Source organism: Onychostoma macrolepis, chromosome 16 (assembly GCF_012432095.1).
Source record: "Onychostoma macrolepis isolate SWU-2019 chromosome 16, ASM1243209v1, whole genome shotgun sequence".
Classification (NCBI taxonomy): Eukaryota; Metazoa; Chordata; class Actinopteri; order Cypriniformes; family Cyprinidae; genus Onychostoma; species Onychostoma macrolepis.
This window is the reverse complement of record NC_081170.1, coordinates 30,170,274-30,233,931: the sequence shown is the minus strand read 5'-3', so window position 1 is coordinate 30,233,931 and position 63,658 is coordinate 30,170,274. Positions and strand designations below refer to the sequence as shown.

General features: G+C 38.4%; 2 protein-coding genes and 2 long non-coding RNA genes across 5 annotated transcripts; 3 read left to right on the top strand and 1 right to left on the bottom strand.

The window, feature by feature from the left end:
• Nucleotides 1-18,620: 18,620 nt before the first annotated feature.
• Nucleotides 18,621-20,850, top strand: LOC131522249 (uncharacterized). Its single transcript, XR_009266484.1, has 2 exons — nucleotides 18,621-19,363; nucleotides 20,168-20,850. It is a non-coding gene; the product is annotated as an uncharacterized LOC131522249 (long non-coding RNA).
• Nucleotides 20,851-22,661: 1,811 nt separating this feature from the next.
• On the top strand, nucleotides 22,662-32,728 carry LOC131522616 (forkhead box protein O6-like). Its single transcript, XM_058748248.1, has 2 exons — nucleotides 22,662-23,194; nucleotides 32,644-32,728. Exons 1-2 carry the CDS (start codon nucleotides 22,769-22,771, stop codon nucleotides 32,692-32,694), a joined length of 477 nt encoding a protein of 158 aa, XP_058604231.1. The 5' UTR covers nucleotides 22,662-22,768; the 3' UTR covers nucleotides 32,695-32,728.
• Nucleotides 32,729-38,676: 5,948 nt separating this feature from the next.
• LOC131522617 (uncharacterized) lies at nucleotides 38,677-46,149 on the bottom strand. Its single transcript, XR_009266576.1, has 4 exons — nucleotides 45,953-46,149; nucleotides 45,073-45,205; nucleotides 44,915-45,000; nucleotides 38,677-41,859 (listed from the first exon to the last, which is right to left on the bottom strand). It is a non-coding gene; the product is annotated as an uncharacterized LOC131522617 (long non-coding RNA).
• Nucleotides 46,150-46,341: 192 nt separating this feature from the next.
• foxo6a (forkhead box O6 a) lies at nucleotides 46,342-52,367 on the top strand. Of its 2 annotated transcripts, XM_058748247.1 has the most exons (4): nucleotides 46,342-46,574; nucleotides 46,685-46,768; nucleotides 47,208-47,287; nucleotides 49,443-52,367. In XM_058748247.1, the coding sequence occupies exons 3-4, from the start codon at nucleotides 47,225-47,227 to the stop codon at nucleotides 50,865-50,867; spliced, it is 1,488 nt and encodes a 495-aa protein (XP_058604230.1). In that variant the 5' UTR covers nucleotides 46,342-46,574; nucleotides 46,685-46,768; nucleotides 47,208-47,224; the 3' UTR covers nucleotides 50,868-52,367. The 2 variants fall into 2 exon arrangements, with proteins under 2 accessions (XP_058604230.1, XP_058604229.1); XM_058748246.1 differs by having other exon boundaries at nucleotides 46,342-46,768.
• The last annotated feature ends 11,291 nt before the right edge of the window (nucleotides 52,368-63,658 follow it).

Here is a 63,658-nt window from a genome sequence, read left to right as displayed (position 1 = left end):
GAGGATGGTAGTGGCTCAGTCGCAGCAGGCTCAGGCTCTCCGTCTGCAGTGGGCTCAGGCAGTATCTCCGTAGATCGGGGTGACGGCTGGCTGGTCTCTGGCAGTGGGGCTGGTGGCGATATCATCCTCCACAGGGCCGACGGTGAAAGCTGACTCGTTGTTCATCAGCACCCACTCCACACAAGCGGCGAAATCCTCTTTGGGACCGTTCGCTGGCAGGCGTGCCTTACACTGCTCGCTCAGGCTGATGATGTAGAAAACACAGAGCGAGCGGTCCGGGAAGTGTGTAAGGCACGCCAGATCTAGAAAGTCCCTTGTATGGTCCTCCAGCGAACGGTCCAACTGCTTCAGGCACAGGAGTTGGACTCCGGGCAGATCCATCCCGGGAGAGGGCAAAACAAAAAAAAATAAAAAAAATAAACAGAAAGAAAAACGCCGCTGAAGTAATTCACTGTTTTCGGTCTGCTATTCTGTTACGGTCGTGTATGCTAAGGAGGCGCACGATGAGGAGTAGAGAAAACAAAAGTCTTTTATTAATAATCCACAGTAGAATTCCAGGAGCATTGAGTAGCAAAACACTTATGGCAAACGAAATAGCAGGGAATGGAGGGAGAACACAGGCTTTAAATAATAAACGTAATCAAGGGGAAAACAGAAACAGGTGAGGATCTAATTAACCATAGGGGGAACAGAAGAAACTAGGTCATACATGTGACACTCTCATTATAGCTATAGCTATTATTTATTGTAACTATTACCCCTTCACAACTTAAGTAGCCTAAATAATTAGTCAACCTGATGGTGTTCTAAAGCCATATTAAGCTACCTTATTTTTTTTCGGATAACAAAAGACATTATATTAAAAAAATAAAAAATGCTTGCACTTTGAATTGTAAACTTCTTCAATCTTTTTCCAAAAAGGATTAAAATCTCATAAAAATTATCTCATGCAACTCGTTCCATATTCCAATTGTTCTTAAGGTATATGATAGGGTTTGCCGAGAAACAAATCGAAAATGTAATCTATTAAGCGAAAATCTCCAGTCATTACATTTGTGCATTTATACGAGTTTTTAGTTCACAGTTCATTTGCATTTATTGTTCGTGCTGGCGCGCCTAGGAAAAGCACACAAGAGAGTCAATTTGAAACATCAAGACAAATAAAATTATGACTTGAAACACAATAATTTCTTTACTGAGGTGAATATAACTGTTCTGAGACAGGCATAACAGCGTTGAATGCGCACAAAGAGCGCTCCGTCTATAATCACTAAAAGCTGTCACACACAGTTCATCGCGATCTCACGACGTTCCATTAATAAGCTCTCTGCGCAATGAATCTCTTATTTACATCTTATCTACACGTTGTTATAATGAGAGGATTCACAAGCTTGCAGAACTCCGCACCTGACAAAAACACGCCGTTTTGAGTGGTGAGTGAACATTTGACGCTCTCCATAACAAAAATACAGACTGGTGCATTTGCCAAATGTTTCGCGAATATCAGATGGGGCCCCCTGATTCCCCAAGGCCCTAAGCGGCCACTTACCTCGCCTATTGGTTAAGTCCGCCCCTGACCACATCCAGCATCAAATGGCAGTGACATTTATATTTCATTGCATATAGTAATTGCTCTGCAGTAAAGCCATTCAAATCAGTTAAATTTTTGCTGATGATATTCGTTTGTTTTATGCCTGCGGTAATTATGAGTGAAATGTCACGTCATCATTGTGTATCAAACAGTGTCACCTCGAGGAAAAAACATGCATTTCACATATTGAGTCATCAGATATGTAAATGGCATGTAAATATGAAAACAGGCATTCTTTTAAATTTTATTTTACTATTTATTTATTTTTTCTTGTTATATTGTTTATAATGAATAGATTGAGGAATACTAAGAAAGTTGATGTCTAACTTTAAAAAAATGAAGGAAGGAGAGGGTAGAGAATGATGTCCCGGGTCGCTAAAGACCCAAGGTATGCATTTAAGGGTTAAATAGATTTTTAATGATATAAGGTCTTTGTATCATGTTGCGACCAATAATAGCAATAACAGTAGTAAATTAAAAATAAAATATGAATTACTTCTACAGTATGCTTAAGTGATTGGTATTTTTTAAACATTTTTATCAGTTTTATGCAATTTACAGGTAAAAATAAGTCTGCTAACTACATTTAAGAAGGCAAATCTGAAATTATAGAAAAAAATATGAGATCATTGTTTACCAAAACTCAAAAGAAATACAAATACTTTGTTTCTAAACACTTTAATTACTGAGAACATCTAAAAAAATGTTAAGCATGTTAAAAATAATAATAATATTTTTGTTTTTAATAAAATATGGTCACACCACATTACATTTTTTTAAGGCTAAGGCCAATTCATCTAGATGAAAAAACACTAAAATCACTTCATTTAAAATTTTAATATGAATTTATGTGTACACAACATTCTTAATGTTTGAACAATTACAATAGATATTATTATTATTATTGTGTGTTTTAAAATTGGCCTATCAAAAATACTTGTACGTCAATGACCCAAGTAAGGGTTTTTATACAGTATGTTATAAACAGCTTTGGGCTTATTTTATTTTTTATTTTTTGCTTATACAGTATATATATATTTTCATGTCCATGTTGAATGGAGGCTGCACCTCTAGACTGTACAGACAATTTGGGATGTCTTTGGGAAGGCACAGGTAGACCACTTTGCAGCAATTTGTTCTCCCACATGAATTTCACCTCAGGGGATGTGTTGCATGCCTAAAGTGCTCTTAAAACTGTTTAGAGCCCATGTTGTAACGTTGCCAGCTTTTCCACTGTGAAAGTCGAGCAACAGGTCTCCAGAGCTGGGGCCTAATTTATAATCTTTGCGTATGCACAAAACCTGCCCTGAAAGAGGCGTACACCACTTCCTACGCAAAAGGTGGGATTTATAAAAACAAACTTGATGGGAAAATTTGTGCACCTGCATGCAAACACTTTTTTCCTGGAATGAGAAAACTAAGTAAACAACCATTTTAAACAAGTCGATATACACATTTACATTAAATATTCCACTCTTATTAATGGAGATAAGCACTGAAATTACATGAAGTCAATATGCAGAAGTTAAACCAAAATTATATGAATTTGGACATATTTGAAGAGGATGCGCTTGATCATTTTTCCTGTGGCACGCTATGTTTTAATGAGTGCTATAGGTGTACAAAATTCATCTTTAAGCAAAACTGCAGATCTCATGTTATGAGAAAATATTTTTTTAAGCAAGAACAATGATCAATGATACACACTTACTTCGATATTATGGCAGACAATGCTGGATTTGGTGGTCGAACGGTCCATTGTCCGGTTTGAATAGGTTCGATACAACTGCAGCTGTCATGTGAAGGCATCTCCACAACATTATGAAAAATACCACTGTATTTGAAGGATACAACTTGAAGAAAATGTTTAAAATAGTTTTTCAGTGACAGGCCGAGTCAGACAATTGTATTTATGCCGAGTTCACACTGCACGATTTTCAAACTCGTCGGATCGCTGTTGTTTTCACACTGCGTGACTATCTGGGGAAGCATTCAGTCGCTGCTGTGTTCACACTGCACGATGGATCGGCGACAGGGGTTTCACATTGCACGATTTCACAATAGGAAGAATCGCCGACAACTCTGTCTGATCCGCAAACTACCTTTCACAACAAAACACACGCGAGAAGTGATAAGGAAATAACGTGAGAACCTGCGTGTGTCAGACCGTTGTTCTTAAGCGAGACTGGAAGTATTAAAAAAATATAGCCTGCAAATTGTCTGTGCGCTGATTTCCAGCTACAAAAACAAAAACAGATTATGCAGGAGGGAGATGCAGGGAACAGGGATTGTGTTCTGCAAAGAGTGGTAAATAATAATTTTGCAGTGAACGAGCTCCGATTTGCCTCCGATGTAGGGCATTTGTCGGCGATTTATCAAAACCTGTCGGCGAGTGAAAAATCGGGCTAAAATCGTGCAGTGTGAACTCGGCATTACACTGCAATAAACATAGGCCTCTCTGTTTCCACTAAAAATAACTAAAAGATGTTTACCTTATCAGCAAAATGGCATAAATTGAATTTGATTTAAATTGTTTAAAACAATTGAAATACTATTTAGCCAGTGGAAAAGAATGAGATCAACTCTATTCTAAAATATTTATGATAACTATTTTGAACAGTTTTGTTTTTATGGATATTTTGATATATTTATTCTAAAACATAAGGATACTGGATGATTTTAGCAATAAAAATGTTTATGGCACAAATGGCATTTACAGTCCTGTAGCGTCTGCTTAGGCTCATTGATGGTTGTTTACACTATGTTTTAAGAGACCCTTTTAGCCTTTTGACATTTGCATATAAATTACAGACCTGGCCCCACCGTCTACATTTATATGGGTGCTAAATTTAAATGGTTTTACCACTATCAAGAAGAGACTAAACAGATCAGCCCTCTCTGGTCTCCCCATCAAACATCAAACACATTCCAAAGAGGAGTAAATGACCCTGTGCCAGGCACCAACGGCCTGACTAGACCAGTGGTCTGTCTCCACAATTTCAATACACATCACACACACACATAAAGACATTTTCTTTATTTAGGCCATAATTAAGCAGTTATAAATGTATCTGGTAAATGCATGTGTTGTATGTACAGGTGCATCTCAATAAATTAGAATGTCGTGGAAAAGTTCATTTATTTCAGTAATTCAACTCAAATTGTGAAACTCGTGTTTTAAATAAATTCAATGCACACAGACTGAAGTAGTTTAAGTCTTTGGTTCTTTTAATTGTGATGATTTTGGCTTACATTTAACAAAAACCCATCTCAACAAATTAGAATATGGTGACATGCCAATCAGCTAATCAACTCAAAACACCTGCAAAGGTTTCCTGAGCCTTCAAAATGGTCTCTCAGTTTGGTTCACTAGGCTACACAATCATGAGGAAGACTGCTGATCTGACAGTTGTCCAGAAGACAATCATTGACACCCTTCATAAGGAGGGTAGGCCACAAACATTCATTGCCAAAGAAGCTGGCTGTTCACAGAGTGCTGTATCCAAGCATGTTAACAGAAAGTTGAGTGGAAGGAAAAATTGTGGAAGAAAAAGATGCACAACCAACCGAGAGAACCGCAGCCTTATGAGGATTGTCAAGCAAAATCGATTCAAGAATTTGGGTGAACTTCACAAGGAATGGACTGAGGCTGGGGTCAAGGCATCAAGAGCCACCACACACAGACGTGTCAAGGAATTTGGCTACAGTTGTCGTATTCCTCTTGTTAAGCCACTCCTGAACCGCAGACAACGTCAGAGGCGCCTTACCTGGGCAAAGGAGAAGATGAACTGGACTGTTGCCCAGTGGTCCAAAGTCCTCTTTTCAGATGAATGCAGATGAGCTGAAGGCCACTATCAAAGAAACCTGGGCTTCCATACCACCTCAGCAGTGCCACAAACTGATCACCTCCATGCTACGCCGAATTGAAGCAGTAATTAAAGCAAAAGGAGCCCCTACAAAGTATTGAGTACATATACAGTAAATGGACATACTTTCCAGAAGGCCAACAATTCGCTAAAAATGTTTTTTTTTTTTTATTGGTCTTATGAAGTATTCTAATTTGTTGAATTGGTGGGTTTTTGTTAAATGTAAGCCAAAATCATCACAATTAAAAGAACCAAAGACTTAAACTACTTCAGTCTGTGTGCATTGAATTCATTTACCGTATTGACCCGAATATAAGACAATGTTTTTTTTTTGGAAATACATGTGAAAAAAACGCGATTTGGATAAAATTTTGGTAGGCTACTATGAGATGGATAGCCTAATGGCGCTTTTCCACTGCATGGTACGGCACGGTACGGTTCAGTACGGCTCACTTTTGGGGGGTTTTCCACTGGGTACGGTACCTGGTACCTGGTACTTTTTATAGTACCACCTCGGCCGAGGTTCCAAGCGAACCGTACCGTTACCAAAACGTGACGTGTAAACTCTGCTGATCACTGATTGGCCGGAGAAAATCGTCATTACTGCGTCACTGAACTTGCGACACGAGACACAACAGACCCGCTAGATTTAAATCAGCATAGCCAGCAAAGGATCGGTCGCAACTTTTGTTTGTATCAACCAAAAAATGGCTGTTTCGTGGTCTGCTGAGGAAGTACAGACGTTCCTCTCGTTGATAGCCGAGGAGCGGATCCAGCGAGAGCTTGATGGGGCGACGTCTTGCTGTTAAAAAAATCCACATGCCGAGAATGAAGAACACCATTCCGTCGATATGCTCCATTGTTGTGTGTTTGTTTTTGGCGCGATTACGATGATGTCACAGCAGTAGAGGCGGCGCAACTATAACGACACGTGAATAATCCCGCCCACTCTAAAGCGGTACTAAACTGCAGTGGAAACGCAAACCGAGCCAAACTGAGCCGTGCCGTACCGTGCCGAGCCGAGTCGTACCATGCAGTGGAAAAGCGCCATAAATGTTATATAATTCAGATGGGCTACCTGTTATTTTTATGGTATATCAAAAAGTGTATATTTTTCAATGGCATTGTTGGTAGTATTTACCATACTTTCAAAACAAAAATTAAAATAGGAAAAATATGCAATATGAAAATAATTAAAGAAAAATGTGAGAGAAAAAAATAAAAATAAAGATTTGGTTTTCAAAAAGCTTTTTTTCCAAAAGATACATCTGGAAAAAGGGGGGTCGTCTTATATTCGAGACAATACGGTAATACATGAGTTTCACAATTTGAGTTGAATTACTGAAATAAATGAACTTTTCCACGACATTCTAATTTATTGAGATGCACCTGTAAGCCGCGTCCTTGCTCCGAAGAAATAACATGGGGAGGGACGGGTGGGAACTTGGGAGGAGGCTCAGGGATCCAGAGGCTGGAGGCGGAGGCAAGGGATTCTCCAGCCACGGTGACGATGGAGGCTGGCAGACCTGCAGGGCTTGCACCGCACTGATGGTGGGCTGAGGGCGAGCAGAGGGGCTGCCAGACGACAGTGGTGGAGGAGGCAGGAGCAGGCGGGTGGGCGGGCATTTGTGAGCCTCCGGGCTTTCAGGGCTGGTGTGCGCTGCCCACACACACACCAAATTGCAACTCCCAGCACGGGGAGCACGACTGACAGGGGAACAACAGGGCTGAACTCGGGAACTGAGTCTCTCTCTGAACAGGACGTGGAAACAGGAGCCCTCTCTGGACTAAACTCAGGAACGGGAGCACTCTCTGGGCCAAACTCAGGAACAGGAGCCCTCTCTGAGATGGACAGGGAAACAGGAGCCCTCTCTGGGCTAAACTCAGGAACGGGAGCACTCTCTGGGCCAAACTCAGGAACAGGAGCCCTCTCTGAGATGGACAGGGAAAACAGGAGCCCTCTCTGGGCTAATCTTAGGAACTGAGACTCTTTCTGGGCAGGACAGGGAAACAGGAGTGACTGAGGGCTCCGAACAATGAGGGAGGAGAGAGGGCAAGTCAGCATCCACATCCACAGCCTCTCCTTCTAAGTCCAGCATTCCCAGATCCAAATTCAGCTCACCCTCAGCCACGGTGCAGTGGGTGGAGCTCCTCTCCGCACTCTCGCTGTCCACGGCTCTTTCCCTCGTGGCGGGCGTGGTTGCCGGCTCTTGCACCTGGTCTGACGTTACCACTGCCCCACACTGAGGCTACACCGCTGGTCCGACCGTCTTCGCCAGTATAACTTTGACCTGAAGTTCACCCTGGGCAGAGACAATGTTGTGGCCGATCTACTGTCCCGCTCTGCTCCGCCACACACCGACACAGATCAGGTGGAACGGGACATTGTCCAGATGTTAGACACACCCCTCCAGGCTGTTGTATTGTTACAAGAACTGAAGGAGGCATCGGAACAGGACCCGGTCCTTTCTCAGCACCCAGTCTATATTCTGAATGGCTGGCCTCAGGAGGTACCAGAGGGGCTGGCAGCATTTTCCAGAATAAAGCAAGAGCTGTCCTGTGTGGCACGCGGCCACTGCACAGTCATCCTCAGCACCCTACGTGCACGTGTCTTGGCGATGGCTCACGAGGGCCACCTTGGTATTGTGAAGTTGAAGCAGCGCTGCAGAGACTGGGTTTGGTGGCCAGGGATAGATAAAGACATTGAGGCCCTGGTGAAAGATTGTGCTGCCTGTCTCTTAAGCGGTAAGAATGGTCACCAGGCCCCCCCACCCTTACAACCTCTTGCTTGGCCATCGCAGCCCTGGGACCACCGTGAGCTCCACCTTCCCCTCGACAGGCTCAGCCCCGCACTGCCTAAGGGCCCACAACCGAGAGTCAGGGCCTCTGTCAACCACCAGCAGAGAAGGATGAAGCAGAAATTCGATCTCTCAGCACGCGTTAAGGTCCCTGACATAACGGCCGCAGATTGGGTCAGGGTTCGCAGGCCCCACAGAGATAACAAACTCGCTTCGTATTGGTCTGCCCCTCTCCAAGTTACTCATCAGCTGGGCCCAGCCACCTTCTTGCTCAGCAACGGCACACGGTGGCACGAAAGCCGCCTCCGCAAAGTGCCGCTCCCTGTTTCTGAGTTTGGCCCAAAGAGTGCTCCCGTTCCTGAGTTTGGCCCAGAGAGGGCTCCTGACCCTCTGTCTGGCCCAGAGAGGGCTCCTGTTTCCACATCCAGCCCAGAGAGGGCTTCTGTCCCTCTGTCCGGCCCAGAGAGGGCTCCTGTTTCCACGTCCTGTTCAGAGAGAGACTCAGTTCCCCAGTTAAGCCCTGTTGTTGCCCTGTCAGTTGCGCTCCCCATGCTGGGAGTCACAGTTTGGTGTGTGGGTGTGTGTGTGTGTGGGCAGCGCACACCAGCCCTGAAAGCCCGGAGGCTCTCAAATACCTGCCCACCCGCCCACTCCTGCCTCTTCCACCGCTGTCGTCTGGCAGCCCTTCTGCTCCTTATATTTCTTCAAATTTGAAATATAAACTCATGAGACATGTGACTTTCAACCCATTACTTTTCTGGATTGCTCCAGGACTGATTTCATGCATTTGTATATGAAATAAAAAAAAAAAAAACATTCAGTGTGGTAAAAAAAAAAAAAAACATTTTCAAGGCACTTCAGTGTCTATAACTTTTTATCTTTTTGAGCATTATCAACTCTGGATGATGGATAGTAAATCCTAAAGTGTCTTCTTTCCAAAGATACCTAAATTGTGTGTGTAGCAGACTGTCAGGAACTGTTACAATTTTAAGTTAGGTAGGTCATTTTCAGCTGCGATTCCCAATATGGGGGGGGGGGTGCTGGCTAACAGGTTAAGTGAGCCTCAAGAGTCCAATGTGGGTCATGCAAAGGCATGATCAAACTGGGGTGCGTTTCCCAAAAGCATCGCTAGCCAACCATGGTCGCATGTTCCGTCGTTACCAGCATAGTTCAATGATTCGGTGTTTGCCGAAACCATAGTTCAAACGAACGTTCGCAATCAGTGTCACAAACTTACGTAACTTACAGTCTGAGTGCTGCGATTAGAAGCATAGTTTCTTGTTAATAAGATATATGGGCTTAAATGAATATGCTCTTGGGCACAACAAGCTAATCTAAATATAAAGTGCATTTTAATTATGTATTTTTGTAAGTGCCGTTTTTGAAAAGTGCGCATGTGCATAAATAAAAAGGGAACCCCGGAGTGTGACATAAGAGGGAACTCGCGATGAATCAAACATAAAATAAAGCAAACTGACAGGGAACAAAAAAATAGTAAATTAGTCAGTAGGTGCCATGTTCAATACAGCAGCATCTTAGAGATCTCTAATCAGTTAAATAACAGAAGTTATTCCTCCAACACATGCGTGTGACGTCATTAACAATGGTCCTATGTTGCTGAACCAATGTGGTTCAAACGACGGAGATGCGACTGTGTTCGGGAAACAGTCGTGACTAGCTAGTTCGTTTCCAAAACAATGCATCGTACTATGGTGGTTAATCAGCGAGTTACAACATTGTTCGGGAAACGCACCCCTGAACGGTTCAGATAACCCTCCCTAAAAAAATATATCATGAGGCATACCGTATCTAGGGATGTCAAATGTGCCAAATTAATAAAGTCCTTCACATAGTCCTCAATCGGCTGATCTCCTTTACGAAGACACATTATCTGTGCAGCTGGATTCATATTGGGCTGGTCGTACTGTAACAAGGAGATGAGGCAGAAGAGAGTCCACTTGCACGCATGACTTTAATTAGAAAAATACAAAAAAAAACCTCAGATAATCCATACAGAAGGAACCAGGAACCAGAAACATTCAGGGAACATCAAAGGGAAGCAAAAAAAGGAAGCATCAGCAATGACCAGCAAACACAAGTGAAAACCAAGTCGTTTAAATACACACAGACAGACAAGCTAAAGGAGGTAACAAGGGGGTGTGGGCAGTTGTCATGGGAGCATACAAGGGTAACTATGGGAACAAACAAGCAGACTAAGGAAACAGGAACTAAACTCAGGAAGTGAAGACAGAAACACCGGGGCAGAGAAACATTTCAACACACAAGTCCAAAGCATAACACAAGAGACAGATCATGACAGTGATAAACGAGCCAATGATTTTAGCCATATCAAAGGCCATTCAAATACACTGACCAAGCAAACATATGTGACAAACAACAGAATAAAAATGTAATTTCCAAATTTGCCAGACTAAATTATCTTTTATTATTTAAAACAGTCTTTCTTCTGCTCTGTCTCGCAAACATGCATACATGCACACATGCACACACAGACGAGATGTTCACAAAACATGCTGTCAGCACTGCCCTGTGAATTATCAATAAAATTGTTTAATGACTCAAAAACACCAGACAGCAGTTGGGAGTTGGTCAACGTCATTGTTTTTTAAGTAGCTAAACTCACAGCTTCACTTAGTAGACACACTGCTGCCAACTAATGTCATAATGCTTGTGGCTATAGCACACGAAGACAAAGATGCAGGCAAACAGTCTTTAATGATTTCTAACATTAAGTCCATCAACATGTACATAGGTAAAATCATCTATAACACACCTGAGACCAGACAAACTAAAGGGGAACACATGAACTTACATACAAATGATAATGAGGTGAACACAGCTGAACAGAGGAACTCAATCTATTCAGAACTATGAAAACTAAATACTGGTGGGAACTAGAACAAAGGAAAAAGGAAACTGATTAGAAACAAACTGAAAGTCCATAATAAAGACAAAACTAACTGAACTATAAATTACAAATTGTAAACCATTACTGATTCCAAATTACATGACAAAAATTGTACTAACGTAATCCATTACATCAAACATTTTAGGTAATATAATCAGATTAATTTTAGATTACTTTTGACCTATCTCGTTTTTCACATCGATTTAAATAGGATAATCTTGTACCATATTGATATAAAATTACAAAGAATAAGAAAATATGTTCCATTTGTTATCAACAACATAAAGTGCATTAAACATTACATTACGTCAAGATTTCCCAAACTGGGTTTGTGAAGGAACTGCAGGGGGTTTATGAGTTTAATGAAAAGCTAATAATTAATTAAATTATAAAAATGTTAAATTAAAACAAATAATTTTAAATAAAATAAAACAAAAATGAAATATTTGATTTGTTTACCTGCATGTCATGTGACCATAACCCACGTCAGAGAACCATGAACATGCAATTTGATACTTCATTATTAAAATATTTATTTTAACATTTCAGGGGTACTTCAAATAAAAAATATTAGGGCTGCCCTCGACTAAGGATTTTTCTGGTTGACTAGTAGACGTTCATTTTAAGCATTAGTCAACTAATTGCACATTTTTTAATAAACCATTTAAATCATTATAATGAGCCTTTAATTGCCTACATAGCCTAATAAGCGCTCAAGCGCACGCTTAAAGCTTGCCACAGCACACTGCAGAAGCTATGATTATGAATGTGTAGGGGGAAAACAGTAAGGAGGCTGCATTAACATTTTAATAATTCACTGATAAACAAGTGCTTTCTTTGTTTTCAGCTTAAGAAATAAAATCGGCGACACTGATTCGTCATCTCCGCACAAACACAAACTGTAAGCAAAAGCCCAGATAGTAAGATCCGATTTCCAGATATCGAACACCACTTCAGGCTCACCATTGGCCCACCATCATATATTAAATCATTCTCAAACTTTTTGTACCAAGTGCCACCTCAGAAAATATTGGGCTCTCCAAGTACCACCACAATGACCAGCATTAAAAATATACAGCGGGTTAAATAAGTATTGAACATGTCACCATTTTTCTCAGTAAATATATTTTAGAGAATATATTTACTGATAGAGGTGCTGTTGACATGAAATTTTCACCAGATGTCGGTAACAACCCAAGTAGTCCATGCATACAAAGAAAACAAAACAAATAAGTTCAGAAATTACGTTCTGTGTAATAAAATGAAATGACCCAGGGAAAAAGTATTGAACACGTTTACTGAAATGTATTTAATACTTCACACAAAAGCCTTTGTTGGTAATGACAGCTTCAAGATGCCTCCTGTATGGAGAAACTAATGGCATGCATTGGTCAGGTGTGATTTTGGCTCATTCTTCCACACAAACAGTCTTCAAGTCTTGAAGGTTCCATGGGCCTCTTCTATGAACTCTGATCTTTAGTTCTTTACATAGATTTTCTATTGAAACCAATTGAGGGTTTCCTTGGCTGTGTGTTTGGGCATTTGGCATTTGACCTCCAAACATTGTGTATTATGGCATCCAAAGAGTTACATTTTTGTCTCATCTGACCAGACTATTTTCTCCCAGTATTTCACAGGCTTGTCTAAATGTTGTGCAGCAAACTTTAAACGAGCTTCAACATGCTTTTTCTTCTTGGACAACTCTTCTGATAATGCTTTTCACTCCTCTGTCAGAAATCTTTCGAGGAGCATCTGATCGTGGCCGGTTTATGGTGAAATTGAGTTCTTTCCGCTTCTGGATTATGACCCCAACAGTGCTCACTGGAACATTCAGGAGTATAGAAACCCTTCTGTAACCAATGCCATCAGTATGTTTTGCAACAATAAGGTTGCAAAAGTCTTGAGAGAGCTCATTGCTTTTACCCATCATGAAATATTTCTTGTGTGACATGCTGGTAATGAGACACCTTTGTATAGGCCATCAATTGGGACTGAACCAGATAATATTAATTTCCACTGACAAGGGACAAGATTGCTTTCTAATTACTGATAGATTTCAGCTGGTATCTTGGCTTTCCATACCATTTTGCACATCCTTTTCTTCATATGTTCAATACTTTTCCCCTGTGTCATTCCACTTTATTACACAGAACTTCATTTCTGAACTTATTTGTTTTGTTTTCTTTGTATGTATGGATTACATGGATTGTTACCGATATCTGGTGAAAATTTCATGTCAATAGCACCTTAATATATTTACTGAGAAAAATGGTGACATGTTCAATGCTTATTTTACCCGCTGTAGCAGTGTAGTAGGCCTAACTATTCAGCTACAGCTCTGCACAGTTCAAAAACGATGCAGTTTTATTCCCAATAAGAATATTTATTGTTGCCAACCACTTTAACAATGTAAATACACAGTTAAAACATTAACACTGCACTGTGCTTACATATAAGTAAATAAAAAAACTCAAATAATGATTAAATTAAAATGTTGTACCTAAAAGTTAAAAACTTTACTTACATCCTTACTCAAATAAAGATTTAATAAAAATGTATTGTGTTTTAACATTAATTTTTAATTAATTAATGTATTTAATTTAGTGATTCCTCTGCGTACCACTAGAGGGAGCCTGAGTACCACTAGTGGTGCTCGTACCACACTTTGAGAACCACTTAAACGATTAGCTTATCTCTTTGATCAAATATAGAATTTAAGGTCATCACAAAGATGACTGAATGGCACCTGGGGGAATGATGACAATTGGCATTTCATATAGGCTGAGCATGTATAAAATTTGTGTCAACTTACCTTATTTTCCTTTTGAAAAAGCGAAGCAATACTTTTCTGTTTCGCTGGCTTCATCTTTCTGGTTGTGCCAGGCAGACTACAACAAACTAGTGCTGCAGCTGAGAAAGGCACAACTAAATTCCTTGCCTGTTTATGACCGCTATCAGAAGCACCATTAGAAGAAGACGACGTACCATTCACTGTCTAATAGGAATATGCTACATACATGTAGGCTAACACCAAACATAATCGTAATTTATTTTCTCCTTATCACTAAAAGATGTCTGAAATGAAGATTTTAAAGCTTAACATTGGTGTATGGCTTGAATTATACAATGAATGTGATGTTCGTTGTCAGACGTTTTAGTTAGCAAATAGCGCAGGCTATTCCAATAGGGTCTGGCTGCAGACCTGCACTTGCAATCTCAGTACTTGCACTCTCAGGCTGCATCCGCTGCCTTATGAAGCAATGACTTTGCAGGAAGCGTTTATGCACAAAGGCACCTCACGAAACTGATTTCAGACAGGCTTCTGAGGCAGCGTAACGGTTTAACAATCAACAACAAAATAGAACGGGTTTTGGTGATAATTAAACAAATATTTAATTACTATAATACTTATTTCTCGCTAGAAATAACATAAAAAGTGCAAAAAGTTAATCAGAAATATACATTTACACACAAACTAACCACCAAACGCAACTTCCAGCCGCGATCTTTATTTTTTAGCTCAACCGTCTCGGAATGGAACGCACAGGATTGTGGGATATCAAAGGCAGCGAAAAATACATCTTCAAAAATCAATCAGATGAAGGCTCAGGAGACAGGCAGTGAAGCTAACTTTGGATTCGGACGTGCCTTGATGCCTCCGAAGACAGCATTTTTCAGTTTTCGGATGCAGCCTCGGACTCAGACACCTGCGCTTCCGCAAGTGACGTCACTTGCAGTCTTTTTATTTTTATTTTGTTCTATTTATTGATTTTTTGTTTTGTTTGTTTGTTTGTTTGTTTGAATCTCTCAACATTTTACAACAGTAGCCAAGTGGTGAAGACAAGAAAAAAGAAACTAAATTACAATGTCACTTGCAATCGCCGCTTGCACTTTCCACTACCTGCGACGTCACTTGCATTCGACACGAATCGTGTGCGTTGCTAATGGAGACAAGACGCTGTGGTGGTTAAATGATTAAAACTAATTTAGTACAATAACGAACAGGGTCCTGCAAGTCATCTGTAGGAGAAAAAGCCAAGACCTGCAAATCTGTGGCTACAGAACAGCAGAATATGAACGCAATGCGCAAAGTTTCTCGTTAAGCATTTTCCTCCCGTAGAAAACCATAAACACTTAATATGGCTTAATGTGTTAAGATACATTAAGTGCAATTAAAAGATCAAATTTGATGTATAGTTATTAAATGTACTACAAGGCAAGCAGACGGCCATGAACACAATATGCAAACTTTCACTTTTTCTCCCATACAGCAAAACGCTTAATGTGGCATAATGGACTAAATTAATAATAATAATAATAAGGGACTTAAGGGTATTCTTATGGAGCGAATTTTGTGCCAATATTCATCAAACAAATCCAGTGTTTTGCAAATAAACACAATCTGCTTTGCAACGAAAACTCGTCTTTAAAACAAACGCGAACTGATTTGCAAATACAAAATTATTTGAGAGAAAATGCAGATGTATGGACAGATATGTATTGTTTGTTACAACTGTGAGACTCATTTGCCTTTTTATGACGAAATGTGACTTGATTTTCTCACAAATGCATGCAGGCGGATTTTCTCACATGTGCAAACAGATTTTCTCACAAATGCAATCCAAAAACAGCAGATGGCGCTGTTGGTCAATTTACGCTAGTCTCTCGAGACCCGAAACACCTGTTTACCTTTTCAGGGAATACAGCAGACCAACATGAGTGGGGAACAGGTGAGTTTCTGTCTTACTATATCTATAATTAACCATTTAGCCTAGGTGTTTTCACAAAGCGTCCCCACTACAATGTTAGTGAAATTCACAATAAGTGCTGTAAAGTTGTTAACATGATTGATTAGTTCAAAAATCAGTAGTGACATGGCTAAACATTTAACTAGGCAGTCTTTCTCTATAAAAACTGATCCATTCTCTGTACCTCTTATCCTCTGTTGGATCGCAGGATATAGAATATATAGGCTACATATGTTGATACAATTGTTTAACTTTCAAAACAATGCAGGGTATAGCAATATATTGTCACAATATATAGTAATTTTAAAATGCAAATGTATTATGGATAGCGACAATATTGTGTACCAAAAATGAAAGCTTAGACAATTTAATTTAGTATCAGATATAGTAATATCACCCAAGAGGTCATTAATTATTTACAAAAAAATGTAAAACAAATCACATTATTTAGTGCAATATCTAAAACTTTTTAAATGTTATAACACTGTGCAATCATTTGTGTCAAATAATTATGTAATTTTGTAGCTAAGCAAAATGATGAATATTTCTCTTCTGGTGTCACTCTTGGCCTGTGAATTGGGGAGAAGGATCAAGTTCACGCTGATATAATACTAAATTCAGTGTTTTAATAAACAGTGGTTTACCAGTATTTAAGAATGATTTTAACAATGGAATGATTAGAAAATAATCTTTGGTGTCGAATACCACGAAAATAACTAAAAATGCAGATACGAGTATTGCATAGTTTTAAACTGCAAAGGTTCTACTTTTATTGGTGTATAGTCTTAATAACAACAGAACAATGTGCTTTTCTAAAATAAAGAAAACAAACAGGGTGTGTTCTCGTCCGTCTCTGGAAATTTTCTTCACTGGCACATTAATAAAACAACCTGAATCTCAGTGAATATGTGCCTCACGTACATGATACATATATGTATAGAAAGCTTGACATGTCTACTTTTAAACAAACCAATTCAAATTGAAAACAAATATTCTCTGATTAGGCCTATACAATCTGTATGAAAGTAAGGAGAGGTACAGTTTCTCCTGTAATGTGATCCTGCCTCACACTGAGCACTCTGTTCACATGTTAATGATCTGAGATCAGCCAGATAAACATGTAGATGCCCCTGAAAAATGCCATCAAAATGTCAAGCTTCATCATAGAATGTAGCCTACTTTCTTTTTCTGTGCGTTGGATGATGGCACGCTACACGGGTGAAGACACACTCTGGACAGCGAGGACTCTTCTCGGAGAGACTCAGATGACGAACGTTTGAAGAAAAGCCACTAATATAATTCCTGACAGTAGCCTTTTATTCTTAACTTCATGAGTTAAAATGTTGCTCGGCTATATATAAAAGCTACATATTTTGAGTTGGACATTTCCAAACAGGCTATTGTAAGACTAAAATCTGCTAGTATTCAGAGTAAAATATTGGTTGAAATATGAAATATCTACAGAATACTGGCCTTACAGGCCACTTTTAGTTTTAAATGTTGTACAAGGCGTGCATATAAACTACTGTATGCTATATATAAACATAAATATGATAATAAACTATGATATCCCTTATGAAAATTAAAGTTGGTTTTACTATAGTAAAAGTGTGGTAACCATGTTTTTTTTTTTTGCAGGTTACCATTTCTGTAATGGCAGCTTTTCTGCAAACACCATGGTATTTATTTAGTAAAACCATGGTTAATTTTCTAAAGGGATATCGATGTTTAGATAATATTTCGTATAGTTGAATCACAATAAAGCTCATCTGAACTTAAACTAGTTTGATTATAGTAGCCTATTTGTAATTAGTTTAGCCTACTCCTTTCAGTAAGTTGTCTACGTGTAGTTTTATACTTGTTTAAACTTTTACTGCAGAGGTAGCCTACAACATTTCTCTCCACTGGAGGCTATGTCTCAACAAAGCAGAATAACAATAAATCTTACTTGACCTAATGTAAAAATAACATTCATTTTTGGTACACAGTTGTCGTGATCCAAAATACATCTGCATTTTAGTATTACAATATATTGTGACAATTTATTGTTATACCCCATGCATTTTTTTTGAATGTTGAACAATTGTATCAACATATGTAGCCTATATATTCTATATCCTGCGATTCAACAGAGGATAAGAGGTACAGAGAATGGATCAGTTTTTATAGAGAAAGACTGCCTAGTTAAATGTTTAGCCATGTCACTGCTGATTTTTGAACTAATCAATCATGTTAACAACTTTACAGCACTTATTGTGAATTTCACTAACATTGTAGTGGGGACACTTTGTGAAAACACCTAGGCTAAATGGTTAATTATAGATATAGTAAGACAGAAATTCACCTGTTCCCCACTCATGTTGGTCTGCTGTATTCCCTGAAAAGGTAAACAGGTGTTTCGGGTCTCGAGAGACTAGCGTAAATTGACCAACAGCGCCATCTGCTGTTTTTGGATTGCATTTGTGAGAAAATCTGTTTGCACCCATGTGAGAAAATCTGCATGCATGCATTTGTGAGAAAATCAAGTCACATTTCATCATAAAAAGGCGAATGAGTCTCACAGTTGTAACACACAATACATATTTGTCCATACCTCTGCATTTTCTCTCAAATAGAGTTTTGTATTTGCAAATCAGTTTGCGTTTGTTTGAAAGTCGAGTTTTTCTTTGCAAAGCAGATTGTGTTTATTTGCAAAACACTGGATTTGTTTGATGAATATTGGCACAAAATTCGCTCCATACTGCCCACATTAATCCAATGGTGGCCCAGTGTGGGCCAGCCCATTCGGGCCCAGAGCAACTTTTGTACCTTTGGGCCCATGCAAGTTTATGCAAATATATCTTTATGTTATGATTTTACTTGTTGAGGCACATGACTAACTAACTAATTAAAAATCCATAACCATATTACTTAATGATTAGTTAATAGTTCTGTGCCTCAAAAAGTAAAATCATAACATAATGATACCTTTGCAAATCATTAGCTAAAGATTAATTAAAGCAGACAACTGGAAGTTAAAATGCATGGCTTTGACATTAATGCATATTTGTGCACCAGTATTGTAAAGAGTTCACCTCACCTCTTCAGGATCATTAGAAAATTACAGGTGGGTGAGTTTGATCAAAGTTGGAGCTAAACTCTGCAGGAAAGTGAGTTTAATGAGCCAGCTTTGAAGATCCCTGATATAGGCCAATTTGCTTTTCAGAGGCTGTTTGAAAATGCCCCTTTCAGCCAAGTCCTCCTGATTCTGAAACAGAGTGATATAAAGGAGTGGTTGCAGAATTGACCTATTGGTAAGCCCCTCCCCTCGAACGCAGATGAGCCAGTGGTAGTCGAGTATCAGTTGCACGAGGAGCGGAACTCAGACATCTGTAGGTTTCAGCACCATAAAGAATTATTGGAAGATCCGAAGCTCGCATCATTTTTATGGGGTATATATATATATATATGTGTGTGTGTGTGTGTGTGTGTGTGTGTGTATGTATGTATATGTATATGGGTCGCGTCAATTTAAAAATAAAAAATAGGGTCGCTCTTAAAAAAGTTTGAAACACTGATCAGAGTGAGACAGAGAGAGAGAGACAGACAGAAAGAGTGCATAAGTATTTGGTATTAATTTATGTAATAAAAAGCCTATAATAAATCAGAACACTAGATGAGGTAAATTAAACGTGTATGAGTCCACATTCTATTGATTTGTGCTTACTGGTGAAAGTGCAATACCTGAAATGCAAAGTAAATTTCTCAAATGACAACAATCATTATGATTATAATTTTGAGCAAAAATAAATTTAATTCAGTTTAAGCATTATACAGCTTGATGAAAATGTGACTAAGATAAGATTTCATTGACTAAAACCTGACTAAAATGCTCATTTTGTTGACTTAAACTTGACTGAACAAAAAGACAACATTTGAGTACATTTGAGTAAGACTAAGACTAAATTAAAAATGGCTGCCAAAATTAATACTGCTGTACGGTTAATTAATAATAATCTTATTGATAAAATGTAAAGTTTTCATTGACTAAAACTAGACTAAAATACTTCAGGTTTTATTCGACTAAAACTTGACTAAAACTAAATAGGATAAGGTTGACTGAATATGATAAAAACTAACAAGGCCGTTTAACATGGAACTAAGACAAAAATTGAAAATAGCTGACAAAATTAACACTAGGTTAAGATCTGAGGACCAAACCTTCACTTTAAATAACGTTCATCTGTCTTTTCCAGATAAAGGACCATTTGCTGCTCCAGGAGATCATCATTCCACAGCACTACAAATTCAAGTTTGTTGAAACAGATTCCTGCTTCTTTCCTCACTGCATTGTTACCCAAACACAGCCAGTGGAAAAAGTCACTGCAGACTGCTTACTCGACTACTTGGAACATAAATAGCAACTTAAACAAACCTCTTTCCAGAGACCTTGGCATTGTTGTACAGTATATTATCAGTATGTGATTTTCTAATTTACATCAGATAGCTGATGTCAGTTAATAACAAATAATCTTTCATAATTCTTCACCTTATTACTTTCAGAGAAGCAACAGTTTATCATTATGCACTTGATTTTTTTTTATCATTCATGGTATTCATTTAATAGTTGTGTTGGTTACTCTTGCTTATCTTTTGTTAATAGCATTTATTTTATTACACTTGTGTTAATAATACAGTAAGATAATACAGTAAGTTCATGATCTTGCACCTTAAGCGAAGTGTAATCCAAAAATCAGAACATCATCTATCGCTTACGTGAGTACCAATCAATACAATGCCCTATAGTTCATTAACAAGCTCATAAGTGTGAGATCACAGTTATTTGTGCACATTTCTTGGTTTCTGTGGGTGTATTGTGTAATGTGTATGTGGCTGTGTTGGGTGGATACAATAAAATACTTGTATGTGGATGTTTTAAGGATTTGGATTGTGGTGAATTATGTCACTCTTGGAATGTCTAATTGTGATTCTACCCTTCAATCCTTTAATTCTATCCCTTTTGCATGGCTGATCTGTAATGTAGAACAAGTCTGTCCTCTGTTCTTTAGCAAACACTGTATTTAGAATGAACACAACTGTCATGCCAAAACAAAGAAAATTGGTTCACATTTAATCTGTTTCTCCTCAATGAACTAATTTGAACATCATTATTTTATCCTTGATAGCTGAAACATACCAACTACCTCAAACACCTACTCTCAGAAAAAGACACAAAAGCTGTCATGGGGCGGTACTCTTTCACAAGGTACATCTTTGTACCTTCTTACCCCTAAAGGTTGTATATTAGTACTTTGAAAGTGCATATTAATTCCTAAAGTGTAAACATCAGTATCAGTACCTATCAACACCTTTAAAAGGAGTATTTTAAAAGAGTGTAGAGTGAAATAGCACAACTTTAAAGAATGGCTCAAGGCTAATTTATTTAGTGACTTACATGAAGCGACATTTATTACAGGTTTCATTCGCCTTAAATATTATGTCTTGATATGGGACACTGTAGTGCTATGGTAATAACCACTATAACAAATTAAAGCCCTCTAATACCAAATTATAGTAACCAATATAACGAATTAAACATTGTTGTGAAATGGCTGTGGAAATTTTAGTCTGTCATTTGGCCTTGGGTTGTAATTAGTCACGAGTGGATTTGGGTGTTTGAGTCTCAGTCTATGCAACCCTGATCTTATTCACCCTATGCACAAATAAAGATCCGAGTGCATCAGAGAATGACTGGTAAATTATTAACTACGAATCGGAAATATGGCCTACTAACAAAAGATAGAATACAGGATGTAGAAATAAGAATTAGGGTGGGGTGGAAATTTGAAGCACTCTTATGTGCTCATCTGTTTGTTTCCAGTTCTGAGATCTGTGTGTGTGTGTGTGTGTGTGTGTGTGTGTGTGTGTGTTTCTGAATGTGTGAGTGTGTTCTTCATCTGTTTGTCCTCATTTATTTGAACTATCCAAAATGAGTTACATTTTATTAATTTAAAAAAGACGTTATTTTGTATCAAAAATTGTACAACTGTATTTTAATGACAACATATTTTAATTTGTCTTGCATTTATTTTTTATTAAATCAGATAACATTTTAAGCTGTTAATGGAGCATGTTGTCACAGTTCACTTTAATTCAGGGTAAATAAAGAAAAAAGGATACACTGTTTTAGTGAAACAAGATCACATAAACATGTGAAATAATGTGGAAAAAAATCCTCAGAACCTGAAGTAGACTTAAACAAACTTAAAAAGTGTTATGTTTATTAATAGGAATGACACAAATCTGGGTTTATGCAGTTTAAATTGCACTGAAACATTACAAATTTGCAAGAGAATTCCACAGAAAATGAGTAGAAAATCTGAATTTATAGAACAGAATATAAAAGAATCGGTTACTGAAAAGAAACAGAATCAGATTAACACTATAATAATAGCCTACAATATAACTGAGTAAAACAGAAAATGTTTGGGGACTTTACCAAATATGCATCAGTGCTACGACATTCATAATGCATTGAGAAGTTTTTAGTTCTCAGTGCAATGCGAAGATCTGTCATCTGTTGCTGCTCCAGTTTTGCTTGTAATAACCGATATCGAAGAGGAGGATAGCTACTGCTGCTGCGGGCAGAGTGAGTTAAAACCGGGATGGAAATTAAATATGAGCCGCTGTCTGAACACATGCATCCATTATTTCTGCAAGCCAGACTCACTTTAACGTGATGCGCTCTCGTCTACAGCATTCTTCTCTCTCCTCCTCTGTGAGGTGGGCTCATTGAGGCGTTTCTGAGAATACAGCATCACCTGACTATCTACCTGGCATCGGCTTATTAAGAACAGATGATGATGATAGAGGAGGATGAAGCGGAGGCTCATCAGGTGGATATGGAGTCGGATTTGGTCAGCAGACCTCGCTCATGCAGCTGGACGAACGACTTTTCATGTGAGGTGAACGCGGATCTGTCGCTTAATCTCTCCATATTTAAAGTAGATTCGGATCATGTTCCATCACCAGCGTGCAAGAGGAGGATGATGATGCTGGATGCCGGAGGATTTCACGACTTAACGGGAGCTGCGTTGCGCAAAACCAAGGCATCCTCCCGGCGGAACGCGTGGGGAAACCAGTCCTACGCGGAGCTCATCACCCGAGCCATCGAGAGCACACCCGAGAAAAGACTTACCCTGTCTCAGATCTACGACTGGATGGTCCGATATGTGCCCTATTTTAAAGATAAAGGAGACAGCAACAGTTCTGCCGGATGGAAGGTAACACATGATACATGCGTGCACACAATGACAATTCACGTTTGTTGGTCAAGTTACACTTAGGCTACAAGGTGCTTGACTTGGTGATTTGCTCTAAAATTAGTTAACACTCCACAGCAATTTGTCATAACATTACATGAAATGTAATATCCAGTATTCAATATGTATATAATAATACAGTACACAATAAAAATATGTATGCAGGGTGCATAATAGGTAAAGAGAGCAAACGAAAGTGCTCTTAAAATATTATTGTTCACTCATCTGTATTTAGAACCCCATTCCTGAACCTTTTATTCATTTGAGACAGATTCATTTTGGATAGACTGAGCCTCATTCTTAAGCTCTGGTTATTTCATACAGAGAGAGATGGGGAAAAAGGGGGTGCAAAGAGAGGAAAAATGTGGGTGTGGGAAAGAAAGGATGTATGCAAAATGTATAAGTATAATACAATGTGTCTTTTATAATACACATAAAATTGCTAGAGCATTTCTAAGTGGATGATGATGGAGCACAATGCATTTTAGGAGGGAAACCTCTGCATAATGTAATCATGCATTATCAGTTTCCCACTGCTCCAATACTCTGCAATCAGACTGATTCATTCAAAACACTTGATTCATTGTGACACCTTTGTAATTTTCTTTTATTTCGGATTAGAATTTCACACTTTACTAATTTACAGTTACAAGCATCAGATTTCAAGAACAACAATAATAACCAGTATTATTTAGAGTTATACACCAGAGTTCTGAAACAACTCACCTTTAAATGGTCCTTTATTTTCTATTTGGAGAGAACTGTAGTCTTTGTTCAGAGGTGTCTCAAAGTTCTGAACTCATGCTATAATTTTAACTCTTATACATTATTCACAAGGTAGGACAAGTACGTAATATATATGAAATGTTTGTATAGCTCAATCAAGAATTATGTTGTGGTGCTCAGTGTTAATATCCCTTTGAATAAAAAAAGTCAATTGCGGGCTAAACAGACAAATACAGGTTATTTAGCATTCAAATTATACATTAAGTGCCTTTAAGTTGGGATTTTCCATGAGAAAGGATTTTCTCTAAGAATTGTAGGGCTGTTTGTTAAGTTACATTTTGTGCAGCTCAAATTGTCTTTTGGCACTACTTCAAATAGAAGCAAGATGTAGTTTGTTGTGTTATGCAACTAAATCCACATGGTCAGCTATGATACTAAAGTCTAGTACTTAATAGTATTTGTTGTATTTTGTCAATGTTTCATCCAATAATGATCTTAACAGAAAATACTTGAGCGGCATACTGTTGCTGTGGTTACCTCCTCAGACAATCACGACTCAGTTTTGTTCATGAGTTTCTATGTAAAAAAACATACAAAACAAAATTGGAATACAACCTTTGTGGAGGTAAGTTTAAACATCCATCCATCCAGTTTCCAAACTACTTGTTCTATGTAGGATCACAAGCATCCTGGAGCCCATCCCACAATCCTGGGCAATAGTCAGGGAAACACCGCGGATGGATTGCTGATCCTATTGAATCCTATTGACAATCATATAGTAAATAATAAAATATTTACTTACCTTCCAACTATTTGTTTTGGCTTAATTGTGAGGAGGAACAATTTGCACCTTGATGTTGTTACACATGAAACAGATAAGTAGAAATCAACTGCAAATATTACATATGCTTATGACAAAAGTGTTGTTTGTCCAAAAACACGTCTTAGATTAACTTCGCTGAACTGTGTCAACAAAGACACAGTGGGGATACTATGATAACATCGATACTATGGTTTGCCACTTGGACTGTGCTAGAAAAAGATCAAATGAGTTAGCAGCCTCACAATGGACCAACAGTCTGCTTAGCCCTCAAAGTTCAGGGCAAATGTAAGCCCATGTCATTAAAATGAGCTCTTCAGAGGTGTGTTGAAAGGGAATTAGCTGCATTATCTTAGTATCAGCCATTGCCACAAAAAAGCCTGTTGAGACACATCCTGACCCACACGATAAAGGCGATCTTTATGCCTTTCTTAGCTCTAACCTGACGTTGAAAAATGCATATCCTACTGTCTGAAACAATTAACTGTAGCATAATTAGCACAGTTGTGAACTGTAAAAACTGCTTAGTGTAACTTTCAAATGCTCGTAAATTATGCTCTTTCACTCTTTCTTGACTGTCATTCGCTCTGTCTATGGTCTAGTTGTCCGTGGTCTATTTGAAATTAGTAGATGAAGACAAGTGATAACATGACTTGAAGCTGCTATAGTAGGCAGCGCCCTCTGTTGCACTAAACAAACCCCACATGCAGGGGCGTAAAGTTCATCTGACAGTAGGGGGGGACAATAAACGTAAAATTTCTCAAGAGCAATTTTTGAAGGGGACACAAATAATACAGCCAAAATTGTACTTGTAAGGATAGATATGTGCACACAGCATGTGTACATAGCATGGAGACCGTGTTTAAATATTCAGTTCATGGTTCCGGTCATATTATAATTATTATTTTGCGTCATCCATAGTATTTTAGGTTTCGTCTGAAACCTAGTACTTCTCTTTCGCATTAATTCAACCGCATTAAACCCACTGATCTGCCACTTAACATCATATTGAACGAAACCCAACACGTAGGTCTACAATATCCTAATATCAGTTCACACACAGGCTTATCGCCGTGTTAGTTGTAGTGGGTGACAAGCTACGGTATTAAGCTTGTCAAATTTATAATCGCTCATAGAAAATACATCTGATGTCATAATTTTTTTGTCATGACTAATTTATTAATGATCCAGCATCATCTTTATTAAAGATAAAGAATCATTTCACCTGATGTTTAAAGAGAATAAAATAGCCTTGACAGCCTACTTACACATAACTAACTTGCTCTCTCTCTCCAGACTCGTGTGTGTGTATCGGTAAAGAAGGAAAGCAGGCAGTGGACCAAACCACTGTGAGGCAAGGGAGGGGGAATCAAAATATTTCTGAACTTAAAACGTTTTTTTTGCGTTTATTTTGTTTTACTAATCACACAATAATTTTAAGTATATGTCCATTATATTATTTTCAATACACAGAGTCACTTGTAATTATATTTTTAGGGGGGACAAGCCTCAGATAGGGGGGGTCCTGTCCCCCCCGCCCCCCTTTACGCCTATGCCCACATGACAGAAACAGAGCCTGTAAGTTCTTTTGGTCTGTCTTGCCTCATTAGGTATCATTTCACTGTTGCTGAAACAGTAAAAAAAAATACCAGGAAAACAGTGTTTTTTTTTTACTCAAATGACTCTATGAGCTGGTTCTTTTTGGTGAGTCAAAAACACACAGCTTTTTCTCCTTAATATTTTTTGTGGAAACTGTGATAAACTTGCATTTAATTTTACCATTTAATTAATTAATTCATTTTATTTATTTATTTATTGAGAAATTAATACTTTTATTGAGCAAAGATGAATTAAGCTGTTCAAAAATGACAATAAAGACATTTATAATGTTACAAAAGATTTGTATTTCAAATAAATTCTGATATTTATTACTTTCGATTTACAAAATACTAATGTATCTTTAGTTGCTGAAGTCCAACTAAAGATATACTGAAGGATTTTTGATTGTGCTAAAGTGGAACTATTGCAAGTATACTTAAGGTACACTTAAATCTTGCATTTAAGGACCAATAGTCAAAGATCATACAATCCTTATAATGACATTAAAACATATTTTGGGTTTAAAGCTGCAGTCCGTAACTTTTTTGGGTTAAAAATGATCCAAAATCAATATTTGAGCAAGTACATAACTAGCCAGTGTTCAAAACTACCACCTTACTTTAGCCCGCTTCACAATGGTTAACTTATAATAATGTTTTCTAATTTGACTGGCACGGGTAGGTTTTCACGGGAAATTTGAGCATGCTGCTGCGTCATTACGTCACATCTGTAAACATAAAGAAGTTGTCCCGGCTAATAGGCTATCGCATGTGAGGATACTGCAGGTGGCAGATCATTTATAGCCTTTTCTCACAGCAGCTAGAATAATTAAATGTATCATTTTGATGGCGGATTGTAATCCAGAAAGGATTATGTGTTTATGAAACTAAATTATATTCCAGTTTTAAATGTGCTTCTGATTACAGATAGCCTGGGATTACACAAGATTTGTATTTTAAAGAAAACCAGTTCGAAGGGAGCATAATTTGCTTTTTGTGTTAAAAGAATTTCTTAATATGAAATTTGAATGGTATGACAATTAGATTAGACTGTACAGAAATTGAGAATAAAGTATAACAATAATAATAATGTGCACGGTTAGATGTGATATGAGCTAACCGAACGTTAGATTTAATTACCATTGGTAGCGCGATTTATGGTAATTAGTTTTTCCTCAGTTGGTCAGAACAAACATGGCGGACTTGTTACTTACTTGTTCAGATGGCAATATCCGGTGAAAATTCTTATTTGGGTCATATATTCCATGACGTAGGCTAGAATCTGTCATTACTATGTACAGTATCCACAGTGCGGTGACTGACAGACTGACACACATACTCCTCAAAACATTAGATTCATCCACGCTGGAGCTGTGCCGGAGTACAACCCCACACAAGGAAGATAATTCCTCACACAGCTGCAATTCCAGGTTTTCAAACAGAAATGGCGACAAAGAGGCAAAACTTACGGACTGCATCTATAATATTAAGAAAGTATTACACCACATAAAGTTTAATTATAACTTTTATATCAGTAAGTCTTGAGTGATATGTCTGTAAATATGTTAATAGATTTGAACTATACTTAGTATGAAATAAATGTATTTTAAATATATTACTTTTTTTTACTAGGTAAAAGCTCTTTGAAAGCAGTCTATGAATGATTTCTGTACAAAAACAAGCAAAAAATACTAATAAGCTTTATGATCTAGACTGTCTTTGGCAAAATGTTGGTCTATTGATGGATGCATAAAAGTGATTGCCTGTCACAACAGAAAATTACTCTCTCCTCATTATTGTCTCTTTTTTTATGTTTTCAATGCCCTTGTGGGTGTGTGCATTTTTAATCCACCATTTGAAAGAATGTCATGTTGATATTCTCTCTCTCTGTGTGTGTGTGTGTGTGTGTGTGTGTGTTTGTCAGTGTGATGGCTGGTAATGTGCTGCCAGGGTATTGTGCGGCGGGTCAGTACGGGTGCCAGGCAGTCAGTCAGACTGTAATGTGAAGTGACTAGAGTGTTATTTATAACATGTCTTTAAGGTCTTTAATGGTGCAAGGCAGCAGGGCAAAGAGTCAGGAGCCAATGAGAGAGAAAGAGAGATGACAGACATTGAAATAAAGAGAGAGCAAGCAGGTTCACATTTTGTATAAACACCAAACCAGTTATAACATCTGTTGTCTAATATTTATTTAAAGTGCCCCTATTATGGGTAATGAAAGGTTCATATTTTGGTTGACATGCATGCAAGGTCAAAAAACACTTGCATTGTCTTATAATATGCATTTATTTTTTCCTTACTTGCTCAACAATTCCCAAACGATTCGCTCAAGGATTCATTTTTCCAAACCCCTCCTTTACGCTAATCTGGGGTGATTGGTCCGATTGTTCTCATTTTCATTTCATCATGCCTGTAATGCCTGATAAAGCAGCATTTGTGAGCGCAGTGCTGCTTTGTGTACAGCATTACCATGGAAACCGCTATTTTTACCGCTCCAAAAGTGGCATCTAGTGGCTAAGAATGAATTTGCATTTTCATTCAGACCTAAGCGAAAAGACCAACAAGTTGGCAGGCAATATGCTAATGTTTCATGTTGACGTCATCATGAAACGGCTTGGGATTCGTTTTAAAAACGACTCGTTTCAATCATTCAGAGTCGACTCTTTCTTTTGAGAGACAATAATTTTATACACGGTGTACTTTCAGATGTAAAACTTTGCAGGATGTTTTAATTCACTTAGAGCTGTGTTACACACTGCATGAAAGGTAATTTTCAAAAATCCATAATAGGGGCACTTTTAGATATTTAAAAATGCATCATGGGAGACTAGTAAGTGAAGTGCTCCCTTGTAGAGGCTGACATTTTTTCGGGAATCCCGTGGGATGGGAAACAAAATCGCTACGAATCACGTGATTGGGACGGGACAGGAAAAAAATGTAATCGGGAGTGGGCGGGACCGGGAATAGTAATGATACCCAACTTTATACGCAAATATACCTTTTATATAAATAAACTATAAACTGTATATTTTAATTCTGAACTCAATTCCAGTTGCCCTGTCTCGCTCTCCTCCTGTATGCTTTGGTGTGGCTGATTGGTGTGCTGAAGGGCGTGGCGGTAGCTACACCAAGGTTATAGCTTCATTTCAGTTGTGTATATTTGGATAAAAACATTTGCCAAATGCAAAATGTAAGGTATGTAATTATCAAAAATTACTTCCACAGAAATACAGCAGAACGTTGCACTTCAACCTTTTCAAGTATCGTGTATTGTCCTTGGATGTATTTGTCAGCATCAAATTGTAGCTGTTATTATGTTTTAGTTGCAATAAACCACACACAAATGTGTTTGTGCTTTTTATTTCTTAAAAAGCACAGTCTGATAGATATTTTTAGTTATTTTCCCGATAGCAAAGAATGACTAATATAATGGACAGGATTTGTAGTCCTTACCACTAGTATATGACAAGTTGCTATTTTTCATTCATTCATTCATTCTTTCATGCATTTATTTATTTATTCATTCATTCATTCATTCATTCATTTATTAAATGAACAGATTTCAACCGTTTTCTTGCTCACTGTTATATGAATGTCACAAAAAGAATAAAAGGTTACATTTTATATTAGGTGGCCTTAACTACTATGTACTTGCATCAAAAAATAAGTACAATGTACTTATTGTGTTCATACTGTATTGCAAAACACTTTTGCTGCTATTGAGGTGGGATACGGGTAAGGTTAGGGACAGGTTTGGTGGTATGGGTAGGTTTAAGGGTGGGTTAAGGTGTAAGGGATGGTTCAACAGTGTAATTATAAATGTAATTACAGAAATTAATTACAGATGTAACTACGTATAGGTATTTTTAAAAATATAAGTACAATGTAAAAACATGTATGTACACAATAAGTGCATTGTAACAAATGATTCATTTAAATGTAAGTACATAGTAGTTAAGGCCACCTAATATAAAGTGGGTCCGAATAAAAATAATAAGATTTCTAACAATAAGATATTGTTAAGATTTCTATATTAAACAGCCTTACGCTGACAGCTGCCATTTATTTGGGTGAATATCATTTTCTTTCTTTTTTTTTGGAATATCTTAGATATTATTACTAGAGTTTTATAACACTCTGAAGGTGACTGTTTAGAAACCTTCACCATCTGCTGATTTAATGATTTCAAGCATTTTTTATAAGGTACGAATAAGCTACATTTTATCAAATTATTATGCTCTGTAAACTCTAGTATGTTACATCACAAAAATATTAAGTTAATAAACTCCAAGATAAAATTGAAGGAACTTTAGATTTTGATTTTGTATACAAACCTGTTACTTGCACTTAAACATTGAGTTAACCAACCAAATACAATTTGATTGCATTTATCATGGTCCGGGAGGGCAGGCCTCAGTTCCCATTATCTCACAACCTGTTGATTGGTGGTTACCTTACATTTGCAAGTTAATCCATTACACATATCCATGCATGTGTTTAATGTATACATATATGCTTGTCTTCATGTCTGATGTTTGTGTTTTAGGGTTTTTTTTTTTTTTTTTTTTTTTTTATGCTGTGTGTCTCACCTCATGTGAGTGTACACACAGTGTGTGTTGGGAGTTTGTGTGTGCTGATGAACTCAGTTGGAGACTGAGTCCTCAGGGAACAGCTCTTGTTAATAATTCAGACGTAGCTTATTATCAAGGAAATGCAGATTTCATCTTAATTGCAGGCAGTCTGTTCTGCTCAGTATCTCATGAAAGCATAGATGCCTAAATGTTCAGCTCTGCACACACATGAAACAGCCTCCTAATCTTCATGTAGCTTTCAGAGGCAGTATAAAATAACTCCCTCACAGAGACAAATGGATGTTAATTGTTAAAAATGCCACAAGCCATTTTTGGTGTAGTGTAAGTTTCACACTTTAAAGATCATGTATAACATTTTCTGCATGTTAAAATTCTTCCTCCTTTCCCAGTTTATTGTGCCTGTTTATTAATGCCATGACATGAGAGTTAGAAGATGATGAGGTAGGAGTGTTTGAGAAACCTGTTTGGATACAATTATATATATAAAAAAAAAAAATACTGTAAGAAAATGGTGATGATGTTTCAGGAACATGTATAATATTGATATTGATATAGTTTTAAAATCATTCTAAATTTCTAAGAACAGCAGAGTCAACACCACTTGACAGCCAATCAAAATCCATTCTGCTTTAAAGAGCTGGAGGCAAATGACACAACTGCAGCACATGCTTATAAAAATAAAGTTATAGTGCATTGTGTGGACTCTAATGCAGTATTATAGCTATCTTTATAGTTATTGTTCTTGATGTGAACAGGCCTTTATAACCATATATTTCGTGATATAGGGCCAGATTTACAGAGGTGGACAAAATACACAACTCCATTACTTGAGTGAAAGTACAGATACTGCTGGTCAAATGTTACTACTTTCCAAGTAAAAGTTGTAAAGACAGATTTTTACTTAAGTAAAAGTACAGAAGTACTTGCTTTTAAAAGTACTTAAGTACCAAAAGTAAATTTACTTTATGTTATTGCACTGTTTTATTATTGTTGTACGTAATACTTGAAATACCTCTGAAGACACTTACAATGCATTACACCTACTGAATACACTGACTAGCTTGTAATATCTTTGGAATAGAGAGCTTTTAGAATGTTAAAAACCTATGGAGGAAAAAACAAAACAAAACAAACAAAAAAAAAAAATTATTTAACACCCCTTCCCACCCCCACAAAAGCAGGATGGTAGTAATCTCACACAGCTCTGACAGTGTGTGCACACATCTATGTGTAGCCATTCATCCACATTTAAATAGAGTGGACAGTGAAATCCTGTAAATACAGAGTGATAAGGAAGAAGAAAAAAATCACACCTGCACTGTAAAAAAAAAAAGAAAATTTCAAGGCAACCAGCTTCAGCAGATTTTTGAGTTTTCTCAACTTGCCGTTTTAAGTTTATACAACAAAAATGTGAGAATCTCCCACAAAAACAAGTTGAGCAAACTCAAAAATCTGCTGAAGTTGGTTGCCTTAAAATTTTAAGTTGGCTCAACTTTTTTTTTTCTTTTTTACAGTGTGCTTTAAAACCCAGCAACACAACTGTAGTTGTACAACTTTACAACAGCAACACTGCTTTAACAAAAAAGCAAAACAGCAAGACTTATTTGACATCAAAACAAAAAAATTCAAAAATGCTGTCTAATCTCTCTCACGGTACTTTGATGTCACACACAGAATGGTCTGTCCAGTGCTGCTTCAAGTCCAACACCTATTGCGTTTTATTAGGAGATGCACAACAGTTCTTCTGTGACTTTATAGGTAATATTTTCACGCACACAATTTAGCAAAATCGGACAATATTGTGTCTAATATATACCACATTATTAACTTTTTATTACTGAATTGTTGTAAATGAATATCACATTTGCAACTGGTCAGTGTTCACAAAAATGTTGGGAAATTACTTCAAGTAGCCCTACAAGAGTGATTGCTAATAAATTGTCTGAAAAAAGAAAGTCACGTTTTGGAGAAGAAAAAAATCACCCACTGACTTTCAGAGCTGCTACATAGTAATGATTTTCTACTTCGAGGACCTTGATAGAAATGTAGTGGAGTGAAAAGTACAATATTTGTCTTTCAAATGTAGTGAAGTTAAAGTCATAAGTCTCCAGAAAAAAATAATATTCAAGTAAAGTACAGATACTCAAAAAGTGTACTTAAGTACAATACTCAAGTAAATGTACTTAGTTACTGTCTGCCTCTGCAGATTTATGAAACGGCAAATTAGTGTCAAACCGCGACAATCCCACAAAAGCGTTGAAGGTAGTATAAAGTTGATCTACTGATAATGAACAAACAAAAAGAACACAGACATAGCTGGATCATTTCCATAATGACCAACACTGTTTACCAAGGGTTAAGACATGCAGTTATTTTTTGTTAAATAATTGCGCAAATACCAGTAAGGTATTTTTTTTTTCTGTAAAAATAAATTTTTTACAGTGTAGTATTTTTCTACAACAGACTTTGTGGAAGCAAATATCTCCATCTAATTATATAACCAAACCCAAACAGTTTCATAATTTCAGCATGCTGCAAATGTTCCATTGTCTCCATTACACCAATAACACACTGCAGCGTCGCTTCTCTGCTTTGGCTACTGCAGTTACTGGTGTGTTAATATTCGCAGTATCCAGTGTATATAAAACTGAGAGTTGTGGTACTATTTGGAGACTGCACGGAACTGCCCACAGACAGATTTAGAGTCTGTGACATGGCAGTGTGTTGCTGGCTTATGAGCCATCTATGGTGATTGATGTCTGGGAGAGGCTATATCTCACACCACTCTCAGTTACCGCTGACAGGCTGACACACTGTTCAAACTGGTGGGGTTATCCAAGGTCCTGGCTCATTATGATTCCTGGGAAGCAGTGCTGATATAGGCTCTGTCACAAATATAGAAGAAAAGTGCCAATGGTACACTTGATTTAGTATTGTGTGTTTCTGTTAAGTCCATGTGAATGCAGAGTGTCCCATTTGTTATTTTATGATATAGAAGTGCGCTCACTAGTTCCCCCTTTGCAGCCACTATCCACCCTTCTGTAAAGCCTGCACTGGTGGACTATAGCAAATGACTACCTAGTGAGGACAGCAAGTGCTGTGGGCATCAGGACGCTAGAGACAAGGCCAAAGTAAAACTCACTTTGACGCAGCATGTGTGTGCTGCTTCTTTAATGTGCACTGACTCAGAACTGTCCAGATGAGTGCAGATGTAAATGCGGTCAGGAGATGAGCAGTAGAACAAACAGACAGACAAGCGATGTGGTTTTCAGGAGCCCTTGTGAATCCAAAAGGCAACATCTAATCTCAATCAGGAAAGGGTTTAATAAGCAAGTACTCAATATGAAGTCAAAACTAATCCAAAACCACTAGAAATGATTTGCTCAGAATTGAAGCAGTAAGAACTGGATGTGCACAGTGTACTCAGCAGGGGTAATTGAGGTGCTGAGGGAGGTACACACGGTTGAGATGTGGCCATGTGCTGTTTGATGAAAGTAGGTCAGTCTGAAGGCTGGATGTTTGCTATTCCATCCATGTAAACTCTGAGCTCGGAGCCAGCAGATAGCCCCGCATGAACCCATGCTCTTTATCTCTTCCATTATGCAACTCTTTTATGCTCTATCTTTCGTTTGTTCTCTTCATGTCTTTTTTCCCAAACTTCTCTGCTGTTTTTTTTTATCGGCACATTCAAGATTCTGCCTTTTTTTTATTTAAACTTTTCCAAAAACTTTTTCCTGAGTCATTGCTCAATCTTGTTTCTATTTCACCACTATGTATGTAGCTTGAAAATCTCAAACAAGCATACATACATGCAGCTTTAATTTGTACAAATTGATGATGTTCTACAGAAAAAGTCTTACCGGTTTGGAATGGCATCAGGGTGAATAAATAATTGAGTAAAAGTGTTTTCATTTTTGAGTGAACTATTTTTTTTTTAAATATGATTTTCATACTTGCTTATGAGTCATACATGCTAAACCTAATAAGATTATTGCCTTTCTTCCGAGAGATATTCACTGGCATTCGCCCAAGTCATTCAACTTGGTACTCTTTAGTGATTCACTCTCTTTCTCTCCACCATCCAATCTGTCTAGGGTTCATGTCTTGAGTAAGCGTCTTTGTGGTGCCTGTGTGCTCATTGTTGGCTCGGTTGACAATATGACAGTTGCTGCTTTACCGTGGCAGTCAACTTGCATTATAGGTCAGAGTTTGTGGCCAAGGGACCGTACCCTTTTCTTATTCTCTCTCTCTCTCTCTCTCTCTCTCTCTCTCTCTTTTTGACAGAAAGAAAGAGAGAGAGAGAGAGAGAGAAAGTTGGAAAGGAGCACAGAAAATCCATGATTCCCATGCCACTAGATGCACATTGTCCTATATGACATTCAGAATGTTTCAGTTATGGATAATAAAATAAAATGCAGGGTTCAACAGCTTCCTGTACCACAATATTGCTGCTCAATAACCAAACAAATAGATTTTTTTTTCTTAAAACTTTCTTGAACTGTAAACTTTACTCAGTTACATTATTTTAATTTAGGGGAATAATTAGTCAGATTCTAACACTTCCTGTTCTATCTTCTTTTCTAACTCAAAAGTTCAGGGAATTCTTTTTAAATTAAGACTGAAAGAGTTGTGTTTTGTAACTCATATGATCCTTTTTTTTAGGATACAGAATAGCTGTATCGGTCGCTGATATTCGACTATCCTGGGGCACGTTTCCCAAAAGCATCGTTAGCCAGCTTTGGTCACAAATTCCATCGTTACAAACAGTTTAACGATTCTGAGTTTCCCAAAACCATAGTTAAAATAAACATTTGCAAACAGCATCACAAACTTTTTGGTTGGAACTACAGCTTTTGACCTATAGTTAGAAGCGTAGTTTCTTCCATTTTCATAGATCATGCTGTTGGGCACAATGTGCAAGCTAAAATGCAGTACAATTTATTTTGTTCATTCCATTTGAATATACAGTATATACTGTATATTTCAATCTATATATTATAGCATGTCAACGATCAGCACCATTTTTGAAGAGGGCGTGTATACATAAAAGCATAAGGGAAACCTGGAATATGGCATAAGAGAGAACCTGCGATAAATCAAATATCAAAATGTTAGGGAACAAAAAACAGTTAAATAGTCATCAGGTGCCATGTTTGTTGCAGCAGATCTCGAATCGATTAATTAACTCAGTCATTACTACTTGTACATTATGTCATTAAGGACAGTCCTATATTGTTGAACCAACGTGGTTCAAACAGAGATTCAATCATGTTACTTTGGTTTTGGGAAACAGTTGTGACAAGTTGGTTAGTTTCTTCAACGATGCATTGTACTATGATACTTAATCACGTTACATCATTTTTCAGGAAATGCACTTGTGGTTGTTTGATTCCGGGACAGCTGAGAAAAAAAAAATTCTAATTGCATCTGAAAGTGCGGTTAGTGGTCAGTTTGTGTCTAAATATATGTTTTTGAATAACTTGTGTGGACAAATCCTTAAAGAACCCAAGTTAAAAAAAAATAAATAAATGTAAGCAAAAATAATGTAGAATCTTAACATTCAAAACTTCCAGGCAACTTCCAGGGAGTCAGGATTCACAGCATGTATCAATCTTTTGGGAAGCAAAGTTAGCAGATTAGCTAAAATAACTTTTTTTTAAATTGAAATAATCAGTGGATTCACCTAATTTTGCAAGGTTCATGCCATAACATTAAATTTCACTTTACTTTTCAAGAGACTCTGTCAAAGGTCACAACCGGCACTACATTCTTTTAAACACGCACTACCAAAATCTCCTCCAGACATGTATCAGCCATTCATGCTCGATCTTATTTGAGCTTTTACTGCAGACACTGGACTCAGCAGTCTGAGCCGAAATGCACATTAATATTTCAGCTTCTCGTGTCCAGGATCTCAGAGATGAATGCATCTCTTTTGTTTCTCTTCTCCATCTCTGAAAGCGTCTGCCCTTACTTTCGACTCTGCCTTCTTCACTCTCTCGCTGCTGCACATTTACTATCAGACTCTAACTCAAAGTGACTTAATTGGGTTTTTTTTGTTTCGAGAAATAGCTGGCAGTTGGTGAGGGGGATGAACATTTGTAATTACCCAGCTTTCCTACCACTAACATCAGGAAAGCGGCATGTTGTTTCTTCTCCTCATTTATCATATTCTCTTGATAGTTTTTGTCTACTCTTGCAAAGCAACAGATATCTGAAATTTAAGATGAAATCAGATATCAGAGGCACATGGTAACTATTGTTTTTGTTTTTGCCACTCCTTATCTGAACCTAACTTATAAAGACTTTAAAAGCTATGTACAATAAAAGGCTACAGTTTATATGTTTTGGTTTATATTGATTCCTCCATGCTTAGCATCTGTAAATAATATATCGGGGTGCAGTGGTCATTGATGCAGCCTTTATGCTGACTGATTGTTTAGCAGTTCAGACAACCTAGCTGATTATGAAAATCACATTTCTAGTTTTGCACATGCTTCTAATTGCTGCAAAATTTTTACCAGTTGACACATTTCTATTTTGGTATGATCATGTCAGCAAAATTATCAATATCTTGAGTAGCTATGCGCTGGAAACTTAATGAAAATTTGTAACAGCAAACAGGTACTCAAGTGTGAGCAAGAGATATGAAGTCTGAATGAAGGATGCAAAGGCCCAAATCTAGCTACAACATGATGGAAGATAGAGGAAACTGGAGCTACCAATTATTTTGTTTATATTTGATGAAGATGACAGAATTTGAGAGATGCCAAATATTAAAGGCAGTATCATAGTCAGCTTTCAGGGGCATTATCTTAGCGGACAGAAAAGAAAAGAAAACTATGATTTACAAGATCAAATAATCTGTAAAGGACTCAATATAGCCTAATATCCAACAGCAACACAGCAGTGAATAAAGTTTCAGAGGGCATATTTTTTATAGTTTTTAACACTTTTTTGAAGCAATGAAAAAATGCCACTATAATACTGTAATTCTACAAAAATATACACTATACAGCTAACTGTATCAATGAAACAAAATAGTAGTTTTATACATAGTATTAAAAACAATAGTGTTGTTGATAGTGTAAGGCAGGGGTTCTCAACTCTGGCCCTCGAGGTCCACTTTCCTGCAGAGTTTAGCACCAACCCTAATCAAAGTCAACTGAACAAGCTAAATCAAGGTCTTCAGGATTACTAGAAAGTTACAGGCAGCTGAGTTTGATCGAGATTGGAGCTAAACACTGCAGAAAAGTGGACCTTGAGGGCCAGAGTTGAGAACATCCATATGCAGAAAGGGATCTTTGCATTCTCATTTCAAAAGGCCAACACACACCATTGTTACTTCTAAGGCAGCATCCTAACTGAAATGGAGCGACTGATTTGGACATGGCATGGCAAACAAAAAGCATTACTGTTTAAATGTTCATGTTTTGGTGTTTGCTAATCTAATTCAGAGGTACATGCAAATAATATTGCTGCCTACAATCAGGACTGTGCTTTAAAATACTTTGTGATCATTGTTTAGGTCCGCAGCTCATTAGTTTAGAGCTAGTGTTATGCTCACAAATATATCATTGATTATTTTACTAAAGGCCCTAGCCCATGGTTTATCCTATTGTAATCCCTAACATGCTAATTAACCCAGTTGAAATGAATCCCAAAATCATTCCTTTCTCAGCTATTAGTCAAGTCAAGCAACCTGCATCTTTTGCTTTCTCCGATCATGCATGAGTGAATCCCAGCCCCTCCCCCCTAAACTCACCCATGTCACTTCCACAGGGATGAGAAACTGGTTAGGAGGAAAAAAGGCTGCTATGGCAACAAGAACCCTCCCTTTCTCATGGGTCTCCTTAGCAACTGGTCGCTTAGTAGTATTTCTCCAAGTGTGCCCAGTGTGCCAAGCCTGCATATGTGTGTGGGTTATTACTCTGCATAGCGTGACTGGGGCATGGCATACAGCCTGAATGCGGCCTTTAAAGTGTCTGAGCTTAATTTATTTATGGGATGGCTGACTTTAAAATGAGAGCTGACAATGTCTACATGGACAGGGGGACCTTGTTTATATTAGTTGGTGTTCAAATGTAAAATGTACACATGCAGTTTTGTATTTTTCAATAGAAGCAGTATCAGCATTCTAACAGGATCTAAAATGTAAACACTTTTGATATGTATAAATCTTTATGAATCTTCAGAACTGAAATCACCAAAAGCTAGGTTACTACTGAATGTAAGCAAGCTCAGAACTCAGACACAATCTCTTTATCAAACCTCATCTGAGAATGATCTTTTTAAATGATTCTTAAAGGTTAGCTCAAAAAAACAAATTTCTGTGTAAATTGTTTAATACAGCCATTCTTACCATTCTTACAATTTACCCAAAACGTATAGATGAACTTTGAAAATTCATCAAAGACTACAAAATATCAAAGTAACAATAAATAAATAAATCAAAGAACATAATGAAACCATTATAATGTCAAAGTAGGTAAATGTGTTAACTTTGTTAAATTTCATTAATTCAGTATTATGCTGAATTGCTTATTCTTTAAAGTTTCCTAAAGATATTTATAAAGATTATTTATACATTACAGATTATTTGGTCTCACTTTATATTAAGTGGCCTTAAATTAATCATTTGATACAATGCACTTATTGTGTACATAATGTACATGTTTTTAGATTGTACTTATATTTTAAAAATACTTGCATGTAATTACATCTGTAATTACATTTATAGTTACACAGTTGACCCATCCCTTTCACCTTAACCCACACAACCCTTAAAACCCTTAAACCTTAAACCAAACCTGTCACTTTAACCTTACCCGAATCCCACCTCAATAGCAGCAGAAGTGTTTTGCAATACAATATGGACACAATAAGTACATTGTACTTATTTTTTGATTTAAGTACATAGTAGTTAAGGCCACTATAGTGGGACTGATTATTATTATTATTGATTTATTGATTTTTGTTGTTGTTAATACTGTACATTTCAGTGTCTATCCAAACATAGAAAAATGTAAAAGTGTGCAATATCTAAAGGTTTTTGCATTGCCATAGAGAAGAGTGCACATCACTTTGATAATTCTCCATTTTCCATGCTAAACACACACCTCACATATTTGCTTTTATAGAATTAAATAGTTAATTATGTGTATTAAATTGTGATTAGAGGTGCACTGACCTTTGCAATAAAGGAAATCAGATTATTATTGCTGTGATGAGATTATGCAAAGATGAAAAGTGCTGCCTGCATTTGTCTTATACAGTCAGAAATAAAGGTACAAAACACCTTTGTACCTTATTTACCCCTAAAGGGTACGTACTGGTACCTTAAAAGTACATATTTTTACCTAAAGTGTCTGTATTAGTATCTAAATGATTCATATTAGTAACTTTTGAAAGGGTACCACCCCAGTGACATCTTTTGTTCCTTTTTTTTCTGAAAGTGTACAGTTGCTTATGTCCTTCAGTAAAGTGGATGAGATATCCTGGTAACATGACTGTGACGTATTGTAGTTTGAGGTGATTTTTGTGGACTGTGGACAGGGGGATCCCAGGTCGCACCCATAAGGCTGAGCCAAACTGGCACTGGATACTGGATTTTCCGATCTCCTGTCTGCTTCTCAGATGCTCGGCTAATCTGGTGGCACTATTTATAACTACCTAACCCACGCTGACTAGCACCCACACCCACAGATCCTGCGGGAAACACAGCCTGCTCATGGCAATTAACACAAAGGAAGCCAAGAATCACCCACCACTTCCATAACCCCTCAAGTAGACAATGAAGTGAGCACATTTCTAGGGCTCTTCTACGGCTGTTAATATTATTATGATTCCATGCAATTCAGAATATTTTTTTTTTAAAGGTTTGTATTATGTGGCTGTTTGGTGTGCAATCAGTACTAAATCTTAACCGCATGTTTTTATAAGTGTCTTTAATGGCAGAGGGGACACTGTATATTTTTTATAGCCCTATTATAATACATAAAGTATCTCAGTATTATTTTTCTGTGGTCAGCAATTTGTTAATTTATATATATATATATATATATATATATATATGTATATATATATATATATATTTAAAGAAAATAAGGAATTCTGAGGATCATAAAGAATTAGGGGTTAGAGAGCTCAAGGCAAATGAAAAAGGAAAACATATTTGGGAATTAACATTTGTTTTCTCGTCCATCCACAACTCAAAATATGTTGCCAACCCTAAATATGCAAATATTAGCTGCTTCTAATTCACTCCAACCCAAATTTTTTATGAACCTCAGAATTCGTCATTTTCTTTTAAAAGCACAAGCTTATATAACACACACAAAATATTTATATACCAATTATTTCCATTAAAAGTCTACAATAGTTTTTAACTGACAAAACGTTGTTTGGGCAAATCCTTTTGTGTAAATTTTTCCCCAACCACAAACTATTGTAACTCAAACTGTTTTTAATATGTTTTAAACTGTTTTTTTAATATATATGTTTTTTTATGTTTTTTTAATAAAGACTGAAAAAGTTAGCTTTTGTACTTCTGACAACTGTAATTAGGCTTCAATATTCATCATTCATTTTTATTTTATTTTATTTTATTTTTTAAATTTTATATTTTTTTTTTTGTATTTTTTTTTTTTTTTTTTTGAGAACGAGGTGGAATGAGGTTGATTTTTAACACCAACCAGGTGGCCTACAAATATACTTTACATTACTGTAGCTCTCTATGGCTTAGAAGGCTAGTGAGCAGGTCAAAGAAGATTGCTAGCATCAAGGGATCAGCATAATGAACATGCAGGCTGGGTGTGGCTGGAACAGACAGATGGGTGGCAAATGGTGTCAGGATGGTAGAGTCTCATGGTGGTGCTCGGGACACATTCCCTAGAGCAAAGAGAGGAGGAGCAGAGAGATTCATCAGCAATTATGCACAAACAAGACTGGGGAAAAGAACTCCAGCTATACTATAGCAATCTACTTAACACAGCGAGAAAGGGGGGGAAATCCAAAGATGTTAGCTTTCTCAATGGCAAACTGCTCTGAGATGGTGGTGCATTAACAGCACCCGCCTCTTAGTACACATCTAATATGTTTATGTGTAGATAAAGTTTTAGTTCTTGACCTAAAAATTGGTATGTGTCTGATGTCAATATTGGCCAGCAGGCCATATGTCACAGAACGGCCAGGCTCCACCGCCATCCAATCACAACGATGACTATCACCTGAGTTATGAGCACCTGCACCTGTCACGCATTCAATCACCTCCTTATCAGCCAGTACAAAAGCACACACCTCAGTCAGCACATTTGTCCGGTCTCGTACTCACAAAGTGGATTCTCTGTCTTAGAACAGCATTCTATGATACTTATCTGTGTGACTTACCTCCTGTGTTCTTCAGCATATTGAGGTCTGTGCTTGTATTGTGGCACCAGTGGGCATATGATCTTGTCAACGCCCCCTCCATCTTCCAAGACTTTATGCACGAAGTGCTCTGGGAGTTTCTCCATAGCTCAGTTATCGTCTACATAGATGACATCTTGATCTACTCCCGGAGCCTGGTCGAACATCGCCACCATGTTGCCGAGGTCCTTCAAAAGCTCATAGAATACCAGTTGTACCTCAAGGCAGAGAAATGTACCCCTGGAATTGGAACATTGACAGCAGTGGTATTCAGATGGACGAGAGGAAGGTAGAGGCTATCACCACCTGGCCAGAACCCACAACCATAAAGGAGCTCCAACGATTCCTTGGATTTGCCAACTTTTATTGTCGCTTCATTCAGAACTACAGTAGCATTGTCAGTCCGTTAACAGACCTACTACGAGTAAAGCCCAAGTCTCTGTCCTGGTCACCAGCAGCCTCTGAAGCTTTCACCACACTGAAGGGAGCCTTCACCAGCACCCCACTCCTTGTTCACCCAGATCCTGATCTACACTTTGTCGTGGAAGTCGACGCTTCAACCACTGGAGTTGGGGTGGTGTTATCACAGCAGCAGGGGAATCCTGCTCGATTACATCCATGTGCCTTTTCTCGGAAGCTCAGCCCGGCAGAGGTAAACTATGACATTGGCAACCGGGAGCTGTTAGCCATCAAACTAGCACTGGAGGAGTGGAGGCATTGGCTGGAGGGAGCAGCTCATCCATTCACCGTATTAACCGATCACAAGAACTTGCAATATCTTTGTGATGCCAAACGTCTGAACCCCAGACAAGCGAGATGGGCACTCTTCTTCACCAGATTTAACTTTATGATTTCCTATCATCCAGGTCCGAAGAATGTCGAGGCCAAAGCTTTGTCTCGAATCTACTGCCCTTCATCCAATGGAATTCTCCTCCAATGCAGCCCCTAACAATCCGCTGGGCTGTCCAGATGGATGTCAGTATGTGCCACGATCACAACGCACTCCACTCATCCTTTCCACTCACACCTCCTTGGGCACTGGCCACCCAGGGGCCAACAACACCCTTCCGCTACTACAAGAATGCTTCTGGTGGCCCAATATGGCATGGGATGTGAGAAGGTTCGTACAGGGATGTCCAGACTACGCCATATCAAAGAGCCCTCGCCATCTCCCATCAGGCAAGCTCCTTCCGTTACCCGTGCCCAATCGCCCATGGTCACACCTAGGAGTAGACTTCATTACAGATCTGCCGCCCTCTGGAGGTAACGCGTGCATTCTAGTGCTTATTGATCATTTCTCTAAGTTTTGTCGACTTTTTCTGCCTCTCAAAGGTCTGCCCACGGCAATGGAGACAGCTGAAATGCCCTTCAATAGTGTCTTCAGAACTTATAGCATCCCCGAAGACATTGTGTCAGACCATGGCCCACAGTTCATCTCTCGGGTCTGGCACGCATTCTTCAACCTCCTAGGTGTGACCGTAAGCCTGTCCTCAGGATAACACCCGCAGTCCAATGGGCAAATGCAAAGGAAGGTGCAGGAAGTGGGGCGCTTCCTATGGACCTTCTGGCATGGCCACCAGGATTCTTGGAACCAGTTCCTGGGCTGGGCCGAGTACGCACAGAACTCCCTGCGGTATCCATCTACTGGTCTCACTCCCTTCCAGTGTGTGCTCTGTTACCAGCCCCCTCTGTTCCCTTGGTCTGGGGAACCCTCTGATGTCCCGGCCATCGATCACTGGTTCCGAGAGGGTTAGGGATGCGGCTCACCATCTTCAGCGGGCAGTGCGCAGGCAGAAGATGGCAGCTGACCTTCGAGCAGAAACACCTACCTTCCACCATCTACCCGGGACATGAGACTGCGCCTGCCCAGCAAGAAGCTCCGTCCCAGATTTGTTGGCCCCTTCAACATCCTGGAACCGGTTAACCCGGTCACATACATGCTTCAACTTCTTCCTCAATACAAGATTCACCCCATATTTCACGTATCCCTGTTGAAACCTCACCATGACCCTGTTCCTGTTTCCACAGAGCCTGGCCAGACAGAGGAACCCCCTCTTCCTTTGATACTTGACGAGGGTATCATCTACAAGGTGAAGGAGATCCTGGAGTCCTGACATCGTGGTGGTCAACTGGAATACCTCGTGGACTAGGAAGGCTATGAACAAGAGGAACGTTCATGGGTACCCAGAAACGACGTCTTAGACCCGTCCTTAATGGAGGAATTCCACGCTGCTCATCCTGATCATCCTGCACCTCGTGGCAGAGGTAGACCACCACGACGTCAAGGTATTCAGCCCTCAGGAGCGGGCTGTGAAGGAGGGGGTACTGTCACAGAACGACCAGGCTCCACCGCCATCCAACCACAACGATCACTATCACCTGAGTTCTGAGCACCTGCACCTGTCACGCATTCAATCACCTCATTATCAGCCAGTATAAAAGCACACACCTCAGTCAGCACATTTGTCCGGTCTCGTACTCACGAAGTGGACTCTCTGTCTTGGAAAAGTATCATAGAATGATGTTCTGTGTGACTTACCTCGTGTGTTCTTCCGTAGTTCTCCCCAGTCTCAAGCACACTGAGGTGTGCTCCTCCTTCTACGTGTCTCCTGTTCTGCTGGATCCCTGTAAGACAAGATTCTCAGTTATTCTCTTCTCTGATTCTCAAGGAAGATCTCTAAAGACTGTTATACTCACCCGTTCATCCTCCTGCCTGTTTCTCCATTGACTCTTGTGCAATAAACAATTATCTTACTCTTACTTCTCATCTGTGCCCAGCCACTTCTGTTACACCATAAGGGGTGGAACATGTCCTTTACAGTGTGAGAACCTGTAAAAATACAGCCAAATATACCATGTTAATATTTGTATAATTGTTTTACCCATATTTTGAATTGCACATTGGTTGTAATAATAATGGTTCTGGTAATTTTCTGCCTGGATATAACGGTTTCAACTTTTTTTTTTTTTTTTTTTTTTTCCTAACAGTGTGCATACCATGCTTTAATTTGTGTGTGTCTTCATTTCATCTTAATTATCGAGTTTGGTGCAATTTTTTTTCCATAGTACTGTAATTCAACTTTCGTTGAACATATTCGGTTAATTAAATAAACTTAAGAGCCCCCTACAGTTACATGAGTGGAATTCACTGACATAAAAATATCTTAAAGTGAGATTTATACATCTTCTGAAAGTTGAATAAGCTTTCCATTGATGTATAGGTTGTTAGAATCGGACAATATTTGGCTGAGATACAACTATTTGAAAATCTGGAATTTGAGGGTGCAAAAAAATCTAAATATTGAGAAAATCGCCTTTAAAGTTGTCCAAATGAATTCTTAGCAATGTATATTACTAATCAAAAATGACGATTTCATATTTACAAAATTTCATGGAATATCATCTTTACTTAATATACTAATGATTTTTGGCATTAAAGAGAAATCTATCATTTTGACCCATACAGTGTATTTTTGGCTATTGCTACAAATATAGCAACTTAAGACTGGTTTTGTGGTCCAGGGTCACATTTAGTAAGAAGTTATTAATCACTTTGAAAAGAGAGAGAGAGACTTACAGTACTTAAAGGGAAAAATCCCCTATAGAGTAGGGTCAGATCCTACAGAGGTTTGCTCAAGGCTGCTCTAACACACCTGCCCGAAAGTTTCTAGTAATCCTGAATTCCAAATGTGTGTTTGTGGGTTTTTTTATTTTATTTTATTTTTTCCAGGCAGCAAATCTTCATTAAAGGGGGTATTGCAGAAAGCAACGTATTGTGACATTAACCTTGGACTCTGAGTTCATTTAAGCAAACATTGCTTACTCACAGCTATTGGTTCCAGAAACACAGTTTGGAGATAGTTCAGTGTATGCATGTCCACAGTGATCAAAGAAAGACATTCTCAGAGCCCCGAATCCAGGAATCACAGTGAAATGAAGCGTACCTTTAGTGATGCAGAACTGTTTTAAGGACTGTGGATGAGGATTATAAACCAGTCTATCATTGCAAAGATAATATGGCTTTGTATGTTTTGTGTTTTAAGTTTAGCCATTTTGTTTGGACATCTGTGATAAGGTGATATTTATTACACGTTGAATTTTCTATTGCAGAAATTATAATTGTAGTGAAAATGATCCAGTGCAAAGAACAAAAAGAAACAATTTTGTTTTGAATGCAGCATTTTGAATGCACATCCATGGTGTGTGAGAGGCAAAATAAAACAAACATTACTGCCATATTAATGCTTTTCATAAATAATTTCAATATTGTGCATGATCTGTGATGCAATACGCTCTGGATCCTCGTCAGAATGGCATACGTGTTCTGGATACCTCTGAAGCTAAGAAACGTTCATCTGAAGTAAATAATTCTTGGAACATTCTGGAGGACAGAGTAAGTTTATGTGGTTAACTTACCCTAAAAGTTACCCTGGTTTTTGGAGCTAAAAGTTTAGGTTACAATATGAGGATATGTTGCTCTTGTAAAGCATTGGGAAAGGACACCGAATGAGACATTCAAGACTACCTGCATACTGGGGGAAAAAAACTAAGTTGTGTAACCATTTTTGATGATTTTAAACTCTTAATCAGAAAATACTCTTCTGAGAAGCTGTACCAATGTACATTTCAGTCATAAATTAATTATGAGCTCTGAAATGTAACATTTTCATTTGCAAAAGAGGAAGTATTTTGTTCATTTGTGCTGTTAGCGCGTATCATGAGGAGTCTATGGTTAATTAAAAAAGTCCCTGGAAGTGTTCTAGTTGAGCTGCAGAAAGTGGAAATGTTGACTTTATAGCCTTTGACACAGCCTCTCTTCTCTTGTTTAACAGGAGCAGACACAGTGTCAATGCCAGTTAGCTTTCCCAGCAGTTCTTCTCTACTGGACAGGAAAATGGTGGAGCAGGAGAAAGTATACAAGACATAAAATGCCTTAGAGAGACACTGCATGATATCTTACCTCTGGGCTGCACGCATGTTGTCTAAATGAACATTCAATACATCCCATTATTGAATGATCTGTTAACCACCATTAATTATCCAACACATAATCAAAGTCATTTTCAGAGTAGTACACCTCTAATAAGTGCAATCTTTGCCTTGGCAGTGAGTTATTTTAGAAAATAAGGATTAGCCTTGAATTATGTGTAATACCCAGAAGAATTATTTGGGATATCATTGAGAGATATTGATGGCAGTTTTTAGAGGTGTTTTTAGAGATGTTGCTCATGCTCACGAACATCTGAAAATTGCCCTGTTTTACTGCAGCTCAATAATAAGGATCCCTGTTTGTCTGTCCAAAACCACCACAGATGACTTCTTTATTTTTTTCTTCATGTTTCCATGGCTACTCTCCTTGTATTGTTACCTTAGGAAACCTTTTGTATCAGATGCACCTCTAGAGACCTAATTCTTTACTTTAAATAACCAGAAGATTATGCTCTAAATGTAAAGAATGAAACGTTTTATTTTTTTCATTTTGGCTGTAAATTCTGATTAAAGTTGTATATTTGCATTGTTTTAATTTCAAACATTTGATTTTAAAATTATTAAATCATATATATTTATTCTTTTGCCATTTATATCACAATTGTCAAACCACCTGCAGATCATGAGCGTTCAGAAACCCCTGGAAAGCTCAGACTTAATGACTTTCCAAAGGGATTTCCAGTGTTGCCAACTTTTTTTTCTTTCCTTTAAAACAAATGTCAGTTTGTTCTTTCTCCGTTAGACAAGCATGGCTTTTAACAATGTTGATTTTTATGCTAGTAGATTAATTAACCTAAATAGTGTAAACACTGTGGCACTTTGAAAACATTGCTTTCTGTGTTTGAGTGACTCGTCAGATAATATTGGCTCTCTTCTTCTTCTCTCCCAGTTCGCCTTGGTGCTGCTGGTGCCCCAACATTACACACTTTACCTTAGAATGTGTCAGTATATTCAGTATGACTTATTAAGAGTATTTAAGAATATAAGCTTTCCACTTAGCATTTCTAATGCTGGACTGACAGTGAGTCTGAGAAGTGTATTAGACCTTATATGTGATTTGACCCTGGGGGTAAAAAGAAAGCAATGAATGAATATTTGAATGAATATTTGAGATTAGGAGATGTGTGCGTGGAAGAGACATTTTTCCTTTCTCAGACTGGAAAGAGCCCAAAGCCAGAAGCTTTGAGCCAGAGATTAGTCAACATCCTCCCAATTATGGCACATTTGTATGGCCTACTTGTTATTTTTGTCTTCTTTTTATGTATTTATCAAAGATATACTTAATTATACTGATAAATATACCGAGATGTCTAAGTATATTTGGCCTATACTGATAATTAATCTTTTGTTTAAGATATTCAGTGGCTTATTAATATTTTTATTTCACATATATTCACTTCTATGAGAAAGTACTCAAGTGTATATTATACATACTATCTTATAAACTTATATGTTCAAGTTTATTGTAAGAAATCAGTTTTAGAATAGCTTAGAATAAACAGTACATGAGTGAAACTGAACCTGTTAATTCCATTTATAAATAAAATGAATACCAAAATAGATTCTTACTAGTTCTTAAACATCTAAAAGAATACCTAAAACATAATTTGATTCCTAAAATATTGTCAGGGAAAATGTAACATACTACTGCTTAAAGGATACAAGTGTTCAGCTACTGAAAAGCTAAAAGAGTTTAAAAAAAAACAAAAAAAAAAAACACTCACACACACACACACACAACAACAACAACAACACTATGACTACACTGGCAATTAATCTTTCCAGTACTGGTCCAAAAGTGTTTGGATTTCCAAAGGTAATAGGCTAATGCATAGGAAAGCTGAAATTGCCAATAGTTCATTGAATATACTTTAATAAATTAAATCTTTAAATCTTTATCTTGTTCATAGGATACACTCTATATTATATAAACAAGTACATTAAAAATCATTTTTCATAAACTGCTAACAAGATTTTAACATTGTACTGCACTTCATATTACAGTTTGTGAGTATATTTTAACAGGTTTCTGTTGTAACTATACTCTTCTAAAACTCGCATCTTTTTTCTCTCTCTAGAACTCCATCCGCCACAATTTGTCCCTGCACACGCGTTTCATCCGTGTGCAGAATGAGGGAACTGGAAAGAGTTCGTGGTGGATGTTGAATCCTGATGGAGGGAAGCCGGGGAAAGCTCCCCGCCGTAGAGCTGTCTCAATGGACAATGGCACAAAGCACGTGAAGAGCAAAGGGCGAGTGAACCGTAAGAAAATGGCTGTGAAAGCAGAGCAGAGTACAGAGTCATTGTTGGGGTTCTGTAGCTCTCCAGAGCATTGCAGTCCCACTAGGAAGTCTGGAAAAGGTGGTGTGGTGGTTAGGGAGGAGTTTGAGACCTGGACAGATCTCCATTCACTTGGCAGCTCTTCAGCTTCAACTCTTAGTGGTCGTCTATCACCTATACTAGCCGAGGGGGAATTGGGGGAACCTGAAGTGGAGAGGATTTCCTGTTCGGCATCTCCACACCTGTACCCCAGTCCCTCCAGTGCCCACTCACCTGCTTCCCACTGTCCTGCAGATCTCAGAGCAACAATTAACTACCAGCAGCACCAATCCCCATGTCATAAACAGCCTTCTTACCAATACTCCAGTGACATGAAGGGGCAGGACTCCAGCTGCGAGACAGTTTATGCCCAGCCAGATGTCGGCATGCTTCAGCACCACTCCTCCATGCAGACTATTGAGGAGAACTCCAGTAATATGCAGGCCTACAAGGGCACAAGCACTCTCCAGAGTTTGCTGACCATAGGAGGACCCCAGTTCCGTGTCAAGGACATGATACTTGGAAAAGACAATGTGGTCCACTCAATGATGCTTGCTCAAGGATCCAGAGATCTGCATCACAGTGAGAATAATGACCCTACCACTAACCCTTCCTCCAAACCAATTCACGGCCACAACATTATTCTGAACTTGAGCCAGGACCATCAGCCTGCATTGGTCCACTCTCAGTCCAGTGATGGACACATGCAATCGTACATACATAAAGCCCCTTATCTATATAGTCCCCCAGTCAATGCACATCTTCCAGCATCCACCATGCTACCCCCAAACCCTGCAGGCATGCAGGGAATCTCACAGGACACCTGCCACCTTGCTACAGCTCCATACCCACAACACCATCCTTACATTTACACAGATCCACATCAGCAGAGTATGGCATATGGACTGTACCGCCAACCTCAGGGGACGGGGACAGGTTACCACAACTTCCACCACCCTCACCAGCTCTACACACATGAGCGGTTGCCAGCAGACCTGGATATGGATGTATTCTACAGCAGCCTGGACTGTGACATGGAGTCTATACTCTTACATGACATTATGGACTCGGGAGAAGAGATCGACTTCAATTTTGATTCCTCACTGACACAAGGAATGGGCATGGGTTTTGGGTTTACGAGCACACAGCAGAGCCACAGCAAACAGAGCTGGGTGCCTGGATAAATGCCACAGAATCATCAAAGAATTTTTTTTTATCGAGACATAACTACCTACATGCCAGCCAGCAGTGGGGTCCCAACACTCCACCACAATTCAGGGTGAATACACTGTGCTGACACTGAAATCAAATGAAGATAGAAATCTCTCTTTTGAAAACCAACTTTGAATTTATGTTGTCTGTTTCTTACTGCTTGTATGTCCATGTTCTGTGTTGTGTGTCCATGTATTGAAAACTGCTCTGTTCCCTTTTGTTCCATTTGCTGTGAGTGAAACTCCTTTAGTTTTGCTGACTGAACCATGATGACAATCTAAGCTATGTTATCCAACATTGTTTTGTTCTTCAGTCAAAGTTATCTTGTGCAATTTAACTAACAATTCCATCTTTATAATTTTGCCCTCAGAAAGGAGAAATGCTTGGAACTCAAGTGTGGCAAAAACCTGGGACCCTTACCAATTTTAGTGAACAATTTCTCATAGGTGCTACATACTGCCATGTGTATGTGGAGTTTCAGTGATTACTCATTCTCTGTCCCAAACATGTCTCTTGTCCTCTTGTATAAAGCAGGTGGACATTCAGTGGGATCTGCCATTGTTTTCAAAAAGTCCATTTTAATGTATATCTAACCCCATCTCCCCATGTCTAAACACCATTCTTCATTCAGGTGTTGTGGCAGCAGGATATTTTTAACACATTATTATTATTATTTTATATACTTATTTAGGTAACACTTTACAATAAGGTGTCATTTGTTAACATTAGTTCATGTATTAACTAACATTAACAAACAAAGGACAATGCATTTATTACACTATTTATTAATATTTGTTAATGTTAGTTAATGAAAATACAGTTGTTCATTGTTTATTCATGTTAGTTCACAGTGCATTAACTAATGTTAACAAACACAACTTGTGATTTTAATAATGCATTAGTAAATACTGAAATGAACATTAACTAAGATTAATAAATGCTGTAGAAGTATTGTTCATTCTTAGTTCATGTTTACTAATGTTGTTAACTAATGTTAACTAATGAACCTTATTGTAAAGTGCTACCCTTATTTATTTAGTTGTGATCCGTTGACCAGTTTACCTCCTTGTGATTTTAAACCCACAAACATAGACCATATCCTGTTGATGCTTTATAACTGTAGTGCTGCTCTAAATAGCTCACTGCATTACAAAATTATAAAAGTAAACTCTACTATGAGGTTCCTAATCTACTGGTATGCTGATACAGAAATATGATAAATAAATGACAGTAGTCTATGAAACTGATGCGTCAGAGAGATTCTTTCTGGTTCTTTGTGTCTGTGTCCTGATAACTTCATGTTGCTTTCTGTGTTTGAAATAGAATCATTGTTTTGTCACTATATTCTGACTCTTATTTTGTACAAACAATATATTGAAAATATTGTATTATAGTTTTTAAGAAATTACAAGATGTATATCGATATCAGTGCTTATTTCTTTTTTAAGAGAATGTTTTCATCATTTGTTGAATTTGTCCATTTGTTAAATAAATGAGAAGATAATGCTGTCATATGGCTGAATGGGTTTGTTCTTTTCTTCACTTTGCAATAAAACATCAGGCCTTTGAGATGTTCAGATATGTTTATGTGAATGTCAGTATGTGTGATCATAGACTAGAGTGTGTGAAAATGACATGTCCCACTCAGATAATTAAAGATCATGAATAAAATATGAAAATCAATACAGTAAATGCACATTGGCTGCATGTGTAGAGAATTGTAGACATACGATTAGGAAGTTATGTAGTGTTAACAGGTTATTTTACACATTTAAATGTATATGATCAATATATAATGGATAAAATAGAATGTAATGTGAAAGGGAGTAGATGAGGCAGTTTGTGTATGTGTGTGTGTGTGTGAGAGAGAGAGAGAGAGAGAGAGAGAGAGAGAGAGAGATGCTGCTGCTGATGGGGGTGGGGTGGTGAGCATCTAATAAGGCTTGTTATCTCCTCTGAAGCTGGAGTTTGGTCACAGCTGTCATACTCCCGTCTGAGGAAGTCACAGAGGGAGTGTGTCTCTCAGTACAGCCATATTGTTTTCTCACTAGGGAACTTCAGTCCCTCCTTTTTGCAAGAGACTTGTGCTTTTAATTGACTCAGTGTTGTCAGTCCTTCACTATAAAGGAGAGGAAGACTCAGATTTGTAGAAAAATGGGACATGCTGAGATACAGATATGAAAGAAGCTACTGCTTAGTTATCATATTAGCTTACTTACTGAGGCAAATATTGGAATATAGTGTACAAGTCATATGGACTATGCTTATGATGATTTAGGGTGATTTTTGATGATTTAGCTAAACAGCATTGTTTCGCAGTCTTTGTAAATAAAATGTTTTTAAATGACAAAAGAATTAAACAAGCTACGTATGTTGAGGAGAAAAGGAACATAGAACAAAGAAAGTATGTGTGTTTTAGTATGTTAGTGAAGAATCATGTCCTTTAATCCAGACAGCAGTCTAATCTTACTCACTGTTATTATCCAGAATCAACTGCCGTACAGAATGAAGTTTTGTTTTTTTGTTTTTTTAAATCTTAAAATGCAGAAAGTTTTGTGTGAGGGGTAGGGCTAGGGTAATGGGATAGAAAATACAATTTGTACAATATAAAAACCATTACGCCTGTTGAATGTTCACACTGGAAACCATTGTGTGTCAGGGCTCTGCCCTGGCAGCCTTGTCTGTGTTGTCTTTGTTTAATGTTTCTTTGGTTGTCTTGTGTCTTAACACATTGCTTTGTCTTTGTTTGTGTCTACCATGTGTTCCTGTGATCCCACCTCCTTGTTTCCCTTGGTCACGCCCTCTTGTTTAGCCCTGGTCTTGTCCTCGTTTCCTTTATTGTGCTCACCTGGCCCTCGTGTACTTGCCTCCCTTTATATTGTGCTGTTTTTGCTCTTGTGTTTGTGGGTTTGTCTTGTGCCTTAGAGACAGTTACTGTTTGGTTGCTCTCTACTCTAGCCTTGCTGCAGTTTTTGCTCTTTATTTTCTATCTTTTTGGTTTTGTTCCTCAGCAATCTTGCTTATATTTACTTGTATATTATCTTTAGTTGTTCATCAGTCTTGTTTCGAGTTTTACTTTGATTACTACTTTGATTTTAGTTTTTCAGTAGTCTATATTTTGATATTTCCTTTTACGCTTTTTATTTTACTTTAGTTACTTATTTTCCCTTTTATTACATGTTTCTCGTGTTGTTGTGTGGTTTTGAGTGCTGTCTTTTTGTGTGTTTGCTGTGTGTTCCCTCTAGTCCTGCTCTACCAGCCTGAGACTCCCTGCCTGTTGGTTCCCCAAGGCAGTCTGCCAACCAAGCTTGGTGCAGAGAGCCTTTCATTGATACTAGCCTGCTTTATGCCCCTTCACTCTGATTGCACGCCCTACTGGTCTCTGCTCTGGCCTTCTCCCCATTCTGCTGCTTGGTTTGGCCTCTGGAGGCATAGTTCTCTCCTGCTGGTTGGAGTTGTCCCAAGACTGTTCACCCCTGTGCACTCCCCTGAACTTGTGCTTTCAATAAATATTTGTTTCACTCACTCTGCATTTGGGTCCCTTCCTGCTGACCTTGACATGACGAACCCGCCAATCAGGACCCAGCGGAATGAGTCTCAAGATCTTGCCCCCTGCAAATTCTCAGGAGAGACTGGCCCGCCAGCGAGGGCTGGGAGCTCTTCGTCAGCAGGGGCTGGAGGTGAGGGCCTTTGCCCAGTTCTTTTGGATTATGTCCACGGGCCTCGATTACCAGGATGCAGCCCTTAAGGATATCTTCAACCTCTGTCTGGGCCATCCACTGCCTCCATGGGAAATGGAACAATTAACCCCCTGGGGTCGACAAACGCCTATACCCGTTTTGAGGCAGATTTTCCTGATAAGGCCGAAATGAGCTTGAATTACTCTGCCATTTTTAATCGTACAGATAAGAGCAGTACACCATTCGAATCTGTAAGGGGTCTACTTTTATTTGTATACACTCATAATAACAACTAAACTTTGTGCTTTTGAAGAATAAAGAAAACAAACAGGGTGCGCTCTCTGTCTTCTCCGTCTCCGCGAACTGCTTTTTGAAACACTAAAATGAACTGTAACTCAGCAAATACTTCACACAGAGACATGAGAAATATATCTATAGAAAGCTCGACATGTCTACTGTTAAATGAAGTAAGTCTTACCGAAAACAAATATTCTGTGATAAAGTAATCCGTATGAAACCAAGGACATGTCCAGTTTCTCCGTCTGGTCTCATTATCTCTAATTAGGTCACGCCCACGCACTGCTCGCGCTATTGTTATTACAAATCTCCACGTGAGACACGCGGCATGTAAACGCCCACACCACCGTAAACAAAGCAGCAACGCGTTCATCTCGGATACTTTTCAGTTTTGGAAGAACAGGCTGTGAGGAAAAAGCTTTGTTTACCTCAGAACACGAGCGCAGCTGGAGCCGGCGGAGGAGGAGATACTTTATACCGAGTAAGTAATGTTTCTTATTGGCATTCGATAATGTGTTGTTGTGACAAAGTTTAAAGCATTTACTAGGTGAACTTTTCCCAAACTATAACTCCAGAATAAAATGTGTGAAATCGAGTGCAACATTTTGAAATATGATAGACAACCTTTCATTGCATTTAAATGTTGCACGACGTGAGGATAGTTATATGTTCTATAAACAATGATATAAAAGTAATGTCTAAGAAAGTTTAGACCAATCTTTACTGTGAATTAGCCTACTCTGTTTGCAAATACCTGCTCAAACATGTTTATAATAAGCTTAGCAATAATAATTTAGTTTCTCAGTTGTAAAATGCTGTTTTTGTATGATAATACATGCAAAGCATGTGTGCATCTATGTTATAAAATCACGTGGGCAACATTGGTGATTGCTAATGTAATAATATAGTTGCTCCTGATAAGCCTATCAACATGCTCACTAATTTATTTATTGGGGTGGGGGGGCTTTATTTATTTTGAATAGTAACAATATGTAGGCCTATATATTATAATAAATATAATGTACTGTTTTTGCTGTACTTTGGATCAAATAAATGAGCTGAAGACACTTCTTAAAAAAAAAACATTACAAACCTTACTGTTTAAATAATCTGACTGGTAGTGTATTGTCACCATGTTTGCTTTGTCTTTGTCCATTCATTGTGTTGCTCACGTCTGTTTTGTGTTTTCTCATGCAGTTTCTGCTGTCTCCCGTTTTCCTGAGTTCCATTTTCTTGCCACTGTTTTGGATATTTTGGATATTGCACCCACGATGTCTTGACTCTTCTGTTGTTTATTTGTTTGTTTGTTCCTAATAAACTGTTTAACTGCACTCGCAAGTGAATCTCAAGTTATTTTATGTGATAGTTATATATATACACATTTCTTTTTTCCTCACATTCTTTCTTGTAACTCTTCTCTCTCAGTCACACACCTGACTCAATGGCTCATTATGGAGCTCATTATGCGGGCCTTTGTCTTCTCAGGTGTGAGTCACGCCCTCTCGCATAGAGCTTTTCCACTCAAAAAGTGACTTAGAAAATTTAAATCAATATATTGTTTTCTCTGAATGAGTGAGTTAGATTATTTTCAGATAATTTTGAAGCAAATATTCTAGGCTACAAGATCCAGTTCTCAAAAGTCTTGTGAACAAATGTACTGTATGTGTTTTATGGCCTTATTTCAGTTACTATAAAATGTTAGTTTTTTTGTAACCACACATAAACGTTGTTTTCTCAAAAACACAATCACATACGTACAAGCTGTTCACATATTATTGTAGCCCAGTTTGTGCTGAATACAGTGTTTTTAGACTTTAGCCATTAAAATGTTTATAAGCAACTGAAAAAAGCACAAATGTCAGGGTATGTCAAAACTTCTCCGGGGCCCCAAAACACCCTCAGACCCCAGAGGGTTAAGGATTTTGGACTTCTGGGATTTCTCCAACTATGTGCATCACTGCAAAGATTGGCAAATCCTTTCGCAATCAGAGTCCACCTGCACAGACCACCCCACCGTCCCTTCCTCATCGAATCAAGATCGTGTTCCTCTTTTGCCTCCCACATTAAAGCGCCGGCTGAGAAGGAAGAGGGCTGCCCGGAATGTTGCAGCCATCACGGTGTCAGCTCCTGAGTCTATTCCTGCAGCCCCAGAGGGCATTTCTGCTGCCCCCGAGGGCGCTCTAGAGTCAGTCTTTGAGCCCATTCCAGCAGCCCAGAGAGGCATTCCTGTTTCAGCCCTGGAGCCTTTTCTAGACTTGGCCCCAGTCCGAGAGGCGGTTCCTGTTAGTCTTGACACAACCACAGAGGTAATCCCAGAGTCATCTGCGCTCCCTGTCAAGCCCACAGAGAACATCTCTGAGCAGTCATTTTGCCCTGTAACAAGGGTGACAGTCTCTGAACCTCCTGTTTTGCCCAGAGAAGCCATTCCTGCAAGTCATGTTGTACCCACCGAGTTTGTTTTAGCCAGTCATGTCATGCTCCCAGAGTCTAGTCCAGCCAGTCGTACCATGCCTACAGAGCTCATCCCTGAGCTGCTTGTCCTTCCTGTTATGGCCAGTGAGGCCACCCTCAAGCAGCCCACTGTCACCGGTTCATCCATGGATGACACTGAGGCCATTCCCGAGCAACCAGCTCTAACTGCCACAGGCTCAGAATCTGCTCCAGTCCTCCAGACTTTAGACTCAGTCTTTGAGTCCACATCAGTCCCAGACTCAACTCTACCCTCAAGATTCACCCCAGAGTTGTTTCCTATCTTAGACTCTGCTCCAGTCCCAGAGTCCTTGGAGTCTGCCCTGGAGTGTGCTTCAGTTTCAGACCTTGCTCTTCTCCCTGAGTTTACGCTGGAGTTAGCCCCAGCCCTGGAGCCACCCAAGTCCATTTTGGGATCAGTCCTAGAGTCCATTTCAGGGCCAGTCCCAGTTCAGAAGCAGCCTGAATGTATCCAAGAGCCACTCCCATCAGAGTCCTCCACTCTCTCTGTTAGTCTTATCATAGGCAGGGAGGCTGTCCCCTGTCTTGCTCCAAAATCGTCAGAACTCCCCACCTTTTCTATCAGTGGATTTATGGCCTCGGAGTTAACTCCTAAACCCATTCTCAGCCCAGAGCCTGTCCCCAATGCTAAGGACATTCCTGCTCCCCAAGCAGCTGACAGCACCCTGTCCTACTCCACCATTTTCAAGCAACCATTATTCAAGCCAGTCAATACCCCCAGATACACCATTTATGTTTCTCCAACTCCGCCTTCAATGCAACCAAACACTTGCGGTTTTCCAACCCCTCCAGCAGCCTTCCACTCTGCCCTGCCAGGCTACAACACTGGATTTATTCCCACCCTCCCCACCCCCTCTCCTGTGCTGCGTGGCTGCTATGGCTCTGCTATGCCTGCTCCCTTCAAGCCCACCCAGTTGGCATCCCCTTGATTCCCTGTTGTGTCACCACCTTCCTGGACTGGTTTAGATGCCAGGAGGCATCTTTTGGGAGGGGGGTACTGTCAGGGCTCTGCCCTGGCAGCCTTGTCTGTGTTGTCTTTGTTTAATGTTTCTTTGGTTGTCTTGTGTCTTAACACATTGCTTTGTCTTTGTTTGTGTCTACCATGTGTTCCTGTGATCCCACCTCCTTGTTTCCCTTGGTCACGCCCTCTTGTTTAGCCCTGGTCTTGTCCTCGTTTCCTTTATTGTGCTCACCTGGCCCTCATGTACTTGTCTCCCTTTATATTGTGCTGTTTTTTCTCTTGTGTTTGCGGGTTTGTCTTGTGCCTTAGAGACAGTTACTGTTTGGTTGCTCTATACTCTAGTCTTGCCTTGTCGTTGTATATCCTTTCTGCAGTTTTTGCTCTTTATTTTCTATCTTTTTGGTTTTGTTCCTCAGCAATCTTGCTTATATTTACTTGTATATTATCTTTAGTTGTTCATCAGTCTTGTTTCGAGTTTTGAACTTTGATTTTATACTTTAGTTTTTCAGTAGTCTATATTTTGATATTTCCTTTACCCTTTTTATTTTACTTTAGTTACTTATTATTTTCCCTTTTATTACATGTTTCTCGTGTTGTTGTTGTGTGGTTTTGAGTGCTGTCTTGTTGTGTGTTTGCTGTGTGTTCCCTCCAGTCCTGCTCTACCAGCCTGAGACTCCCTGCCTGTTGGTTCCCCAAGGCAGTCTGCCAACCAAGCTTGGTGCAGAGAGCCTTTCATTGATACTAGCCTGCTTTATGCCCCTTCACTCTGATTGCACGCCCTACTGGTCTCTGCTCTGGCCTTCTCCCCATTCTGCTGCTTGGTTTGGCCACTGACTGGGACTGTTCTCCAGACCGTCTACCTCTGGAGGCATAGTTCTCTCCCGCTGGTTGGAGTTGTCCCAAGACTGTTCACCCCTGTGCATTCCCCTGAACTTGTGCTTTCAATAAATATTTGTTTCACTCACTCCGCATTTGGGTCCCTTCCTGCTGACCTTGACAATGTGTTTGTGTTTACTTTTTTACTTCTAAATTTTTGTCAAATTTCAGTAGAAGAACCTGAGGCAAAGACAAAGTCCTTGGAATTTTCCAAGGATGTTTGTAAAATCATTTGTTTCTTGTTGTCACTTACTCAATCATGTATTTCCTTACCTTTAAGCTTGTTAATAACTGACTGTAAGTTATTTACTAAATTACTGGCTTTATATTTAGAATTCTCTCTTTCATTATACTTCAAAATAAAAAAAAGTATTTGCAACAGTTTTCAGTTCATGAAGAAATTAATTTTGGATTAAGCTGCTCTAGTCATCGCATCAAGCTTCAGTTAAAATAATGTTCAGTGAAACTGCCACTTCTTCTAAGAAATTATATAGCTTTTGATATGTTGCAGCCAGATGCCAGCAGATTATTAATTAGAAGTCACAATTTTCCTTGTCTCCAACTTCTTTCACTTTAGTAGTGTAGACTAGAAAAGTTAGGTTATGGTTGACATTAAGATGTACCTCAAATCTTCCTATATATGGATGCTTATCTAACTGTCTTAAGAAAACTACTTTCCTAGATGTCCATATATAATAAAAAAAAGTTCTTCCTCCCCTGTATAGTTGGTCTTTGAAACTGAAAAGTGAGTGTTTAATCTTATCATTATACATTACTGACACGCTATCTCCCAATTTGATACTGTTAAGTGCTTTGACACAATCTGTATTGTTAAAAGCGCTATATAAATAAAGGTGACTTGACTTGACTTTGAGGTCGGAGGTACTTTACTAAGCATTACTCTACTTTTTTCCTGATTTTTTTTTTTTCATGTTTTGCATTGTTATCTCTGTTTATTATTTGACCATTTGTATGCTACATGATTTCTAATCCTCAATTTTAATGCTTTAAAATTATTTTTTTGTTTTATCATGCAGAATGTAGGTGTCACGGTGTGTCAGGCAGGGAAACGCTGGAGACTCAGGAAGCTTCATAATATGTAACATTTAATAACAAAGCTCAGGATCGTGGAGAATACACACATTTAAACATAACTAAGACCAGACACCAAATGAACATAGGAGACAGGCTTATAAAGGATAACAATTAACAAGACTAAGTACACACAGCTGGAGACAGATCAACATAATCAGGACAGGAACTGGAAAACGACCAAATAAGGAAAACCAGGAAACAAAACGGGAACATACATGTGACAGTAGGTCTACCTTATGATGTATTAACTGTTGTTTCTGATTGACGGATTGTCTGATTGCAATAATCAAATTGGCTAGTGACCTGACAGGGCTTATAAGGCAAATCACTGTGTTATAAGAAGTGCACCTTATGTATGTACAGTAGGCATCACTAGGTATTGGATCAGAGCTGTATGCCTCTCTTCTTTCCCTTACTTTTTCTCTCCATTAGCTCTATTTACAAAACCTACTGTGTTTATATCATGGTACTGATGTAATGGTACTGAATGAGTACAATAATTATATACAATTGTATTTATGGTGGGCTACTTAAAAGTACTTCAAAAAATTAAATTATATATACAAATTGGTTATATTTTGTACTTTTTGGTTTGTCTTCTTTTTCAGCCCCTCATTATTTATTCTGCCATGGTTCATGGTTCATTCTTTATTCCTCCAGACTCCTTAATCACCTTTGAGTGTTTACAATCACTGCTGGTAGATTAGAAGAGAAGCCTTTGAATGACTGATTCTGATTAAAAGAAGAAAATAAGCAGTAAATATGTCTCTTGCGAATACTGAGCATACTCTAGATATGTTGACTACACAGTAACACACTATCTGCTTTAATTGCTGTCTAATGACATGAAGCCTGCTATAATGTTATAGTGCAGCATGACTACTTTGGCCAAATTTTAAGGAAGCATCACATTTCTCCTTTAAAGAAGAACACAGAATCCATTGTGACAAGCTCAGTGAACAAATAAAGTAGAGCCATTTTGTGAGTTCCTGCAGAGTATTCCAAATCAGTCACTTATAAGATTTCATGGTGCTGCTTTATAAGACATCTAGTTACGCAGGCTGTAAGCAACAAGACTGTTTTCTAAGATTTGGAACAGAGCCCATCTTTGTCTGTAAGGATCCAGCTGTGGTGTGAAGGCATCTATGACAGAGTCCTTAAGCAATGTTAACACACTCTATTCACATCTCCCTACCCTAGAGAACACACATACATACAGAGCACTCTCACCATCTTCAGCCACACACACACCAGCCCAACTGTCATTTCCATTGCTCAGGCTCTCAAAAATTCCCAAGGTGTGACTGTGCTCCCCTGCAGTAAGTGGCCTGAACTGAAAGCTTCGGTCTAGACTGAGGCGACAGACGTCTCATTAGACTCCTTCACCACACAGCTGCCAGTGCACATTGTTCCCACAGCTAGAGGAGAAAGAGGGAATTCTAGGAAGTGATAGTTGGGGGCTGGGTAGAGTCAGATGATGATAGTTGAGACAATAGTTACAGTAGACTTGGACATGGAAGAGTCGAACATTGTTTTAACCCTTATTATAGAGTTAGTATAGAGTTAATTTTGACGTTTTGCCTTTATTTTGATAGGACAGTGTAGAGCAGACAGGAAGCTAGAGTCAGAATTTTTACTATTCACAAAGTATCTTCTATTTCAGCTTATTCTGGCCAAGAACTACCTACTTACACAGAAAGTGGGAGGATGGCCAAAATGGTGTTGTAAGCGAAGATTTTTTGTTAAGCTTGCCCTTTAAATCCTGGTATCTGGGTGTCAGAAAACTGAGAGTCAAGAGTACTCAGTTTGCCACTTTCCTTTCTCAGATCTTAGAGCTTTGACAGCTGATATGTGCTGAAAAGCATGATTAGAGAGAACTCGTGTGTAATTATTGACATGAAAAAAGTGCTAAAAAGGAAAACAAAATGTTCTGCCCAATATCAAAAATCTAAAAGATAATGTTATGCTTAACATTACCACAAGAGAGATGTAACAAATCACTGTTTTTTGAGGAACAAAAGTCTGAAGATTGTGGAGTATTTGTTAGCATCTACAGAATGTAAAAGCTTAAAAAAGAAAGGAAGATGGAATATTTTTTTGGGAGGTTGAACTTTTGCTGATGGCACAGAAGTTTTGCCTTCTATGCCAATCAGGTGCTTTTAATATCTATTAAATGTCTGATAACATAGGGATTGCCTCTTAAAACCACATTCCCACATAGACATCATGCTACCACTGTACAATCTGTGTAATAAATGGACTGATGATGTTAGCCGTGGGCTGAAGGATACCTACCAACACAGTCAGCGGTGAACTGTTACTTTTGTCAAGACTTCAGTTGGAATATCCTCTGAAGATGGAGGCATGCTTTATTTTGATTTCTGTCAACAAACTTGCGTTTTTATAGGAGGCTCTCATTGTGATTCTAACAACAGAACAAGGTTCTTCCTTAAACATTTTGAATATACATACAAGTGTGTCATTTGGTATTTGTAATGCACATGGTACTTTATTGTATGACTTTACTGTTTCCCAGCACTTACATTAGTTGGAAATGGTTACGTGTAGATTACAACAGAAAAAAACTAAAGACTGTTACTCTCTTTGTCCTTGCCTAATTTGGAAAATAAAATGTACACCACCCAACACACACCCTGGACCTTTTTGTCTCCAGTATTACCTCCTGGGATGGGCCTTCACCTTCTGTTTGGACCATGTCCCGCTCTAGTGACGCCAATGAATGAAAGATGCCAATGCACAGATCACGCATTGTTATCTAGCTCTTCATGTTTAAGGTAGTCCATAGGGGGCAGACATAGCGGAGGTTGGAAGTGGGCATGGCTGAGTGTGTTAGTCAGTGTGGAGTGTAAATAATTGATTTGCATCAAATTGAAAGTTTGATCCATTACCCACAGGCATATTTAACCTGCAGACACCATGACTGTGCCCAATGATGGGCACTATTCTGCTATATCAAAAATAGTATGCATATTTTCTGAAAACATTGTACTATTCATTGCTGGTTATATGATATGTATGTCCTCTATTTGTTCAATGAATTTTATTGTAATTACAACCGGCATGCAGAACATGGGTCTAAAATATGCTATTGCAAATTGTGTAAGGCTTCTGCTATGCTGTGTAGATCTGTGTGTTTGAAGAATTCATAATAATGTTCCTCAGAATAAGGCTTTTAAGATTATTAAAGTCACAAATATCATATAATTCCAAAATAAAACCTTTATTAAGATTAATTTTCCCTTTTCTTTAAAAGAGCTGCAGAGAAAGAAGCTACATGAGAGTTTCTTGAAGTATAATTACAACCCGAATTCCGGAAATGTTGGGACGTTTTTTAAATTTGTAT

What these genes read in the sequence shown, in the direction of transcription:
- LOC131522616 (XM_058748248.1), top strand. Translation starts at nt 22,769, where the DNA reads ATGATGATGATAGAGGAGGATGAAGCGGAGGCTCATCAGGTGGATATG. An exon ending in ACAGTTCTGCCGGATGGAAG is followed by an intron (nt 23,195 to 32,643) that starts GTAACACATGAT and finishes TGTCACACACAG; the next exon opens with AATGGTCTGTCCAGTGCTGC.
- foxo6a (XM_058748247.1), top strand. Translation starts at nt 47,225, where the DNA reads ATGCCAGTTAGCTTTCCCAGCAGTTCTTCTCTACTGGACAGGAAAATG. An exon ending in AAATGGTGGAGCAGGAGAAA is followed by an intron (nt 47,288 to 49,442) that starts GTATACAAGACA and finishes TTCTCTCTCTAG; the next exon opens with AACTCCATCCGCCACAATTT.